At 41.2% G+C, this 70,990-nt stretch overlaps 8 protein-coding genes and 1 long non-coding RNA gene across 9 annotated transcripts; 6 read left to right on the top strand and 3 right to left on the bottom strand.

Annotated features, from left to right (window-relative positions):
• Positions 1–17: 17 nt before the first annotated feature.
• On the top strand, positions 18–548 carry LOC127010698 (uncharacterized). Its single transcript, XR_007763416.1, has 2 exons — positions 18–124; positions 195–548. It is a non-coding gene; the product is annotated as an uncharacterized LOC127010698 (long non-coding RNA).
• Positions 549–9,700: 9,152 nt separating this feature from the next.
• Positions 9,701–10,054, top strand: LOC108033259 (uncharacterized). Its single transcript, XM_017107525.1, has one exon. The coding sequence runs from the start codon at positions 9,701–9,703 to the stop codon at positions 10,052–10,054; it is 354 nt and encodes a 117-aa protein (XP_016963014.1).
• Positions 10,055–18,877: 8,823 nt separating this feature from the next.
• LOC108033258 (uncharacterized) lies at positions 18,878–21,662 on the top strand. The gene is made up of 3 exons (XM_017107524.1): positions 18,878–19,040; positions 20,942–21,270; positions 21,396–21,662. The coding sequence occupies exons 1-3, from the start codon at positions 18,878–18,880 to the stop codon at positions 21,660–21,662; spliced, it is 759 nt and encodes a 252-aa protein (XP_016963013.1).
• Positions 21,663–26,214: 4,552 nt separating this feature from the next.
• On the bottom strand, positions 26,215–26,955 carry LOC108033257 (uncharacterized). Its single transcript, XM_017107523.1, has one exon. It carries the CDS (start codon positions 26,953–26,955, stop codon positions 26,215–26,217), a length of 741 nt encoding a protein of 246 aa, XP_016963012.1.
• Positions 26,956–30,271: 3,316 nt separating this feature from the next.
• Positions 30,272–31,850, bottom strand: LOC108033370 (uncharacterized). Its single transcript, XM_017107688.3, has one exon. It carries the CDS (start codon positions 31,840–31,842, stop codon positions 30,445–30,447), a length of 1,398 nt encoding a protein of 465 aa, XP_016963177.1. The 5' UTR covers positions 31,843–31,850; the 3' UTR covers positions 30,272–30,444.
• Positions 31,851–36,111: 4,261 nt separating this feature from the next.
• On the top strand, positions 36,112–36,970 carry LOC108033516 (uncharacterized). Its single transcript, XM_017107859.3, has one exon. It carries the CDS (start codon positions 36,275–36,277, stop codon positions 36,950–36,952), a length of 678 nt encoding a protein of 225 aa, XP_016963348.1. The 5' UTR covers positions 36,112–36,274; the 3' UTR covers positions 36,953–36,970.
• Positions 36,971–39,440: 2,470 nt separating this feature from the next.
• Positions 39,441–41,381, top strand: LOC108033448 (uncharacterized). The gene has a single exon (XM_017107781.3). The coding sequence runs from the start codon at positions 39,520–39,522 to the stop codon at positions 41,368–41,370; it is 1,851 nt and encodes a 616-aa protein (XP_016963270.1). The 5' UTR covers positions 39,441–39,519; the 3' UTR covers positions 41,371–41,381.
• Positions 41,382–46,629: 5,248 nt separating this feature from the next.
• LOC108033567 (uncharacterized) lies at positions 46,630–47,568 on the bottom strand. Its single transcript, XM_017107912.2, has 4 exons — positions 47,479–47,568; positions 47,244–47,426; positions 47,021–47,185; positions 46,630–46,966 (listed from the first exon to the last, which is right to left on the bottom strand). The coding sequence occupies exons 1-4, from the start codon at positions 47,521–47,523 to the stop codon at positions 46,706–46,708; spliced, it is 654 nt and encodes a 217-aa protein (XP_016963401.1). The 5' UTR covers positions 47,524–47,568; the 3' UTR covers positions 46,630–46,705.
• A 1,061-nt stretch (positions 47,569–48,629) lies between these two features.
• LOC108033498 (uncharacterized) lies at positions 48,630–49,653 on the top strand. Its single transcript, XM_017107838.3, has one exon. It carries the CDS (start codon positions 48,688–48,690, stop codon positions 49,555–49,557), a length of 870 nt encoding a protein of 289 aa, XP_016963327.1. The 5' UTR covers positions 48,630–48,687; the 3' UTR covers positions 49,558–49,653.
• The last annotated feature ends 21,337 nt before the right edge of the window (positions 49,654–70,990 follow it).

A 70,990-nucleotide genomic window follows, 5' to 3' on the forward strand; every position in this document is an offset into this window, starting at 1 on the left:
GCAAGCAAAAAAGGTATTATTTAAGATGAGTAGGCTTGTTTTCTCCCTGAAATTCAAAACATTTCGTTGAGCCGAGATGAGGTCAAAGTGGAAACTGTCGCCTGCTCGGCGGCCATTGCTGCTGGTGAATCCTCCTCAGATGACTGTGGCAACGGGCATCATCATTAATCATTTTTATTTGCACGCCGCCGCAGTTGTGCCGGCATTCTGGGCCGTTGGAAAAGCCCAAAAGGGGCGGGAAGGCTGTTAATGGGCGGCGGAGCCACCCTCGTCAACGGGAAAAATCCAGCGAGTTTGTCACATTGCCGGACCACCCAGCCACCTAGCACCCAGCCACCACCCACTCCTCACCCACCTCCCACCGAGCCAGTCAGCCATCATCATCATCAGCATCTGAGTAAACAACAAAACATGGACAGTAAATTGTAAACGTCATAATGTCGGGGGCGAGCAGCGGCAACAAGAGTAGCAACTGTATAAATTATTACACTGTGTACTCTTAGCGCACATAAAAATACATTAATAAATATTATTTATGTATACTCGTATGTAGAATACATTGCCCACCATTCTTTACAACGTCTTCCCAGCCTCATCCTGCCCCCGACAACTCCCACTTTTCCAGCTTGTTCATCATCGTACTACGCCACCATAAACTGATGTGGAAAGATGAGATGTTTAATACACAGGGAGGAAGGCAACTTAGGATGTTCACTTAAGGACTGAAATTGGGTTAGCAGCTAGCCAGAAATTTACGAAAAAGGTTGAAAATCTTTCAAAAAGGGATCCTATTTGAAAAAAACATTAAACATGAAATCCTTGCAAACGAGTATCTAATGGTTTGCTTAATATTATTTAAGAATTTCTAAACTACACTTGAGTATTTTTTAAATCATGGAATATAATTAAATCACCTATTAAACTTATGTAATTTCATAAAAAATTGTTAATTCTTCCAGTGAACTTTCATTGCACATAAAGTCTCATCTTCATTTCATATTTTTGGCATTTGGTAAATCAAATAAATGTATTCGATTTCGCTTGGATTTCACTCTATATATGTGCGCACAAACTCATATATTACATTTTTTTGTTTATGTTTCATTTTTGCTGTTTGAATTTATTTGTTTGTTTTGCCATTCATGCGAATGCAAATTTGGTAATTGTCTTTGTCGCCGTCTCACTCTCTTTTTTCGAGTTTTTGTTTTATTTATTTGAGTGAAAGAATTTATTTTATGGCAAATGGGGCTTAAATCGTGAATATCTCCAGTGTGAGTTATGCATGTGAGTAACGAACGTTGAAAAAAACTATATTCCTTGAATGAAGGTCAAATTGTAAGTCAGATAAACATACAAAATTAAAGTACAGGTTTGGAACGTAGACTGTACTTTACAATCATTCCATGATTTGTTTTATTAGTATAGGTCACTAGTAAATAAATATTTGTGCTTCCTTTCTGACGCAAACATCCATAATCGATATCTGGGGCAGGGCACATAAATCTCGTGTCCATAACTCTGACCATCCATCCATCCCGACTGCCTGTCTACCGCTGTTCCCCTTAGCCTTTTAGGGCTATTCAATCTTTGGGGCTGTGTGGAAAGGCCATTAACTTGATATATGCACGCCGGCCGCCTAATGATTGCCGAATTTCTAATTATACGCATAAGAAATTATATCTGTCAATAAAATTGCCACTGTGCCAGAGCCGAGAGTCGGGTTCCACGGGCGGCGAGGGTGTTTGTGGGGGGCCAAGGGGGTTCGGAAAAAGGACGAAAAAGAAATCAGCAGAGGCCATAATTCACTCGCACACACAGATACACCCAGGCGCACACAGATAGACAGGACGTCTTGCCTTGGCTAGCGTAAATCCTTCTACTACTGACAACGGGAATGGCTCGCTCAGTGCTTATATAAATGATGAGTCCAAAAGTCCGAGACCGAGACCGAGTCGAGTCCGAGTTCTAGACCCTCTTCCTGGCAGGAAGGGGGCATAATGACCTAGGAGCAGGAAATATTTGGCCGAATGACGCATAAAACAAATCCAAGGAGCCCGAGAGCCCAAGGGTTGACTTGACGGACCTGCCTTGATATAGTAGGGTGAATGGAATAGGATGGTGTGATGGTATGTCTCTGCCCGACTGCCGGCTCGTCATCATTATCATCAGCGGCAGTCATCATGGCCAAGACGAAAAGTCTTTTTCGCCAAACCCCAAGACATTGGCCAAAGGAGTCGGCGGAGAAGGAGGAGGAGGAGCTCGGGCCACACCACCAACACTCGGCCCCATATATTTTCGCTCGTCTGACATTAACGGCTGCTATCGCAGAGTGGAGCTATGCCCAGAGCTCTGCCAAGCTGGCATCATTACTGGCACTCCACGATTTATTGACGAGCAGACCAAAAGCAAAGCAAAAGCAACAGCAAGCAAACCAACAGCACAGCACTGAACTGAAATGAGGAGAACAGAACACACCCGAGCTGACTGAGCAGCCGAAAATTTAGAATCGTCTTCTTGGCTAGGACAGCACAAAAAGGATTCTTGGGTGTGGCCGGCACGGGGTTGGGGTCTGAGTACCCAAACTAAACCCCATTAGTTTCTATGGCCCATTCCGTTGACTTGACGCTTTGGCCGGGCAGGCAGTCAACGCAAGATGACGTTGTCGTTGTCGTTCTCGTTGTCGCTTGACGACTCCTTGAGGTTTGTTGATTCAGGCAAAAATGCCTCAATATCAAAGTTTGGCCCTTTGTTCTAACCAAATTGCATATTAGACGGCAGGCAGGCCCTGGCTTAAGTTGGTTGGTGCTGAGGACAAAGTTTGATTTAGGCAATCCAAAGCAACGAACGCGTTTTGATTGGTGCGGAAAGAGCTGGGTATTACTTAGGGAACGTCATAGCTAGATATCATTTCAAAGCGCTTCGTCTTGAGAAAGGATTTCATTCATTAGAATTTACCATCGCAGAATAAAGTTATCGACTTACATTTACATGTATTTAAAATTTAATTCAACTTTAACAGTAGTAAATTTATATGTATGACAATTTTTATCTCAAAAATGTGTTAAAATATTATATTGTCTTATATTACAAAAAATATTTTATAAACATTCCTGATTAAAAACCAGGTTAAAGAGCTGTTCCTGCACCGCACTTTATAATGCATTTTTTCAAATATTTTATTCTAGTTTATTTTATGGCTTTATGCAGCTTTTCGCTGCAGTTCTTTCCTGCTAACCTATTTTTCACTACTTCGGGAACTTTCACTGATTACATTCAAAATAATTACCTCGGGTGACTCAGAAGCCCGCAAAGTGTTGGCAATTTCCAGCTCCCTGGCAGGCATCACATGCGAGATGCTTGAGCTGATGATTCATATGCCAGAGCAGCTCGCCTGCCAAACACTCCCCCACTAAGCCATCTCTTATGCCAAACGATGCTGTGGGTGTACATCCTCCACATCCTCGAGACTCCTGTGGAACCATTCATTTGCTCGAGCGCGCCTTCGGCATATTTTTAATTGCCTAATTTTGCGACTTGAGTGATGGGCCCACTGAACGCTCCGAGGGTTGATGCCACGGCTCCTGTTTTCCGCTGCTCAAATGTTGTCGTTCAGCTTGATAAACGCCCGCTAGCTGCCGTTTGGCATTTTAAAATTGTCGCCAAAAACATCCACCGAACCCGAACTCTCACATCGCAACAGCCACATCCACATCCAGTGCCACATCCGCATCCACTCCGGCTGGCAAGTGGCTTCATTTGCTGGCGCTGAAATATTTCACCGTCCCAATTCCACTTCCACATCCACTCCCCCGAGTTTGGACCCGGCATTGTCACCATCAACAGTGCTCGCGGCAAATTATGGGACAATATTTTAGGCTAATGTTAATGTTTTCCCAAAAATTTTCTCATTGTGCCGAGGAGGGTCCGGGTCCGACTCCCACTTCCACTGGCACTGCCAACCACACCACCACCCATTAGACACTCCTTGCCTCTGGCCAAAATCCGTTAAATTATTGAGCTGAAGGTACTTTTCAATGCGGTTCGCTGACTTGGGCTCGGTTCCTGGCATGGGTTACTCGACTGCTTCTTCCCAGACTGAGCCCCAGAGTTTGGGGTTAAATGAGCAGCGACACTTTGTCGTTCCTGCCGCCTTGCCGGGGGTATTCTTTATTCTGGCCATTGCAATTCCAAGTCGCTCAGGTTCTCATGTTAAATGTTTCGGAAATGTTGCTCCAAAATGAATGAACACCGCGCGGAGAAAGCCTCGCGAATGAATTAGCCCAAATTTTCTAGCGGGTTACATTTGAAAATCATCCGTTGGGATAGCCGGGTAAATTATTGCCGTATTTAGTGAAATATTAATAGGATGATGATGAGCATGACCAGAACTACGGCCACTTGAAGCAGAAAATAGATCACATGAAATATAATTAAGTGGTTATGTCAATCATTAAATCATTTTGTTATGATCGTAACGTTTCCCAATTATCCAAATATGTAAAGAATCTAGGTACATTTTCAATTTAAGCGATTTTAAACTCTTAGGTAGTTAATACTGAATGATTTTTTGAATGCCAGCCCTATTCCTATAAATAAATATACCCCACTGAGTTGTTTTAATGCCATCGAACACTTTCAGCTCCACCCACTGCCCACATCGTAGACCATCTTATAAACATCATGTCTGGTTACCCTTAGCTTTCATAAGCAGTGGAAATTTGTATCCTCAAGTTGCAGCTAGAAATTGCAATCTGCCCACCCACTCATCAGTCTTCAGTCTGTCTCGGGCACACCTAAGAGATAAAGAAAGCCACAGAAAACCCCCGAAAAAGAAGAGAAATGCCGTGGAGAAACCTCTAAATCTTGTTGGCTACGCTCGTCCAAGAGCGGGCCCTGTTGCCATTTATTTCTGCCCCAGCCCTTTTTGCACCGTTCGCCTTGTCTCGGCCACCATAAAACACTTTAATAGTTCTCTTATGCCAACCCCCAAGACTGGCTCAAGCACCCCACCGCCAGCCTCAAAAAGCACACCCGCACAAACAAAAGCCTAGGCTGACTGACGGTTACGTTACCAATACCTTCATTCTTTCGTTTTTCTTTGGTTTCGATACTCGAAAAGCTTGCGATTTAAAATTATGGCAATGCTGTCACTTAAATGGCGCCCACCGTGGGGCCCTCCGACTCCTGCCACCTAATACGAAAACCCCACCTGCGACGCCTCAGGCGTTTCGTCTCAATTGTTTTTGCGTTTTCTCTTTCTCTCGAGCGCTTTCTTTGTCCTTAATTTAAGGCCAGACAACTCGTTGAACTTTTTTAATGATTTCTGCTCAAAGCCTTGGGGACTAATTCCGCGGGAGAGGGGGAGAGGGAAAGCAGGCCGCCATATGCCTGGAGACGCAACAAATTAACCCCGTTCACCTGCAGGTCGGCGAGCAACCCTTAACCCATTCCGGCCCAACGCCCCCATCTTAACCGCTTCAACACTTTGATTTGATTTTGTTGTTTTTTTTTTGGTATTTCGTTGATGCCAAGCTGCGTTTGCGTTTTTAACGCACGCTTAATCAATTGGCAGAAAGCCCCCCGAAACTTGACCCCCATCACTCCGCCCCTTGGAGGCTGCGCGAACTTGTGCGCGTGGCAGGACCACCACCCCCCAGCCCCCCGACCTTGTCACATGACACCTGCAACCTTTTGCGCGTCGATTTCCGTTTCCGTTTCGCCGCCGTCGACGCTGGCAAAAGTTTTCGGTGGGGTTTTTTCCGTCTTGCTGTTGGTGGGTAAATGGATTCGGTGGGTGGACTGAGCGGGGATTTACCTCTGCCTCTTGGCACATAACCATTTTTGATGCCTTTTGATCTTCGTTGTTGTGGACCTGGCGTGTTTTTAATTTAAATCCTGCGCCTGTCAGCGTAATACGACAAAAAATTGCACGCCATGTTTGATGTTTAATTTTATTAAAAGGATTTCCATTTTTGTTTTTGTTGATATTGCTCAGTTTGCAGACAACGGCGACGACTGCTGTTTTTGTTTTTGCTGTCGGTGTTTTGTCAGAATCCAATTAAAATTAACCGCCGGCGATTGTTTGTCAAAAATATTTAAGACATAAAGCAAAATCCAAAACAAACAGCCGGAGTCTACAAAAACAACAACAGGTGCAAGGCAGAGCGGAAAATGCATGGAAAATGTTTTTAGTATTAGTATGTATCGCCGATTTATTGAAAACATTGTTGTTTGGGATTATTCCACGAAATTTATAATCATTTTCGATATATCAAAAAACCCACCAAACATGATACTTTAAGGTTTGGATGGACAATTATTGCTAAAAAATAGTTATTTAAAATTAAAAAAAAATGTATTGTGGTTTATTCTTATTTAGTACTTTGAGTAAACTGAAAAGGCGAATTACCAGTACTTTTGGTAATTCGCTTTTTCAGTTTACTCAAAATACTTAATAAGAACAGTATTTTAAAATTTAAATCTTTATGATACTTGAGTAAATAAAATACAAGTAAAAAGTGAATAATGTTTATATGCATTGTTCACATTTTACTTATATTTCATTTACTCAAGGTTCCTTACTTTCTCATAGCCCTAAACAAATCTCAACCTTTCCACGCGAACTGGCCAAGAATATGCGCAGAACAATTCTAATTACCCCTGTAAACCAACAATAGATTTTTCCGAAATTCGTTACGGGTTAGTTTGGCTCACTTTCACTTCGGTAGCGCTGCAGACTGACGAAATTGCGACCATTTCATTGTCTTGACGGGCGACGTCAAACGGGAGACTTAGTCCCTGAGTGATTTACGAGGGAAAGCGGAGGGACTAGCCCAGAAAACAGTCGGATCACAAAGGAACGGACTGTAGAACAAGCCCTAAGCCCGTATGTCAGGGCAATCCCTAGTGATGAACTGCAACTGCATCGAAAGTGAAATTCTGCAGCCCATAAATCAGATCGGTGCCCTGACTTTTCACTCATTGTTCAGCCATCGGATACGGGATGCAAATGTGCAACTGTTATGCCAACACACGTTCCTCGGCGGGGAACCGGCGGGGAAATATTTTGACACCGCTGCAGTGCCGGGAAAATCGCATTTGCCAACATTGCGATGGCCTGATGGATTAGTGGGGATTACCTCGCCTCGGCCAGAAGGCGACCCGACTATTTGGCCTGGTGAAAGTGGCGGCAGGTAGCTCAGATAATTTACCCAAATCCCAGTGTGACTTTTCTGCAAGTCTGTCGTGTGCGTCATTAATCTGCGATTTTTCCAGGGGCTTTGTGCTCAAGGAAGGCGTTTTGTTTACCTCAATTTGAGGGGACTTTGCCGGGTAAAATGCAAGGAATTCGGGTTCGCGCGGAAGGTCCAACCGTGTGGGTGGGTCAAAGAAATTATTGCCATGACATTTCCATTTATGTATGTGAATATCAAAATAAATTATATGTTTTTGGTGGACGATTTCAACACATTGTGGTGACTGATTTTTAGGCTGGTCTGAGAAAGACTGCTTAGAAAAAGTGGGGACTTTGAGAAATAATATGTGTAAAAATTACTAAAATTTGCTGGAAAATAACGACCTTACTAAACAAACGATTTTTGATGAATGGGTTGAATGGGTTGAAGCGCTGATTCACATTATACTATTTACAAAAACTTTTTATGTTAATAATAAAAATGCAGATATGTTAATCATCACCCAAAACCAGGCCAAATCGTCACTCTACCTACAGTTAGCTCTTCGTATATATTTAAAGTTTTATTGAGTGCAAAAGCGCAGAATGTGGTGCAAATGTATGCAAAGAAAATTGTTAGACTCTTCTCCTCCGCCGCCCTCGAAGAAAACATAATTCTCCGCCAACGATGCCGCTGTGTTGCTATAATTTACTTTATGGCCGCTCGGCGATCGGAGTGTAAAGATTTGAAGCTCAAGCGGCAGCCAATCGCTGACCAATGGCCGCCAATGCCATAAACAAAACGCTGCCGAGCCGAAAGCAGCAACACCACAAAAAGTGGCAGAAGCAGCAAGGCAGCAAAAACATTCTCGACATGAGCAGCTGATATTTCACATAAACGACATAAACACTGAGGGGAGATCGGGGCGGCACTGGATCCCCGATCCTCCAACCTCGGTTCTCGATCCTCCAGCCTCCTTCCTCAAATCTCCCCGAGCTCTTGCGACTTTTGCGAAGGTGTAGCACCGAGGCAGCGGCAATTGCTGTGCTGCAGTGTTGCAGTTGCAGCGGCTACCAGCAACATCTCCGGCTTATGCCGTGCCACCAGCAGCAACAACAATCGCCAGCGGATGGACAACAAAGAATACTGGTGGCATGAGGCAGGGGCATGGGCGGGCAAAGGGGGCCGAGACGACGACGCCATTGCCACCACATCCAAAACTGCAGTTGGCAAACAGTCGCAGAGCTCGAGGAGCAAATATATCAAATGCGATCGATCGCCAATGTCGGGAGCTGTTGTGGCCTCAGCCAGAAGTGAAGGTGAGGATGGGGTTTGGAATTGGGGATACTCTTTCAAGACTCTCAATCTGAAATAAGTGACCAAGAACCTTACAAATATATTACAATTGTATAATAATATTAAATTTATATAAACTTCCTTTAAGATCTAAACTGTATCGCAGAATAGGCACATGTATAGAAGAGGTTATATATACTGCAACTTAAAGTTATTCATTATACTTTAAACACTGAAAGGAAACCCTTGAAAAGGATAACAAACTTTATTTTAAAGCTCCAATTAAAATAAGTTAACTTCTTAAATTAGACCTAATATAAATGAATTGTACACTTCCTAGGAATTTGTTTCCCAAACATTGTAATACTAAGGTTTCTAAAATTTGTACAATATTTGGAAGAAGTCTGTACTATCTCACAACTAATGGAATAACTGATCAAATGTATTAATATTGTTAGTAAAATTCTTTACTCTCCTCCCAGATCCGTATGACTTCTTTCAGTCAACCTATGACTTCGAAATGCCACGTTACCCTTTCCCGATATCGGGACCAGTCAGCAATGTAATTCCAATTTGATCTGTGCCGAACGCTTTTTGTTCCCCAGACGCGGCTGATGGCCTCGAAGTGTAGGCAAAACAGTCGGACGGCAGCAAAAACTTGCAGCTTTTTCGAGAGATCTGAGATCTGGTTGTCGTCGTCGTGGTTGTGGACAGCTCGAGAGTTGGAGAGCTGAGGAGCTGAGGCTGGACCAGGCGATCAAGGATGGCTTGGTTTGGTTCCGTTTTGGTTTTGGTTCGGTTTCCCTGGCTACCAGATACCGATTGGCAGTGGCAGTGGCAGCGGGCCCTCAAAACTTTGAACTGTTGCGCGGACGACTGCGGACTTGTGCCGCCTTTCAGTTCGTTTTGGCCATCAAAGGACGGACGACGGGGACAGCATGTGTATGGGGCATATGCTCCATAGGCATTCGTGTTGCAGGGGCTCCGTCCTGGACTTTTACAAGTCCAAAACGGATGGCGACACTTTTTCTTGCGCTTTGTGCATTGTGCTCCGAGATCTGTGCTCAGATACCCCCGAGACATCTACTCAAAAATGAAAAGAAGGGGGAGAAGGGATTCCTCTGGATGCTGAGGGGTTGAATTAGCATACAGCACGCAGCACGCCTGGAGCTGGCTGCCCCCATAACTGTTTGATACCAAATTAATAAGTTCATCATTCGATCAGCCCGATGGAAAAAGAAGAGCCCGTATCACCAGGCAGTCCCCCCAAGTTCAGGCCCATCGTGGTCACCAACGGGAAGAGCGATGGGAATCCCCTTTCGCCGGGTCGCGAGTCCCTCAAGAAGTGGCTGGGTCGAAAAATGAGAGTGGTACTGCAAAATAAGCTCGTGCTGATCGGCATCTTCAGCTGCACAGATCACGACGAGAATCTGGTGCTCTACAATTGTGGCACCTTCGAGCCGGAGAACGAGAAACCTATAGCCGTGGGGAAAGTCATAGTGCCAGGTCACCAAATATCAACGGTGTCCATCGATATGCAACCGGACGAGGCAGAGCCATTAGAACAATTGGAGGAATTATAAAGATCCCATAAACTGTAAACCAAAGAAACCCAACCAGCAAACATTCCCATACATTATCAGGATGAACATTAAATTTACCAACAAGTAAGATAAAATATGACTAGATTCACAAATACTTTGTATATTTTTAAGGTTTAGCTATTGGGAGTTGGTTTCGATCTCTCGATTAAAAACTATAAATATACAAAGAAAAGGCAAGTTCTTGAACTGAATTAAAGTTACATGAAAAAAACGACTCAATTTTAATAAAATAATCAAGGTCTAATGGCCAAGAAAATAAATTCCTTTCTTCAGCACCACTAATCACATTGTCAGATGGCTCCGCTGACAATTCCTAGCAGTTTTTTCCAGCCCGCTCTTTCTTTTTTGCGAAAGGCTGTGAAACAAACTCATTACGCGACCAGGCTGGGAAAAAAAGTGGCGCGATCTTTATCAGCGTTTTCCACCAAACTCCAGTCGACTGATAAAATATTTAAAAAACTTCGCTCTGCTCCGGGGGATGCCTGAATCTGGGCCCGAGCCGATGACAGCCCGGGCAGGCCAGGCCAGGCAGCAAAAACTAGCCACTTTGTGTGCCCCGTTGGCAATGCGTTTTCTTGGCGAATCGAAACGAATCGAATCGATCGCATCAAACGAGCCAAAAAAAACAATGGAAGCCGAGCTCTAAGCCAGCTTCTGCTTGGCCTGGCCAATGCTCCAGCTTCTGCTCCTCGTCTCTGGCCAGAAGCAAGGCAACGTTAAAGCCAAAAGGCTAAGGCCAAGGCAGCCGAAGCCAGCGAGTGACAGACAGACAGAAAACACAAGCCCAAAATTCCAGAGCAAAGACTCCAATAAATTTCGTTAAATGCGCACGCGTGCGAGGAACAACAGACGCGACTGGGTCTCCTGATCCGCAGCTCAGTGCGGCTCAGTCCCATCCTCATCCTCATCCTCATCCTCGTCCACATCCTCATCCTCCAAGTCGTTGTCATTGTCGAGGATCGAACTGGAGAGCCAGAGGAGCAGCTACTAACTCAGTTACCACCAGGCAATTGCGGTGGACATCTCTCTTGCCGCCGCTCCATGTCTCTCCTGCGCTCCGTTTTATTTGGTCTCAATCGATCGGATTACTCAGAGTAATGCTAGAGATGGCCTCGTGATCGATGAAAAATCGAACATATTTTTTTGGATCCCGATAGCTTAGAGAAAATCGAAACAAATACTATTTCTTCAGGTATAGGTGTAAATTTAGGAAACATGTTGCATATCCCAAGGCGCAAGTACGAATTTTGTATTTCTTTCGACTTTTGGTAAGCATTATTTAATGGTGAATTTAATTTTACAAACTCGATGGCGTAAGTAAAAATTGTAACAAAAAACAACGCAATTCATATTTATGTAAAAGCACTTACAAGTGCTAGTCCTAATTTTATCTGTCTTAGAACCGTTTTTATATCCCAAATTTAAAAGTGGAATTAAGCTCGAAATTTTGATGCAATTTCTGTACTTTAACCCAACACCATTATAACTACAGATGAGAAAATGGCCCCTAGAAATGTTCAAAACCATTTCTAAATATCTAAAACATTTTTAAGCATTATCAAAATTAACATTTATTATAAATTTAAGTATTCAAAGCAGTAAATTATAAGGAAGTTTACATTTTGAAATCAAGAATTTTTCCCCAAGACGTTTCGCAACTTTCGTGTCGTGTAACAACCTTGCGACTATAACTCCTCCCTAAATCCAAATCTGCTCCTCCATCACAAGCTGGAGCATTTTGCAACTCCCTAACAAGCTGATGAGACATGAACGCGCGCGCTTAGCAAATTCCAAAATGTCAACGGAAAAATCACATTGTGCGCCATTATTTTTCTCCTCCTTGCGAAGTCATCTGGATGTGGAGCTGGAGCAGGAGCAGGAGCAGGCTGGAGTTGGCCAAAATCAGGAACTTGGCTTCAGCTCCAGCTAATGCAATGCAGTGTCGTCGTGTCTCATAAGCCATAAACATAAATAAAGGCACCTACTCCGGAGGACAGCATCCGAGGTTCGGAGGGAACGGCTCGCCAAAAATGTCACAGCGAAACAACAATGCCGGGGGAGAGCATCAATATTATGGATGGACAATCCGAAAGGGCTCTCCAAATGATGAAACAATACAGAGCCATGAGATCCTTCCACTGTACAATGGCAAGACAAAAGATAGATCCAACTCACGGATACTTGGAGCATGGCAGCACTGAGGGTCAAAACTAACAAGAAATGTGTTACAGTTTAAGGAAAATGTCACTGATAAATATATTGTTCGAAATATTATTATTACATATTCATATTAAAATTGATTTAGTTATTATTTCTGATCGAAAAATATAAGTCATTAAATATCTGTAGTACAATGAAATTTATATAAATCGGAAGTTCAAAGTTTCAAAATAAAATGTTTTTTATACCCTTGCAGAGGGTATAATGATTTCAGTCAGAAGCTTGCAACGCAGTGAAGGAGATGTTTCCGACCCCATAAAGTATATATATTCTTGATCAGCGTCACAAGACGAGTCGATCTAGCCATGTCCGTCTGTCCGTGGTAAAATAATATTAAATATTTTTTAACTTATAAACTCCTACGCTTGGAAATAACATTTTTTATTTGGTTTTGAATTTCGACGACTATATAATATAGCTGCCATAGGAACGATTCGGAAAATTAGTAGGAAAACATGAAATAAAAAATATATCTTTTGTGTTTTTTTAACATATAACCTTATAAGCTTGAAAATAACATTTTTTAATTAGTTCTAAATTTCGAATTAAATTTATTAAAATCGGACGACTATATCATATAGCTGTCATAGGAACAATCGGATAATTGATGGGAAATAATGTGAAACAAATTATAGCTTTGGGGCTATTTGACATATTATCTTATAATATTGGGAATATACATTTTTATATTTTTAAGAATTTCGAATTCAATTTAATAAAATTATTGATTATTTTTTAAAGCTGCAAGGGTATACAAACCTCGGCTTGCCGAAGGTTTCTTCCTTTCTTGTTTTTATGTATATTTTTATGATATTCTTATTAGACTGTATAATTTTAATTAAATAGAAAATATTTTATTGTTGGACCCGGGTTAATAGAGTTGTACAATTATCGATTATGGACTCCGAAAATTGAAAATTTGTTGCATTTAGCCGATAACTTGTCGATTCTTTGAGAAAAGAGTTCACAACTCTGACGTGCGTTTTTTTTTTGCTCGGGCTTTCCCTTGCTGAACTTCCTAGCCTTCATCTGAACCTGTTTGTAGTTTAATCGATTAACTGATTATCTTTAATTTTGTAGAATTGCAGAGACCTTTAAATAGAAAACTCTAGTAAGCTCCCAGAAATATACCTTATGTAAAATGTTGTTTTTCAAATATACCATACATATTTAGAAAACAACGTTTTTTTTCTAAAACTATAGAATCGATGGTGTGCCCTAATCCGAACAACAATAAGTTACTTTTTTAATTTATCCCTTAGATATCTCTTCCATGCTGCAGTTATATTCTTCCAGAAATTCTATATCGATAATACATTATAATATTTAAGGTAACTTTCTTTATGGTTGAGTTTCGGGGCAACTTTGCTTATCGACTACCGATTCGCGATCACGAATGATATATAAGCCCAAACAAACTACTGTGCTAATCCAAATCATATCGAATTTCAAACCATTTAAATTTCCTTTAGCTTCTGTTGGCTGGCCGTGTGCATTCCGCCTTTGGGCCCCTGAAAAATCCCGTCAAGGCTTTTTGTTCGTTTCCAAAAACTCAGTGAACCAAATTAAGTCGAACATGTGTCTGGGAAGCAAATTTGAAATGCCGCCGAAGAGCAGCGGCGGGCAGGGCAAAAACAATAAAATTAGTAGTAAGAGTGAAAGGCAAATCAGATGAAGGAGAGTTCCTTAATACCCATGAATCTTCATCTCCGGTCGGAGTTCCAGGCCCAGAGGAGTCGCAGATTCGGTGCCCCAGAGTTAGGCAGTCGGATCAACTCAACTGGAGCTGAGTCTTGTCTTCCAGACGAACTGACATTCAAATTAAATTGGATTAGCAGCGTTCCCTTGTCAATCTCCCCGAAAACGCGAGGCAGAGGAGGGAATTTCGGGCCGAAAACTAAGAAGAATCTGCACAGGAAAGCGGAGAATTCTGCGCAAATCTCATCTGCACTGACAGTGACATATTTTGTGACAGCTGATGGAATATGCTTTGGAGTTGGGTCCCTGTCCCTCCAAAGACCCCGGATCCATCAGGCCTCGCAGCGCGAACTTTGCCAGTGTCAACTTTATACTGGAAGCTGATGTGTCGGCACTATTTGATCGCATCTCCATCTCCATACCCATGCCCATCCCGCTCCCCAACATCACATCGCACCGAACTAATCCTTTTCGCGAAGACTTGACAGCAGCTGTGTTCTTGAATTTCGCGGTGCCATCAATCAAGGCGGATCGGATGCTGGCCATATATGTGTGCCACATAAGCTGGACTGCTCCTTCTGCTCTCGTCGCGCTAATTAGTCACCCGGCAATTCAGTCAGTCAGTCAGTCATTCATTCAGCTGATATCAAATTCTTGTTCGGGCTGCTACCGCAAAAGCTCCGGCTCTCTCGAGAGGCCAGTACTTAGTCGGGTCCAGTGATCAATCAATGATGATTAATGCAAATGCAAGGTCAACAAATTGCACAATCTTGCGCTTTCATGCACTCAAAAAATTTAAAATGGCAACGATTTTACTCTTTATTTGAATATTTAAAAAAATTGGGATAATTTAAATTGTTTGTCAAACTTGTAAAAAAGTAGATGATATTAGTATAAGTTGGAAATCTCCCTTAAGAAATTTTAAGATTAATCTCATTATTTAGAATAATAAAAAGGAATTCATTTTTTTCTTGCTTTCCTTTTTACTTCTTGATTAGAAAAATATAGAGTATTTTGAACTCATGTTCAACGCACATAAAAACGTCGAGGTGTTCTCTCCACATTTTAAATGTATTTCTAAAATTGTTATTAAATTCGCTGTTTTAATAACATTTAAAGATATTTCGTTGAGTGCCTTGCCTCCACATGCACCTCTCCTTTAGCAATCGCCACACACATCAATCATTCATTAGCAGCTCAGGCTGTCAGGTTTTGTCGCTCCGGCCGTGATGCGTGATTATAAATCGTGAGATCGCTAGTTGCTGTCGCTTCGATTGCACTTTTGATGGAGCTCCTATCCCTCAATTCCCCCGGCCTTCTGCCACCTTTCTCCACAGTCTCTCCAATAAGTTTACGCACTTGATTTGATGCCACATTTCAGATCGAGGAGCCCCCTCCACTGGCAGGCTCATGTTGCAATTGCAATTAGGAGCGCCTACTTGACTGACTCTAAGATAGGCTTAGCTAATTAATTTGATAATTGACTGGACAGTTTGGCGGCATCCTATGATGGACAGTCCTGACCGAAGACCGTATAGAGTTACACGGGATCAAAGTCACAAGGCATTCGTTCAAATCGCTAATGGAGTGCTGCGATTTGGATAAACAAGCGTTCGATACCGCTAAAAAGTGAAGTGGAATAAATTTTATTAAAATAAGAGGTTCTTTTGAATATAGAGATATTTTTCTGTATATATATTAAAAAATATTTTCAACATTTTGATGAATTCTAAAAAGCAAAGCTGTATTGCATACGATCCTCCTCTCGATTTATGAGTTGTTTTAATTTCAACAAAAACTGTGTCGTCGCATTTATTTTTGGCGATTATTTATGGATCTGGAGGGGCAAAGGAGAGGAAGTCCCAGAGCGGCAATCGAAAGATTGAAATGCTCAACGGTGACGACAATGTCAGAGATGAGTTTGCCCCGATCTCCTGCATCTGCCTGCCCCACACCCAATCCATCTCAGAGATGTATTCCAACGGCTGAGCGATACAGCTTTAGATACTATAACTAATTGCCGATGCCATTTGTTTATAGATAGTGGCTGGCTCGGTTTCCTAGTTTCTGGTTTGTTTCGTGCTTTCATTCCCATAATGAAATGTTTTTCGGTCAATTTGATAATGCTGCCTTCTATAAAACAAATTTATGACAGACTCGCGGCAATAAATATGTTAAGTTTTCGTTTGAGTTTTAGTTTTATTTCGGCCCCAAAAAGCGACGACCCAATGACGAAATCTGAGGCAAACGGCGGCGACAACTCGCCGAGAGAGATATTTTATAAATAGTGGGTGTCTCGCTCAACCCATTCGATTGGCTTGATTGTGATTTACAGCAGCTCGGATATTTATTCAAATTTCTCCCCGCCACATGTATATACAGATGAGCAATCTGTAGTCGGACGGGCCGATCTGTTTATGTTCGTTTTATTATGTAAAATGCCTTTCACGGCCCATCAACGCGGGCTCATCAGCATTCAAATATGCGGCAATCAAACATCGAAGCATCGAAATCGACACGAGCGAAAAGTCGGCGCCTCTGACTGCCGATTTCCCCATCCCGCTCACTCCCAGCCTTTCTCCAGCTCCCCGTCCCTGTCTATCTCCCTATGGGGCGCTCCACTCCCCAGTCCGACTCCCTCCCCATCCCATCCACTCGATGTTGCACTAATAAAGCCATTCACGCTATTTTCCTCAATTGCATGCAAAATTAATTGCGAAGAAAGCGAAAAGAAAAACGTTTGCCCTAGTGTTAACAGTGGGATGGAGTGTTAGGTTGGGACTCAAAAAATTATAGAGTATAAAAAAGTTTTCAAGGTTTTAATACCATTTTAAAATTTTATTTTTATCAAAGTTAAAGGAACGGATAAACAGTTGATATGGGGAAAAGGAGTAACACATTAGAATTTCATAATTATAAATAAGCAAGAAATTGTAATTACCATTTTTTAGGACCATAATAATTAACCAAACCTAGAATCAGCTATGACTTGTATTATTCTTTAATATTAACGAATAAATTAATAAACTTTTTGTAGGCACTTTAAAAATTATTTATTAATCCTGATTATAATCAATACAGATTTTAAACCATTCAATCTAAACCTTTGAAATTTATACAAATTATTTATTTGCAGTTTTAATTGATTAAAAAATTGGAATCTAAGATTAGTTTACCACAAACCGCTCTAAAGAAATTTAATTGTATAGTTTTCATATAAGTTCAAGTATTTTGTCATACTATAAACAAATGTAAAAAACTGTTAAGAACAACATAAGGTTGGCTCTATTCTTTATAGTAGGAGGACATATTTGTGTCTAAAATAGTTTCAAATCGTTTTCGCTCCACTGTGTTTGCATCACGGCGCACAGCTTGTTCTCATTTGTCTTTGGAATGGCCTGGTCGTTCGCTTTTGTTTTACGTCTCGCCCTTGCCCAACCGCCCTCTCCGCCCCCTGGCCACCCTGTGAACGCCCTGGACCCCTCCCCCCGCTGCAGACACAGATAAACGCAGGCATCCGTCAGTTTTTAATATTTTCCATTTGTTTTTCACTTGTTATTTATTGGCCCACTCGGCGCTGCCTCGTTTCCCAGTTCATCCCCATCCCCCAGTTCTTCGGGAGCCCGCCTTTCTAGTTGACAAGCACTTGTCACTGACTGGGGCAAAATTAGCATGTGTTCCCCGGACCCCAAGCCCCCGCCCACTTCCCCTACGCCCATGTTGCCACTGCGTTGCAAGTTGCAAGTGGCTCCACGGGCAACTTTATTTGCTGCGAATATTTTTTGTCGCTCGGTTGCAATTAATAAAAAGTTGGCGCTGTTGTTGCATCTCGTTGCTGTTTCATGTTGTTAATATTTTGTAAATTAATGTTCGATGCAGGAATGCGGACGTTGCACAAATATACATCGTACACATGCCTGCGATCCCTGCAACATGTTGCCGCTGCCCCAAACTGGCCGCCGTCTGCCTTCGAGGAGTTTTTATTGAAGTATAACATTAAATTTGGCATTTCCACATGCAGAATTTAGCACATAAAACCGCACTTTTTTCGGTCACATTTCACTGCTCTTCTTGAATGAGGGGAGGATCATTCTGGGCATGGCATGGAATCGTAGATGATTAAGTGGGGGCAGTGAAGGCAGAACCTCATGACTTCTTAGTCTCTTTATTAAGAACTTCACTGTTTATACGGTTTGAAATAGTAATAGTATTTTAATAAAATTTAAATCAACAAAATAGCGAATACTTAAAAAAAATTTAAAATAATTTAAATAAATAAAAAAAATATTTTTAATTAGTTCCAAAATACCAAAAAAATATATAAAAACTGCAAAAATTATAGTAATAAATAAAAAACTATTATTAGGTAGCTATAAGATAAAATAGGATAATACAAATAATACAGAAATGTATAGTTTCTAAATATTCGATTGTTTCGAGAAAAATTTGTAAGGACGGTCCAAAGTATTCCATCGTTTTCACAGTAAAGCTCAAAGAATTTATACTCGGTCCAAAGTCAACTGTTCCATATTATTCTTAATAATCCCACGAGATCCACCACAGTCAGTTGTCTATCCAACGGGGCTCGTGTAAACTTTAAACAGACTGACAGTTGAACATGCCAAGAGCATTTCCCACATAACACATGTTACCGTTCTATTTGAATTTTGGAGAGGCGCGCTGAAAAAAGACGAGGGCACTAAAATAAATATCTAGCCAATTTAACATAATGATTTATTAGTTTATTTATCTTTCAAATATTTCCCTCCTTAGCCGGAGATCTTTCACAACAGAGAAGAAAGCCGGGGCAGGCGGCCCACGCAGCCAATCCGCGGTGTCAACGGAAAATGTCTTCGGAGCATTTGACCAGGCCAGAATGTGGCGATGATGATGATGCAGCTGCTGGATGCCGCTGACTGGGTCCGATTTATGGATGTGCGGACAGAGATATTGACGAATGCCGTTGGTCCCGATCCCGAACTCGAACCCGAGCCCGTACACCCCGATCCCGATGTGAATCAGTTCCGAGATGCGGAAATTCAGAGGCGTGGGCGGCGGGCACTTCTTGGACACTTCGAACGCCTCTTCTTTCTCGGCCAAGAGTTATGTTAATTGTTGACACGTCAATTTGAATCACGACTTACACTTGTCTCGCTCGCATGCGTGGCCCTAATTTACGGCCTCTCGGGTGAAAATCGCAATTATCATTTTTTATTATGATTTAATAGCGGCACCGCCAAAAAAGCACAGCAAGTATCTTTCCACTTATATGTGTATTCCAAAATCAAGTATCCATATATTTTTTTATAATTTTTATTAATTTTCACGCCTCATCGGCAAATATTTTACGATGATGGAAGCGTTCTTTTCACTCGCGCGTAATTGTTGTCGCTAAGAACAACAAGTTAATTAATTTGGCTAAATGAATTCTCTTAATGGGGTACAACATGTTTAATGGGATTTTCGGCGCTTTTGTCAAAAAGATCTCGACTCGCTGAAAAGAACAAGAAAGATGGGAAGACAAAAACGAGAAGGAGGAAGTCACGCAGGAGATGCTCTTTACTAAAAATTTATATTAAATTAATTCTTCTTTTAAACGCCGTCTAATGTGATCGTTATATTTTATTGAGTACAAATTTAAGGCCCAGCTTTTACTACCTCTTAGGTTCTACTGGCGAAAAGGGCATTTCAACTTCTGCTAATTTCAACGCATTCCCCTCTAAATTTTGCCACAAACTGTCAAAATGACAACTGTCAAATATTTTCAGCTGCGAGCAAATGTTGGAACTCATTAAGCAAAACGACCAAAATCGAAACCAGCTACAACCACGACCAGAACCAGAACGTCCAACAAAAAGTTGTCTCTAATTAGAAATAAATCGAAAATGTTTGCCACTCGTGGTGTGTTTTGATGGCAATGCTCCTCAAATTCAAAAGCCATTTCCATTCCGGTCGATTTTTCTTTTTGTTCCGCTTGCTGGCAGACAATTTTCAAAATATCAAGTGTCAAATTTTTGCAGCAGAATGTAACTCATATTTGCCATGACATATACGAATATTTACCCAGAGGGCGGAAAGTGGGGCTGCACATGTCGGGATGTGGGGTTTTTGGAAGGGCAGTTAGGCCCTGCCATTTACTCCGTGCTGACAATTTTTTGACACAGCTGAAAAATCTGCACCAATTTGGATTCTTCTTTTTTGGGCTCTAAAATAGCAATTCCGTTGTTTGTCACATCGAGGACTTTTCATTTTCGTCCCTTCTATTTTTGTTTTGTCATAAGGGTGGGCGTGGCACATGTAATTACGGACGACACTCCATTGTTACCCCCTTCACTACGGCCCCTTCTGGTTCAAGGCCACTTACCGGGGTAAAAACTGGTGTTTCTGCTGAAGGGTTTTCGTGTTTAATTCGACGTTTCATCGGGCTTTGTTTGGGTATTTGTACGGAGGAAAAACACATAATTACAAAATTAGAGGGAATACTTTCCGAATCTTTAAACTATATATATTCTTGATAAGTTTCACCAGGCAGATTGGTAAACGTCACCCTCATAAGGGTCTTGGAGATGGAAAATTTATTGGTAATCAGAGGCTAAATTTGTTTTTTCAAGACAATTTCGGACGTTAGCTCATTTTTTAAATTTATTTCAACAAAAACTATTTACAAGTGTAAAACTATTTTACAACAGTCTTAGTCGATTTTTAAAAAATGTATATAAATTTAATTTAAAATTATATTAAATTTATATACATTTTTTAAAAATCGAAAGTTTTTGTAAAAAGTAGGGTGTAATTGCATAGTTTGCTTATTTCCCTAGCCTGTGAACGTTTTATATCCATTCATCTAACCCCTGTGTCCAGTAACCTCGTAATTTCAAGCTAAATTGTAGTGATTCTTATACAGTTCCATTTTTATAAAAAAATTGTTGCAAAACACTATCAAAATAGATTCGACTGACTGCAACTCGGGCTCCGACTTGAGTCCAATGGGCGACGGCCCATCAGCAAGCAGCTGCACCCTGCAGTCCTGCCGCTCCAAGGCCTGTGACATCGACTGCTGCGAAGGAGACCCCAGCCGACCTCCGTACACCAGGGTCATGCCGGAGGATCGGCGGTACGGGGTCGTCTTCAGCAACGAGGAGAATCCCTGCTGCTGTGACTTCAGTTGTGTCCTGCAGTTCCTCCTCAAATGCTTCCACATGTTTGAGGATGATGTGGCTTTCCTGCGCTTCAGCGAGTGCTCCTCGGCGGAGAGCTTCGATTGCAACTTGCTGATGGTCGGAAGGGACGCCCAACGAAGGACTGGCTGATCCAGTAGACCAGGGCGATCTGCCCGCCCTTCAGGGTGACCTCCTTCATCCGCCACTTCGAGTTGGTTAAGGTGACTTTCGTTATACCGAAGGTGGTGGACGCTCGCCTCTGCCGCATATTCAACCTCTTTGAGAAGCAGAACTGCGGACTGGACACCGTCAAGTGGTGCGTGGTGAACCAGACGCTCCTGGAAGAGTGCAGCGAGGAGTACCAGTCGAAGGTGGTGTACCCCGAGGCCGAGAATGTGGAGGTCACGGCGTACATAGACGGAGAGAGCGTGGACATCATCAAGAACAATTGCTCCAGGATCTGCTACCTTGTGTTCCACCTTCCGGTCGACTTTTGTCCTCATATCTAGACCAGTCGAATGAGTTCGGTGAAAAGCGTTTTTAACCATGTCCCTTTTTACTACTTGCAAGCAATCTTAATAGATACGCGAAACGCTCTCCACTTTCTCTTAAACAATGATACTGAAATGCATCATTGATAGAAAATGTGTTTTATATGGAAGTTTAATGAACACTTAGTTTTTTTTTTAGAGCAAGTTAATATATTTAATATATTTTTGTTTTAAAGTTATATTGTTTTGTAATTTTTTGAATTTAAATTGAAAGTTTTCTTTCTTGGATGTGTCTAATTTAACTCAGCATTAGCCATATTTACCTAACCAATATAAATAATATTTTATTTGGAGTAAAATCCCCTGAGTAGTTTTCCTTTCCAGTTGCCAATTCCAGCTGGCCAACCCCCACTTCGAAACATTCCAACACTTTTCAGCTCGGGTCAACCCGGTTGTGTGGAAATCCTTTGGCTCCTCGGATGCTCGGCGCTCGTCAAGTGTTTGGCCCCGTTGTTTGTTTTGATAGAAACCACCCCATGTCCTTACAACCCGGCCCCCCTATAGGGAAAACCCACAACCACCACCCCCTCACCACCGCTGGATAAAGAAAACTTTTGTGTGCGCACAACACCCACAAAAGTGTCCCCGATTTTCCATCTCGCTCGCTGCCGCTGTCCATTATCCTTGTGGCGCATGTTTGTCTTTCATCATTTTTTTGCTCCTCTTTTTTCCTCGGTGTGATTGTGTCTGCTTTTTTGTGTGTGGAATTTATGTTTTTTATGCTTTGCTTTTCGTCTATTTTCCTACATTTTCTGCTGACCGCAGGGGGGTGGGAAACTACGAGCGAGTACGGAGCACAGGGGCCATCCTTGTTGTTGTCCTGTGGCCACTTTTACTACGTTCACAGCTCGACCAGCATGTCCTCCTTGCCCTGAAGTTTTCCACTCAGCCCGCTCGCATTCCTGTCTATCTGTTGGTTTTCCCCCAGTTTTCCCACCCAGCTTTCCCACTTTCATTCCATCTCCATCTCCATCTCTGTCTCCATCTCCGTCCGTCTATCGGTTGGCGGACATTTTTCTTATTTGCAATAAATTTGGTTATGAATGTTCTCTGTCTGCCCCGTTGCTTTTCCTGGGAATTGTACATAATTTTCACAATTTTGATGTTAACTTGAAAATTTACGATACGTTATTTTGAAATGATGGTTGGCCGGTCCAAGCCAAATACACAGATGGGTCCTCCTGCTGCCAGAAACACTTCCTACCTAAACTCCACATCTATTCCTATCTATCGCCTCGTCTACCCAGCCGAGTCGGGCATTAAAAATGCATTTTTACGATTTCAGTTTTTCGGATTTAAACGAAACACTTTCGGTTGGCTTCGTCCGGAATGAGGGGAAAACGGAATTGATAACAAACTACGGCTTTAGGTTGTCACCTAATCCAGCATGTTATACAGAACTTAATAATGCAAAAAGTTTGTGTAAATATATAGAAAAATAAAAACCAAGTACAACGAAATGCGAATCAAAAACTTCCAGATTAATTTTAAACAAATTATAATTTATAAATATATATATTTTTTATACTTACTTAATAAAACCTCTTGAAAATGAGACACTTTATTCCCTTTCTTAGAAAGTTTATTATATAAACACACAAGAAATACATGTCAAAAAGTAATGGGATATTTTTTAAGAAATTATAACAATCAAGTTAAGTATCTGCTTTTGCCCTTCCATAAAAATATTCGAAAGAAACCAATTAGTGTATAAATAGCGCTATATTAATCATCTTCAATATATTTCTTAAAAAATGAAAAAGCTGGCCAACTTGCTGACGTTTTCGGAATTGTGGGCCCAGAGATAGATAAAATAAGATCGCTGGGCAGACCATTTCCAATCCGCAACTTTTGCAGCCATTTATAACATACACCAAACCGTAAATATAAATATTTATGGATTTGCGATACAAGTTTCGTAGCCCAAATTGTTGCAAATCGACACAAAGTGCTCTAATTTACGTCAGTTTCGGCATGAAGACGAAGCGAAGAAAAACTAAACGTACAGTTGGCGAAGAAATATGTAACTGTCTGGAAATCGGGGGCAGGACCTTTGTGTCCGAGGCTCCGCAAACGAAATAAAATTAATTTATGAAAACTATTTGCGCAGGGCGCAGGACGCAGGACTACGATAACGACAGTCGATTTTATTCGGGTCCACCCCAATCTGCAGGCGACACTCGTCCATTGTCCTGCTCGATGGATAGACACGCGCTCGTCATAATTCTGTATAATCTATGTACGATTTGAGTAAAAACAAAGGAAAGCCCGACCGTAAATTTCACATTTTATGTGCTCTTTTCCGTTCGCCTGGCCACTTGGGTCTTGGGTCCTTCGTCCTCTGGTCCTTGGAGACGTTCTGCGCGCTCGCTATCATTAGGAGAAATAAAATATGCTACTGCTTTCACTTTGCGAGTCCTCCGTTTCGGTCATGTCCTGCGGAATGTCAAGCAAACGAGGCAACCATCAACTTTATGGGCAAATAACACAAATTACACAAGCCAAAAACAAGAGAAATTCCAGAAAATTGGCTACTAGCACAAGCGTATCCTGTCAAATTTCGTTAGTAAAGGTTTAACAAATGTCCTAGATGCATTGCTCAAGATAATTTGAAACATTTTTAGCTGGCCAAAGAACAAAGACTTCGATGTGTACATTTTTGGAAGTAGTGGATCAGGTCGAGAATGGTACACCAAGTTGGATTCCGATTAAAGGCGAGTCAAATAAAATTAAAATTAAAATATTTACTAATTTATTGTTGAAGAGTGCTGAAAAATAATATAAATTAATATTGTTTTGACATCTGTTTTAAAACGAGAACACAATACGAGTATTTGAAATTATTGTTCAAAGAAGGCTGTGATCTAGGCGAAGGTGGTGGACTCTCGCCTCTGCCGCATATTTAAGCGCATTTTTATATCAACATTTCCAGACGTTTTGGCTTTACACAATATAAAACCATTAAAATCCAGGCTCATTTTTTTCCTGAAGTAAATAAAATTAGGCAAGCATAATAAAAATGATTGAAGCGGGGGCAGATCTAACTCTAACATACTTTTACAGATTCCCTGCTCTTGGCTGAAAAACCATTCTTTCCTACAGCTCATCATGTTTAATGTGGTTCCGCAGGGGCAACTGTTGCTGTCATTCTGGGTGCAATTCTCCGATCCCCACCTCTTCTTTGTCAGCCCTGCCATTTAGCAACTGTGACAGCCGAGAGAACCCCGCGTTGATGTAGTTTTCGCCTTCCTGCCAAATGTCCAAAAATATCAAGCCAAGACCAATTATGAATAGAACAATTAATCTCTAATTATGCCTGAATATCTGTCGGGCGAATTATTAGCGAGAATGAAATGAAAATCAACGCGAAGACGAAGACGAGCATGGAGGCAGGGGAAGGGAAAGGCGGGGATCCCCAGATCCCGAGATCGTGCTGACGACCCCACAGATCATGTCTCGGCAATGCCAGCCCCTCTTCGGGACCCCTGCTCCAAAAGATGCGATTGCGATCCTCTGGGGCCTTGGGCCTTGGGCCTTGGGCCTCGGATACTCGCCTGCTGATCGGATTATGACAACCAACGACACAACACATCGCAGGGCAGAAAGTTTTCTTTTGGCTGACGACGCCAACAGATGCAAACGGATGCCGCATCTTGATCGCCACTTTTGATTCGGATTAAGTGAAAATTCATTAGATAATTTCAGGCCGTGTCGCATCTTGATGGAGCGACCGTGAGGTGCACTACCGCAGACTCTCACCTCGCATCTAGCATCTCCCATCTCCCATCGCAATCATCGCCGGCTAAGTATGCCAATTAGTTAATATTAGCAGCGATTAAAATCGGCTAGCAGCCCGTCGCCACGATTAATGTCTGGAAGTAGGCTGGCATAAGCCGCCACATATGTGTTCAGCTATTCATATAGTATGTGATGGAATCGCCTTCAATCGATCCGTGCATTGTAAGCTCATTAAAGTCGCAACATTGTTGCCAATACTTCCGCTTCTGCATCGACCAGTGGTAATCTGGGCTGACAAAGCTGGGAAGATTTTTGCGCGTGGTTAACTAGATCGCCACTCAATCAGGTCCACTTCCTATCCTTTTTTAACTAGCTGATGGTTGGGTTTTCTTTTTATTTAAGGTAATGAAATACAAATTCAACTGGAATTGGTTTTTAGTAAAAAGAAATAATTTATTTGTGTCATAAGAACATTGTGACCTACACAAGACAAATCGCTCTTTCCTGCATTTTAGAAAGCAATATACCTTTTTTACTACCACACAAATTAATACAAGTAAAGTCAAAAATGATTTTGAATTTAATTTGCATCTCTTAATACCATTAATCCATTTCTTCCAGTTCTTCCTAAGATGAGAGGCGACTGGACAAAACAACCACTTTGCTTTAAGTGCGTTTTGTCCTAGTGAAAAGCCTCTTGATATAAGTACATTACTAAAATTATAAACCAAGCAATGGTTGAAACCCTTTCAAACTAATTCAATTAGCTGGTCTAGACATGAGGACAAAAGTCGACCGGAAGGTGGAACACAAGGTAGCAGATCCTGGAGCAATTGTTCTTGATGATGTCCACGCTCTCCGCGTCTATGTACGCCGTGACCTCCACATTCTCGGCCTCGGGGTACACCACCTTCGACTGGTACTCCTCGCTGCACTCATCCAGGAGGGTCTGGTTCACCACGCACCACTTGCCGGTTTCCAGTCCGCAGTTCTGCTTCTCAAAGAGGTTGAATATGCGGCAGAGGCGAGCGTCCACCACCTTCGGTATTACGAAAGTCACCTTAACCAACTCGAAGTGGCGGATGAAGGAGGTCACCCTGAAGGGCGGGCAGATCGCCCTGGTCTGCTGGATCAGCCAGTCCTTCGTCCGATCGTCCCTTCCGACCATCAGCAAGTTGCAATCGAAGTTCTCCGCCGCGGAGCAATCGCTAAAGCGCAGGAAAGCCACATCATCCTCAAACATGTGGAAGCACTTGAGGAGGAACTGCAGGACGCAACTGAAGTCACAGCAGCAGGGATTCTCCTCGTTGCTGAAGACGACCCCGTACCGCCGATCCTCCGGCATGACCCTGGTGTACGGAGGTCGGCTGGGGTCTCCTTCGCAGCAGTCGATGTCACAGGCCTTGGAGCGGCAGGACTGCAGGGTGCAGCTGCTTGCTGATGGGCCGTCGCCCACAGTGGAGTCTGACATTGAACTCAAGTCGGAGCCCGAGTCGCAGTCAGTTGAGTCCATTTCGTCAGCGTCTAACAACAAATTTGTATAGCAAGAATATTGGTACGTTAATGATTATGATTATTACAAAAATGAAACTGTGTAAAAATCACTAAAATTTTCTGGAAATCACGACCTTACTTTACAGACGATTTTCGACGAATGAGTCTGAAGCATACACAGCCTAGGCCAACAGGCAAACGCTGCAGTCACAGCCTACTTTCAAGAAAAACTTTTGAAATTGTAATTATTTGAAAACTTAAGGGGAAATGCGATCGAAACCCTCAGATTTGGATAAACGTGCAATAAAATGTTATAGTAATGGCAAAGACAATCGAAAATATTAAGTATTTTTTCCACCAAAGATTAAGCAGCTATTTTCTGTTATTTTACACCTCCGGCTTTCTCTGAGTGCACGCCAAATCAACTGCAAAGACGAAAGATAAATACGCCTCTGACTCAAATAAAGATGCAAATGACTGCGATCCAGTCCGGCTGCAATAAAAAACCCCACATTCCGGCTGACAGACTCGTCGGCTGCCAGCACGTAGACAAACACTGCAGCCAAAGGATGTGGGACAGGACTCTGGGTACTGGACTTCTGGATACTGGACTGCAGGACAGCTGGACAGGCGAGCTCCTGGGTCCTGTGTGATCAAGGCAGACAAGTGGAGTCCATTAAAACACTAACGTCACGTCGGGCGCCGAATGATGGATGTGGTCTAAGGACGAAGACAAGAGTGCAGGGGAAAAGCGGCCAAAAAGCGGGAGCCGAAAGGCTAACAGGTCCTGACGGGCTGCACCAACTGGACAGTCCATGGATGAATACCAATCAGAGAAACAATTGGCAAGCCATCCTTCGTCCTGCGTCCTTCGTCCACTGTACTCCATCCAACAAACCAACGAACAGGATGTGATGGCAATTTAAGGCAGACAGCAGACAGTCGCTCAAAATGGGTTTTTCTCCGGGGCTTTCCATCTGCTTCTCGCCATGGTGGCGAAGGGGGCGTGGCAAACGCACCGCCTCCGGGGCAACAACTGCAACATGGCCAATTGTCCGTGTGAGTACGCATGTATGGGTGACCGGAAGTGAGGAAGTGCGCCCCTTTTGCATCGCCATCATGAAGTCATTCACTCAATTTATCGTTTGATGAATGTCCTGGCAGATAGTCCTGGCTCCTGGATGCCGGCTCCTGGACAGTACCCCCACCCAGCCCGCCCCTTTTCGGGGGCGTTGATGGCGGGACACACACACGTTTAATGGCCATTTGAGCAGTTGATAAACGTTTCGCTCGTTTGCGTTGATGAAATGTTGTCGTTGCCATCCTCGTCGTCCTTGTTTGGCTGCATTGTTTATTTATACCCAGCACATGGATCATATGGAGCCCATGGCGCACATCCACCTCCCCATCGCCCGGTTCCATCTAGTTTTTGCGCTTATTTCTAATTGTTTTTGTTTGTTTAGCTTGTCATGCGAATCTGGCATTTGAGCCCTTTTTTGGCGTTTCCAAAGTTGAGCCATGTCCTCGTTGCAATGGCATAGGTCTGATGACAATGACACTATTATGATGTCACTATATGACAGGCGACACACTCGTTCGCAGTGCGAAATGGTCCTCCATCGTGGTTTATGGTCTTGTTTTCGACCGACTGAGGACATTGCTTACGGGTAGTGGCAATTCCGCAATTTAGATGCGTGGAATTTTAGTTGGAAAGGCAATTCTCAAAACGTTATTTGTATATATTAGCCTTTTTACTCTATATAAATATAATTTATAAATATAATTTTTTAAAAACGAATTTTTTTGGAATCTACTTTTGATAGAATTGTATATTCCTTTATTAATTTTTACAATTCAAAAGTGTATATCTTCTCCTTATATCTTCAATTAATTAAAAAACTATATATATATTTAATTTATTTCCTTCAAGCTGAAAATCTGCATTATAAAGCTATTTATAATTTTCTCAGTTAACCTAACTTAATAACAAAAATTTACCATTTTAATATTTTAGGTTAAATATTGCTGTTCTTCTATGTAACAACATTTGTAATTTCATAATTAAAGACAAATGATATAATTTTATTTTTTACTCCAATTTACAATATCTTTGTAACAAGAATTTTAGCACACTAAACTAACATCTTTTCAAACAGTTCCATTAAAGCAATTAATCAAATCGCGTAATATAAAAGCCATAATAAATATGTGTGCTCATAAACAACAGATCACCATTTAAACGAGCCAACTCCACAAAAAAGCTTAGGGCTCAGCGCAGAACCACACAAATAGAACTATACAAATCGGGGGAGAAATGAAAGCCGACCCATAAACTGTTGTTGGCTTTAAAACTGTAATAAAAATGCATTTACACCTCAACCAAAAAGGGAATGAAGAGCAACTAAGCTTTATTAAAAAAGCGCAGCAAAAATATGGAATAGAATTGGAAAGGCGCGCCAGCACACAAAAACAAAGAACGGCAATCCAACACTAATAATTCGCTTTTATTGAGTGTTTCTGGTGCAATAAAAAACATTTCGGCTGGATTTCCCTTTTGCCGGTCGTAAAAAATTTTGGAATTTTATTGGCCAGCGAGGGCCGGGCGAAAAGCGAAAGATCATTTCGATATGCAGCGAACGGGTTGCACCGCACCGAATCGTCCCTCCCCTCGCCCAGCAGCCTATTAAAGAAACTTAACGAGCCAACAAATTACTACACGTCATAAAACTCAAATCACGAAAATATACCAAAACACGGTGCGACTCGGCGACGTGGCGGTCTAAAAATACAACTCGTAGCGCCCTCGAGAGGCACAGGCCCCCGACTTCCTCGGTTGGGGCCCTCGACCGCCGGGTGTCATTATCAAAATGATTTAACAGCACAGTTGCGGTGGCATTAGGCAGATTTCCAATGCCACTGCTCGGGGAAAAGCCTATTGGGAGTGGGGATGGGATTGGGCCCAAGCTGGTGCCCACTCCTGGAACTACTAGCACAAACTATAGGTGAAATGTGGCCAAAATATAACAAGAACTTAATAGTCTCATTAAAAGGTAATCGATCATGTATCAACTCGCTTAGGAAAGATACAAAAGATACGTTTTTTTTTAACATTATTATTTATTCTTTTCTTTTCTATACAGATATATTAAGGTTCAATATTTAATACTTACTGAAATAAGAAAGAAAACACGCAACATATGAGGTTATAAATTAACAATCGATTTGACCTATAAATATTTGTGCATTTTAAAAGAAACCAGAAGATATACCTACTAAAATCAATAAACCATTGCAGCATCTTAATAAAACACTTCACTCTTTTTCAGAGTTATCTGTACTGTAATGATGATTCCAAAATATATTATAATTCAAGATTTTAAACACCCCTATCCTTGCTATATAAGTTATATTAGATATTCATCAGAATCTATGATTATTTAGCTACATATTTTCATTAAGGAACGGAATTACAAAAATCTAGACTTGGGTATAGGCAGAATGAAGACGTTTATCTCCTGGCCATTTTAATGCCAAACATTGGCTGCGTTTTCGGTTTCTTTTCGGTACTGTCCGAGTCCGTGGAGATCACCGTGATCACCGAGGAGCGCTCCTTGGCCTTCTGCATAAGCTGTTCGATGGTGGTGCGCCGGTACCGACGGATGCTACCCTGGGTCACGCGGCCCGTGTCGTCCAACCGCTTCTGGTGGGGATGTCGGCGCAGCCAGGTCCATGGCTTCTCTCGATCGAAGGGTTCGTGTATGAGCACCGGAAGCGGTGCGCCGTAGTACAGTTTGTTTGAGTACGCCTTTTGACTCGTCGAATCCTCTTCAGGGTCTTTCTTCCTTTTCCTGATATGATGGCTTGAGCGTTTTTTGAAGAGAGTCCTTGAAGCAGATGCCTTAACCCTTTCGTAGTAAGAGTCGGAAATTCTCTTGGCGATTTTCTTGTCATTCGAATACTGCGGCGGATTGGTTACAGTTCTACCCAACTTAAGGTCTCTGATGGCGGTTATCAGATGGTCCGAGTCGCGTGTCAGATAGGTCTTCTCATTGAGATGTATAAGCAAATTTTCCAGCCGCTTGAAACGCTCTGATGTCAGCGAATCATCAAAGGACCAGTCCTCAGGCGTATACATGGGGTCAACCCAGTCCGAGAAGTCAAGGCTGGAGCCAAATACATAGCCAGGATCTCCGATGGTGGGCTCCTCTTGACCTATAGTGAAATTGGTTCGGTTTATGGTGGCCCTCGCTTCAGAGTTTCTCAATCGCCTTTTGCCATTTTGCCGGGCGATGGAGTCTCGATCAATGCCAGCCCTCCTAGCTATCGAGTCCCTTACAAATGTCCCCCGGTGGGCGCCAAAACTTGTGTCGAGCGGCTCCGGCCCTCTATATGAATCTTGTCTTAAAACCGCCTGTACGAGACGCAGTAGTAGCTTGAGAGAGTCCTTGTTGTAGCGACTCCTCAAGTTCCCATGTATATCGAAGATTCTCATGAAATTATCACAGGCATAACAATTTACATAGGGAACTTTGCAAGAAGCTCCGGTGGTGTCAGGCGGCTTTATTATCCTGGCAAAGTTCTGCAGGGTTAGAGAGTGCAGAAATTCGGATACTAAGTCGGGGGGACGTTTCAGGGCAATGGCCAAGGCTAAGATTATGCGCTGATTGGTGAAGAACCAACGCTCTTTTGGTGACCTGGGACGACATCGACATCCCATCTCCGTTAGGGCCGACAGGCGTTTCTGCTCCTCAGAGGTATTGTCCGGCTGCAGTTTGAGTGGATTCTTCGGGGACTTTTTCGGAGAAGGCTTTCGCGAAGAGCGACAGGCACAGGGCGCAAGTCGCTGGAAGCAAGAGCCGCTACCGAGAAGACTGCCCGCGAAGATTCCACTCCTCAGGCTCAACATTCTTGCTATTCCGTTTTTAATAAAAATATAGTGTCTCCAAATTTAAGTACAACTGTCATGTGAAATTTTCAAATGGCATCTCATGTTCCACAAAAGGGATTTCTTTACCGGGAGTCTTCTGGCTGTCAAGTCCAATTCTTCTATGGGTCAATGGGTCCCAGTTTGAGCGGATGCAAATCGCTAACCTCAGTGCAGGTCACCGGTAAATCTTCATCTTCATCTTTTTCTTGAGCTATGTTCCAGGAATGCCCAATAGGGTTTAGGATCCTAAACAGGACTTCAAGCGACACGGGGCGTAGAAAATACCCGAATAGTTCGATCACATGCAGAAGATTTCTCTCCATTTCCACGATAATGTTCCAGTCCACCTTCCCCACCGGCGGACCACCCTCCTCCCAAATGGGCTGAATCTTCTCCACGAACACAACACTACTCCTCAGCCAAGAATTGCCCTGCGAGAATTGCTCGACATTGCTAGCGGTGCTCAGGTAGCCGACACCCGGGATCCTCTGGGAACCCCGGCATGCACAGGCCAGCATTCTATAGAGACACCTGCCCGACTGGAAGACACTCTTGGTGAGCTCCCTGCTCTTCAGCGAGACCATCGCGAGGACCCGTGGGGATGTGACAAATCACTGGAATTTGAAAACTATGACTTTGGAGACAATAATTTGTCTAAGTACAGAGTATTAAAAATTGTGACATTAATACCAATGGTGTCCTTTTTTATAATTTTGGGCTTAATAAAATGGAATTGTTTATAACATTTAATTGTAATACATTCGTTTATTTAAGAGTTTTTTAATGATTTGATCTTTCGTTTACAGATTGGTTAAAAATCACTTCCGATGAATATGTATTCAAAGTTATTGAAAAAAATTAAACATTTTTATACAGTGTTTCAGTTATTTGAACAAAAACATAGTTTTCATTTTTATTTTTATCAACAAGTTCAAATCAAAGAACCTACACTTGTGGTGAAAATAACAGAAACGACTTTGACGTCAGTATTTTTTGTTAATTAGCTACATATGTATATAAGTAAGTACGAAAGTAACTTTTCTATTTTTATACCTTGATATATAAATATATAGAATAAGCCGTTCCTTTTATTTCTTCCAGCAGTGTATATGATTACTTCAAAGAATTTTGTTTTGACAGTTCCTTATACAACTTCTATGTATTTATGTACCTTCTACCTTTACAAAAAAGCCTGTATTTAAGTCTTTTATTTTTAAAGATTTTATTTGAAGATTTAAAATGGTGTCGAATTCTTCGATCCACCCAATCTTAGTAGTAGTTCTCACTTAACCCCCGAATGCAATGCAAGCACAACGGAAGTGGAAGTGGAAAAAGATTGAAAGGAGAGGGCAAGGAAGGGAAGGTGAAGCTGAAAAATAAACGTCAAGTTGAAGATTGCAAAAAAAAGAAAGACGGAAGATGACAATTCGAAACCCCACCCCGCCCCCATTTCACATTGCCAACAAGAACAATTAACACACACACACTCACCCGCTCGCAAACAAACACAGAAAGGTAAAAACAAAGAAAGCGCAAAAAGCGAAATGAATAAAGAGCGAAAAAGAAGCAAAAACCTTTAACTAGCCCACTTCTATTGGGTGCGAGAGCGAGATAGCGCAATGCGCCGCTGTTCGTCCGAAGGGGAAGTCGAAAACAAAACAAATGAGAGGGAGAGAGCGAGAGCGACGGCTGTTTAAGGGGAAATAGCGGGGCGATGGGAACGTGTGAAATGGAACCGCAGCTGTCTCTGCAAGAAGGGGAAATGAGAGAGCTCGAAACAATTGGGCGCTCTCGCTCTCTGATTGGAAACAGCGCTGCAAGGGAGAGAGACGAATTGGGAGAAACAGAACCAGAAAGAGCGAGAGAGCGAGAGCTACGTGCTCTCCACCACAAACAAATCGCCAAGGCGCACACACGCACACTCTTGTAAACAGAGCTGCATGTGCAAAAATTGCCGGCAATTCCTGGGCAGCGACGTCGGCAGAGGCGTCGACGCACGACCTCCACAGCACCTGCCCCACCCACTGCCGCCCCCTAGAAGCCCACCCACAAATAAAAAATATAAACAGTAAAAGGTTGTGTTGGTGAGTACTTCAAAACAACCTAGCGGATTCGCACGAAATGCTTTAAAATGGCTAAGAAAATGTTAATTTCTAAGGTCAAGACTTGAAAATGTATTTAAATGTTTTATTTACAGTTCAAACAAGAATATTATTAAAATATGTATTTTGCTTTACCGTCATAATTTTCTCTATTATTAGCCTCTAGAGAATTCCAACATTTTGCTATTAATGAACTAAACACTGTCAGAATTGATTTTAAACAATATTAATATGTTAAATATTATCCTAAAGCCTAAAAAATAAAAGAAAAAAATATGGCTCTAAAAAATTGCTAATTTAAATAAATAAAAAAGTTATCAGAAGACGGGGGAATATTTCAAATATCCTAATTTAACTTGAAATTGATATTTTGTAAAATAGAGGCTGCCACTCCTTAAATGCTTATCAACAGTCTAAGGAAAGGAAGTCAAATTTGTTATTGTTATTAATGTTTGTAAAAAAGTTATTTTTAAGATTTTACCATGTCCAAACCTAATTTACCTATTTTACCTATAAAATTTAAATGCTTTCGAGTTTTTAGATTTAAAAAAATAAATTTCACCTTGGTCAGGAAAGTTATAAGCTGAGCTTAATTGTTATTGTTATTACATCACTTACAACATTTTTACAAAAAATTCAAATGAGGTAAAGAGAATAAGAATGATGTTTAGGTAAAGAATAATGTTTAGCTATTTTTCGTGCAAGTATAATAATAATAAGTAGTTATTTACGTGTTCTTTTCGCTTTGATAAGATCACACCAGCCAAAGACCTGATAAGGAACGTGTAAACGGCAGCCCAGCATTCCGAAGTTTTGTTTTCAGACCAGCAGATAGATCACAGTTCGTTAGCGAATAGCTCATTGGATTTTATCGGGTCACGAATGAGATACGCGTTTGATCTGCTGCCTTTCAAGATATGCCTTACGATTTGCGGATGATTAACACCTTGGATATCCCGTTGCCAGTGTAGCAACGAGGATTATGAAAGAGGGGAAGGGAAGTATTACGCACTCGCCATATAGATGTGTACTATGAGCATGATCCATCAGATCGCACCTGAGTTCGATAGAGTCGGTTGGTTCAAAGGTTGCCGCCGCCACTGCGGGCACACAAATAAACAAATTGGGACTCATTCGATCGCCGGAATTATGATGAGAACGAGAGCCAATCAGTGGTCCGTTTGAAGTTCCTTTGATTTGACCTGACCCACGGAAGCAGCCGCCTTTAATCTCCCATCCACCTAATGGCAGCTACAATGGGTCAGGCGAAAGACACTTCCGCGTCGGGCTCTTTGAGCCTCCAAGTGGGTGGCAACCACTGGAATTTACAATGCCACAAGCCAGCACTCGCAACCAAAATCACAACCCCTTCACGCCCTGCAACTAGACTTTGGCCCCTACCTCTGGCGCCTCCAAGTATTACTTATATTTATATCAGCTAATTTTTAATATTTTATTGACTCGAAAACGCTTTGAACTCTCTACGATTCGTATCCCGCCCTGTGTTCTGAAGCTGGGAAATTTATGCATGTGGAGCCCGAATACCTAGCTCATAAATTGTATGAAATTATGCGTAAATAAAGCAAAACCGGGTGTTCGGGGCCCACGGACCGTTTGATGTTGTCCGGTTCTTGCGGCCGGGCTCATCCCATCGATTTCGGTGGGGTGTGCGGCGGGGTCGTAGGGTAACCTAAATCATATACGGTATTTCCTCAGGAATCGGGGGAAAATTTTCATAAATAAAAGATAGGAAGGATTTATCCGTCAGTAGAAATAGATTTCTCTTTGATTCTTCTCCCCTTTTAGCGGGTAATAAAATTTTGGTAGCATTTTTGTAATTTGTTAAAGGTGACATTTCCTTTTGTTTATAAAGTATCCTCTTTTTAAATTATTAAAATTTTTTAAATTGAAAAGTATTTGTTGTAGCTTTAACAACAACATTCTCGGGTCAAAAATTGTAAATAATACTCACATTTCTTTAAAGCGTTTTACGACATAGTAAAAATTGTTGTGCCTAGCTCAGCCGTCTAAATTCTATGAAATACTTTACCGTAGCACAAAGTACTTTGTTTTTACATTAAATTTGCAATCATAACCCACTCTGATTATCAGTTTATAAACTATCACTTTACCAGGGTAATCTTAATCTATAGTTTGCACAGTATAGTATGCACATTCTCAAACATTTATTTCGGTTCTAAATTATAGTGACCAAAAATAGTGATCCATCCACAAATTGTCAGAATAAGCAAATCAAATTTATTAAGATAAAATAATACAAATATTTTCAAACAAAAAAACCTCCCGAAATGAACCAACCACATAATTATAGGAAAGATTTCGAAGTGCGTTGGTTTTCAGAGCACTCAGATGATGAGTGCTTACCAGCTTACCATGGAGGTCCAAACGATTTGAAAGATTATCCCTGCACCTCGAAAATATTTAAGGACAAAGGTGCAGCAACTCAAGAGCAAACGGAAAATAAGAACAGCGAAGAGCCCAGGAACCCGTTTTGGATATCGGTGAGCGACTATGAGTTGGACAGGGCTTATATAGTTTATCGTTTTTTCCACGATATCGGTAATATTGTGGCCAAAAACTTCACCAAAACGAACCGCATGTACTTGAAGTACTTCAGCCTGGTGGATTCTCAAATTGCACTGAGTTATAATGGCCAAAAGATTGGATATGGCGGTGACATTCGCGTGAAAGTCAAGGTGGAAAATCCCGTGACTGAAAATGCCCTTATTGAAGCCCTGGAAAATTCTTCGGCGGATAATGATAGACCCACTGGAAGTCAGAAAACAAGTACAATGACGATAACCATCAATGTGGAGGATGCTAGGGCCACGAATGAGGTGATTTACCATCAACTGGATATGGAAACATCTAAGAAAGAAGGGGAGGAACCCGGAGTTACTCACAAGAAAGTTCGTTTGGTGCAATGGTTTAGAGAAAAGCTATCCTATGTGTTCTATTTTTATTAAATTTTTGGTTTCTTGAAATATTAGTTTTTATTTAAAGTGGTGAAAAAGGAAATTGGAATTTTATTCAAAAATGGAATTTGTTTTATAGATAAATTTTTTAAAGACACCTCAGTACTTGTCTATTTTCAAATACCCGCACAATGGCGCTGTGAGTGTTGGACTTAGCTTTGTTAGCGCTGCCTTTGCTAATTATTTGAATACTTTTGTTGGACTAATCACTGGCACACAATCATGGCAACAACAATGTTCTGTGCTGATAAAATTAAATTCGCATTGTTCACGAAATGCATTTCTGGCAGGCACCGCGAACCCGGGCCCTGGGTGCCATTATAGAATTTTTAATTACAATAAATCAATTTAAATAAAATGTAATTTTTCAATTTTATCAAATTGTCATTATGCGTAATTAATTCCTATGCACAAATGCATTTTAGTGCGACATCGCACAGCACGCCCAAAGTGGCGCCACGGCCATCTACCGCCGAGGGGAGGAACTACAAACAATATATGTATGCTAAGCCATACTATGTCCGATAAACGCCCCCGATTCTCCACGTTTTATTGGGGTGAGATTGTGCGACGGGCGAGGCTGGTGCATTTGTTTTGTCAAAAATAATGCTGCTTAATTATTATATTTGTAATTTATTTGCCCCGCAGTTATCGGATCCAAATGCTAAAAAGTGTGCGCTGTGCTTTAATGCCACATTAATCCCGCACAACAAAAACACCAATAAAACCAGATACAAAGGCAACAACAACTGCAGCGATGCCACAACAAACGCACTCAAAATGGGAATGACAGTAACAAACAACAAAAGCAATTCAAATGCAGCGCATAGAATGCATAATTAATTTTTATTTTGATGACAACGTCAACGCACCATCACCCTCCAGCCCATCCCCAATCCACCCGAATCAGCAACCTGAGGCCACCCAAACACCACCCCAAAGCCACCCATTTTTAGCCAAAAGCACTCCTGGTGTTGCTCTTTGGCATGTCCACTGCAATTATATTGGATTGGATTTATTTGTGTATTTGTATGAACAAATGGGCCTATATAGTTATGTAAAGTATCAGAGCTGCCACTGGCCGGGACACGAAAATGAGCGACAATTTCCATCGAATGGGAGTTGGGAGTGCTCACCGTGGGATTGATTAAAGTTAATTATAACGTTAATTATAAGGAAGGACAAACCAAACCTTTTAAATGTGAATCTAAAATATTTATATAAAATATAAGTGTGTTTAAATGTAGTGTTTAATTTAAACATCATTGTACCTAATAAATAATATTATGAATATACAAAATTTATGAATTTATTATAAATTATATATAAAATAAAATTTTATTTCAATATCGTAAAATTACCGCCTAATTCTTTCAAATACACAATAAAGCCAACACACTTTTGCCATACTTCAGCTTTCTACTCCATAACGCCAGCAATTTGTAAAACTCCGCCATGTTGATGCTTCTAACTGCATTTGCCCACACTGGCATGGCTGGAAAAGCCAGCAAACTGCGTTTACCCACACTTGACCGCAGGAAGAGGCGGCGAGGTAGGGACCAGCACATGTCAGGTTAAACACAAATTAACCTCATTTGACAAAACAAAGCGAACAGCGCTAAAATGGATAATTTGTTAAATAAATTGCTCGATTTTTATGCCAACCATTCAAATATTTTGTTGCTGGTATTTGTAAACTGCTTATTTGCATACGATGATAAATAAAAATGAGAAATAAAACTCTTTTGTTATGCTTTACCATAATCTCTTTTGTTTTGTTAGGCCGGCGATAGATACAAATCCGTTTTATTTGTTTTTTTTTTGAAAATGCTGTTTAGTTTTTATGCTTTCTGCTGGTAATTTTTTACATCCACGGCGCATTTTCGGGCTGTCGCCAATTACGCGAAGTACCCACAAAACCTTCGCCTCCCCCCTAAATTACACTCGGTTTCAAACGAAATGTGAATGCAAATCCTCTAAAATTATTGCGTTCATTAAATTTTAAACAAAGGTGATTAGATTTTATAATTTAATGGACAAACGCACACATTTACATGGCTAAGCCGAGCCGGAAAAAAGGTTTGGCAGTACAGTTGTGCTCATTATTTATTTAGAACAATTGCAAAAATTATATTGGAATGGTATTCGGTTATTTCCTTATTTATTAGTGGCTTTATTTTATTTTCTCATTTTTATTTTACAGCCCAGCTATCGAAATGTGGGATCAACAATTGCCAGCAAATTTGAGTTTATTTATTCTTTATTTCATTTATTCATTTCGCCATTTTCTAATCATTTTGGGCCGTTTTAATTAATTTCTTCCATTCAGTTCACGTACGGAAATAAATTTCAAAAACAATTGCAATTTTAGACGGCTTTGTTCGATATTATTAATTTACTACCAGCATGTGTTTAATTATATATCGCTTAATTGAAACTACTGCTTAACTATTTTTATGATTCTTTAACAGTAGGCCGGAGTTCTAAAGTCTCTGAAACAAATATTCCTATTACTGGAGGCTTATTTACAGATAAAAAAATATCTGTCAATTGGAGAAATGGCCAAAATGTGGTTGCGAATGAAAGCATTGATGTTGCTCACCGGAATATTCTTTATGCTGTACTTTGGTCTTCAGCCCTTAACGGAAATGGTTGAGCAAAAACCCCTAGTTTCCTCTCCAGAAGAAATTGTGTTTGTCAACTCCTCTGAATGTCATATCAGTGCACCTCTAAAATCAGCGGCTTTCAAGTGTGCAATTGAGCCTGTGAACAAGTTGCGATGCCGCAGAAACCAATTGATAACTGCAGTCACCAAAGGTGGGAGTAATTTTCTGGTGGCACGAAGGGCTCCCGAGGACTTGGACTGCACATATTGGCTAGGATCTGCCAGGGATTTTCCAAGTAAACGGTACCTGGACAGTGGATATTTCAAACTAAAAAGGGATGAGAGCAGGGAAATAAAAATTGGAACTGGGCAACAGATAGTTCGCATCAAGTGCTCCAACAATCTGAACAAAACCGAGTATCATGATGTTCATTATTTCTTGCCGAACCCTGATTTCGATGGAAAACCCTCAAGGAGTCCTGAAAAATTATCCGTGATGGTGCTGGGTATCGACTCAATTTCCCACATGCACTTTCACCGATACTTTCACTTCATGAAGGGCTTTCTGGAAAATCTTCCTCACATAACATTTTATGGATATAATCGAGTGGGTCTGGATGCCTATGGCAATTTAATGCCTTTTCTGAGTGGTTTGAGTGCTAATGAAGTGGATCCAGAACTGTCGGCCAGCGAGCAATCTTTGCTCTGGAAAATCTTTAAGATGGAAGGCTATAGCACAGCCTATGGCGAGGATAATGCTCAAGGTATCCTTACCCATAAGAACGGGGAGTGGGGAAGTCCCTTGCAACCCATTGATTTTGATCTGACCCCTGTGATGCTGGAGATAGATAACCACACGCGCTATAGCATAGATCTCAGGGAGATGATCCATTGCACGGCAGGACGAAAGTATGAAGAGGTTCTCAAGGACTTTATCTTAAATCTAATACCATATATGCAGGAAAGCCCCTTTTTCTCATTTTTCTGGCAGTCGCAGGGAGTTCAGGAGTACTATGAATACGGTGGCCACTTGGATCTGACCTATATGTTGCTCTTGAAGAAGTTACTGGATGCCAATGTCCTGAATAACACCCTGGTACTCCTTATGTCCGCCCACGGCTTGAGGGCTGGCACCTACAGGATGAGCTTTCAGGGCATGAAGGAGGAATCGCAGCCCCTCATGGTGGCCATATACCCCGATTGGCTGAAGGAGAAATACCCCCTGGCCATGGAGAATTTCGAGAAGAACGCCCACAGCCTAGTCACACCCTACGATCTGCACGACACCCTGATGGATGTGACCAGTCTCGATCTGCTGCAGGATGCCAATATAGAGAGCCGAACGAATAGTCTGAAGTCCCTTCCCGTCAAGAAGATGCCCAGGGGCATTAGCCTCTTTCTACCGATTCCAGAGCAAAGGACCTGCGACCTGGCCCACATACCATCGCTCTTTTGCTTCTGCCGCGATCTCACCGAAGTTCCCACGGATGACGGCCTGGTCCTTCGTTGCAGTCGCTTTTTGGTGGAGTCCATCAACAAGTTGATCAAGCCCTTCGAAAAGTGCAGCCAGCTGAAGCTCCAGATGGTTTTGCAGGCTCACTTCCTTGACTTTGGGGAGGAGTCCTTCGTCTACGAGCTGAGGCTGAGGGTAAGGACCACCCCCGGATATGGTATATTCGAGGCCACCGTTCGTCTTTCGGATGCTTTACTGCTGACCAGCCCCATCAGCCGGGTCAACCACTATCTGGGCCAATCCCACTGCGTCAGCGATCCTGTACTAAAGCTATTTTGTACCTGCATTTAAAGAGTTTTAAAGAAAAGTCAATATAAAGTCAATTTCTTTAGTTGGAGTTAGTGTTTAGTTTTAGGCTTCTAAGAAACAAAGGGTAAAGTATTGATGACATTTAGTTAAAAGATAGGATCTCTTTTCTTAGCTAAAGAATCCTTAAAAATGTTAATATGGAACATTTTGGATAATAGACAGAACACAATTATTAACAAATAATTGCTTATTTTGATGTTTTTTTTTGTTTCATAAATATAAATATTTAAATATTTTGTAGCCATTGCGACACCGTGAGAAGGCTAAGTGAATTTTTCGTCAGAAATTGCAAAAAAGAAGTTCTTGATTCATAAAAAACTTTAATATATATGTGTGTCAGACCCATTAAAGTTTATATATTCTTGATCAGGATCACTAGCCGAGCAGGTTTAGTCCATCCGTCGGTATGAACGCTGAGATCTCGGAAACTTTAAAAGCTAGAATAGTCAAACTTGGCATGCAGATTTTGGACATCCTGCGCAGCGCACCCTGTTTCAGCAGGGTGACACGTCTCACTTAAAAGCTCAAAATTCTCGAAAGACTGCAGCGCCTGCATCTTTTAAGCTAGAAACTAGAAACTAGAAATTTTAACTGAAATGTATTGGTCTAAACGATACCTATCCTTTGAGCCCACAAACCGCCCAAAACTGTGGAGGAATAACTGAAATGTATTAGCCAACTCTAACTCTAACGCCTACTAATGGCCAAAACGCTTAAATCTATCTGCCGCTCACATTACCATATGTTGAAATAGCGGGTAGGTGGCGCTATACAATATCGTTTTGCTGCTTATATATCTCTATTTCTCTATTGCTCTCTTAAGCTGAGTAATGGGTATATCAGAGTCGAGGCACTCGACTTCAGCGTTCTCTCTTGTTTTATTTTATCTTTATATGAACTAATATCGATATTCGGAGAATATGTTTACAGTTTAAGACTTGACCCGCAAACACCCTTACAGCTTTTAGGGCTCAATTTGCGATGTCAAGCGCAATTTAAGCTTACTCCAATCGATAGAGGATAATAATTGGGTGAACAGAGTATGGAAATCCTTTTCATTTGTCAAATAATAAGCTCAAAGACAACCGGCTAGCCCTTGGGCCCACAGCGGATAATTTGCGTCAAATTGTCTGCTTTTTGAAGAGCCAGTGGCTCCACAGAGTCCGAGGTTTCGATGAGCGACGTGCAATTGAATTAAAATTAAAATATAAATAAATGCCACAGAGGAACAAAAGTACATACGTAATAATTTGCAATTATTTGCTTCCGCTGGTCTGCTGGAGCACCAATACACCAATACGCGATACGGGAGTTATAAATTTAAAAAAATAATTAAAAACCATTTGGATGGCAAGTCGCTTTCAATTACTGCAAAATGTCCTAAAATGAACGCATTTCCCACTGATTGCTGGCGATTGTTGTCAGGCCTCAGGCTGCGACAGGTCCAAAACCTCCTCCGCTGACAGCGGCGCAATGAGTAAATTGAAATGTCCCCGTCCGGAGGACGTGATCACCCCCTCGCACCATCCACACCCACCACCCATGACAATTTCAAAAAGTGCGTGACTGTTTCATCTGCTTTTATACATTTGCCTCGGTGCAAAAAATATGTTAAGCCACGAACGCCTGCAGTTGCAGTTGCAGCTGACAATTGACAACTGCGTCTCTGAGGCTCTTTTATTTTGTCAAATTAAAATTCATCATGATTCATTTCAATGGACTGCGAAAGACGGTCATAAATAAAACTGACTTTTACTACAAAGGTATTACAAATAATGGACAATTGATATATACTAAAAATAAAAAGTAAATAATTAAGGACAAATATTGTTTTTGCAAAAATGTGTTTGTAACATCAAAACCTTTCGGAAGACCTAAGAAATGGTTGCCACGTCCACTCTATCGCCCGAAAACGTTCTGCTGCCCACATAACATATACCGAAATAGCCGGTAGGGGGCGCTTTACAATACTCCATTGCTGCTTATATATCACCATTTGCATTTTGCTCCCTTTAGCTGAGTATAGGGTATCTTGTAGTTGAGCCACTCGACTATAGCGTTCTCTCTTTTTTTATGTGGTAAGTTTTTAATATATATTTAGATTAAATTACATTATACTTCATTTACAATCATACAATCTATAAAAAATATTATATATAAAAAGCAGTTATAAAAGATTTAAGGTTTAAGGTTTTATTTAAATGTACATGATAATATAATTGAAATTTTAATATAATATTGGAACAAAAGTTTCATGGAACAGCAAATGTATTCGGGTATGTAAATGCTCACACTAATATGTTCCAATACATTTAGAAGTCAAGCCGAGTCTCAAATTCAAAACATCCTTATCAGACACCCCGTATCGATTAGATTTCTAGCTGGGACTAGACGACAACATTCACTCCGTTTGAGAGCATAAATCTCAAATTGGTCAAACAGGTAATCACTCAAATCACTCTGATTTGGTTCGAATTGGAAGCGGTCGTAAATAAACTAGTTGGGTGTGGACGGTTGGGAAGGCACGGCTCATAAATTAATTCAATCAATGTCAAAATGAAATTGATATTTTCGCATCCAGAGGACCGAAGGCGATCTTATCGCTAATTAATGTGTACGTCCATGCTCAAAGAGTGGGTGTCCATTATGGGGTTCGTAATCGATATCGAGCAGGGGATGACACACTTATTAAAGGTTATAAATTTACATGAACTAGTTTTTCTTTCTCTTTGGCAACATAATGAAAAAATAAGCGCGATTATGGGCTATGAGTAATTATGCGCCATTATAAATTTATAGGTATAAGCTGGTAAGCTGGAAAAACGTAGCCTAGAAACAATATATTGTGACGCACCTATACTTTAGGCGTTAAATTTACTATCAAGGCTATAGATGAATGATTAACTACATTCAATAAAAATGAGATGGTAGACATAAATAAGTTGTTACATTTAAAACAAAACTTAATTAGCCATTGTTTTTGCTAAAAAAAATAAGGAAAGAAAAACTCCAATAATAGAAACAGATGTGCCACAGAAGGCGAAACAGGTTTGGTATTCCTCTAAAATATAATTTTAGGTCTCTAAAAGTATGCAATGAATATAAGATAGTCGACAATCTAAATGAATTAATGTTGCTAGCGGGTTTTAAACATTATGTTGTTGCACACTTTTAAGCACTGTAATGACATTTAAAACGGACTTTGAATTTTGTTGCATACTGTTAGACACCTACATGACTTTTAAGAGTGCCTAGAGATTTGTGTGTCAGTCTCGATTATTTACAACACACACAATAGATCCTAATATCCCAAAAAACACGTGAGATACCTTAGACAACTCACTCCTAACTGTGATGAATTCATTTCAAAGCCGACAAAGTCAATCAATCCCTCATCTGTCGAAGGACAAATGATTTTAAAAATCACTTCGCCAAAGCCTTGCGATCCAAAGTCAAGCCACTGGCAAGGAGATTGGAGAAAAAATATTCATAGAACACGGAAAGCGGAAACAGACACTTTAAATGCTTGCGATATTGTCAATCAAAATTCAATCGGGGCCATGAATCATGGCCAAACAGTTATGGAATGGTTATGCTGATGGCTCCTCGAGCCACTCTGAGTCACTCTGAGATAGAGTCGATTGATAGATGGATGGCTGAATGCACTGGCATCGAGTAAAAAATAACACGACGACGGGAGGGAGATGAAATGGAATCAGTCAACAGGAGGATGCGTGCTGAAGGATGGATGGATGTGTGACAAGTGGAGGAGGCGAAGCATTTAGCATTTGGCGTCCTGCCGGAGGAGGAACCCAACATTCCACATCGCTCCATATACCCGCTCATATGGGTCCTCCCTTTCGAAGGCCCGTCATCAGTCAATGTCAGCGTGATAGTTTTGACATTTTTATGAGCAAATGATAAGTCTCACTCTGATGGCTGGCTGTCTGGGCGATGGCCAATGTTTGACACTTGCCAGCCACAAAATATTCGCAAGCACCCATCCGCACAGCCGGGAATTTCGTTCGGGCCATAAGAAATTCTTGTCGTGGGTGCCGGGTATTTATGACCCGGGCTCCCACTTATCGCACACGATGTGTATATATTTTTAAGTTTAGCACCGACAGAGTTAACAAGCGTGTGGTCCTCCTATCGTCGTCAATTCGGGAATGGCAATCAATCAAAGCGATTTCATAGCCACCACACGTCACACTCACCCACAGTCGGTCGTTAAGGTTTCGCTGGATCGTTCACGTGCTTAATGACTGACTTTGACACCGGATCCATAAAACCGATGACGAGAGTGCCGGGTAGAGTTCAATGTGGCCAAGGGTCTTGTCCTTAGTTCTCAAAGTATCAAATTATTGTTAAAACCTCATATTATTTTTTTCTTGGTTATAAATAAGATGATTTGTATCTAAAAAGCACTTTAGTTTTAAAACTCTTTAAGCCACCCACTTGAATGTGCTTTTCAGCCACCTTGTTCACCAATTGCCAAACTAATCGAAAGCAATTTTCATTTATCTACCTTAGACCGCATGACTTTCGGTCATAAATTTCCCAAAAATTGATTTCCTGATATCATCTATATAAATAAAAAATAATTCGGCTTAGCAAATCGCGACAGATTCCCACCATTAATAATGGTGTGCCATTGTCAAAAATGCATGCGTTTTGCTTAATGTGAATTGTTTCGCCACTGCGAATATTCATTTTTGCCCACTAATATTGACTTCCGTTTCCGGTGCCCGGGTCCAAAGTATGTTTCCGCCACTCTTTCACCTCTCTCGTCCATTTTTATGTTTGGCGCCAGTCGGAACTTTTTTCCAAGCCCCCAAACCCCGCCGTAAATTGCCTGGGAAATTTGTTATCGTCGCAATTACAACAAAATCAATTTTCCATGAAATGCCACAGCAGACAAAAGGCAACAAACAGAAAAAAAGGAAATTTACAAATCAGACAAATAAATTTGCAAATAAATACCCATACGCAGAATATTTGACATTTATTAATTAAAAATGCGAGAAAATTTATAATAATTTTATTCAAATTGTCAACGGCAACAAAAGGAAGCTAATTTCAATTTATTTCATTTGTCCCATTCAGGTTTGTCAGCTGCATGTTTTATGCGCCAAAGTGGCATAGATAAAAATTGTCACTCTAAAACAATAAATAGCAAGTAGACGTGGGAATGCGGTACATATAGGGATGCATTTATTTCTAAAAAATAATGTAGTGGTCTAAGGTGTTTGAATACTTGTAATATATTTTCTATAAACGTGTAGTTTATAACATTCTATTTACCAATAATTATTGGCTAACAGCTCTTTTTGGTTTCCTTTGCACATAACCGAAGCAACTTTTTAAATAACCTTAAGCCATAAAATAATAAAATGCAAAGCTCACCAAAAAGTAATAGTCTTAGCAATAAGGAACCTATTTGTTGCATTGGGTGAAATATGTTTTGATGTAAGTGACTACAGCCGAGTGTTATGAGTTTGGGATTATAGCAGTGACTTGGAACCTTCTGTAGGTAGTCCATATAAGACCGGGGTCCCTCCAGTCCACAGCATAGCATCTGCAAGATAAAAGATAATAAGGAAAGGTATAAGCCTTTTTAGTGAAGTCATACTGTCTTTTCGAGAGTAGTCCAATAGGTATCATTGTAATTGAAATAGCTCAGCCATTTTTGGTTCAAATGATCCATAAATGTATCATAGCTTTTATTCATTGCTTCCAATCGCTCCGAAAATGTGACAAACGTCCAATGTAACACGTACAATTGTAGCGGTACATACTAATTTGAATAAATAAAAATAAACAGTTTTTACAGCTCATTTCGTTAAAATACCTACCCCTAAGACAATCCAATCGTCAGTCAAGTAAGCTAGGAAAGTGCTGACCAAAAATAGACATGATAAAATGAAAATGGTACTTGTCAAATCACTTATACAGGAAATAATTTGGGTACCGATTTGAAGGTTACTAAATTTCAATGTAAAGGGTAGAATCATTCTTATAGATATGGCCAATATCAGCTAGAAATACATCAAGTTATAAAAGGCTTGGGACAGATTTTGCAACACTTACCCCAAAAAGTATAACAACCAACTTCTTTATCAGATTTCCCACCATTCTAAAGAATACTTCCTGTTCTACATAGTTTGACAAAATATGCAAAGCCTCCAAAGAGTTAAGCTCTTTATTTATTATAATATCAGGTCGGAATTGCAAAACTGGTGATGATTTGCTTCGGTCAAAAGCTATATTTGTATAGAAAATAAATACAAATTTATTTGTCTTCAATTATGTATTCGATATCAGGCATGTTTTTCTATTTGCATTGCCAGTCCTTTTTTCTGGACAAAATTTTATTGTTGATTTATGGGATTTGCTATTTTTGACAGTTGTTGTTGCCACATGGAATGCGCGGCAGTGGGTGTGCGTGGGATATGTGTTTGTATAAACAGGGTTTTATAATCGGCTTTCTATATTAATTTTAATTTTATTTTCGGCATTTTATTATAATTACTCTTGATATATGTAAATGGTCATCGTTAGCAGAATTATCGTTTTGTTATATTTGCTGCATTGTTGCTGCACTTGATGTCCACATGGATGTCCCTCAACTCGTTAGGGAATTTACTATTTTACATTTTTTGCGGTGCGTTTGTTGTTCGCCATGGCGCCCAACGAAAAAATATATATCTCTGCGGTTTTAAATGTTTTTAATTGTCGTTGCTAGTTCTGTTTTGTTGTTTCATAATCGCATGCTCTTTGTTGTTGGCCAAAGGGAGGCAATTCTAAATGCAAAGAAAAAAGATTGTAATATTTTGGCAAAATATTTATAATATTTTAATGCTAATTTCAACAAATCCAAATGCATTTTCGGATTTTTGTTCGGCCGATGGCTAAGTACTTTTGTGTATTTTGGACTTTTTTTCATCTGCTTGTGATATTTTAATTTTACTGTCACATTTGATCATAAATTAGGCGATTAACTAATAAAACGTGCCGTGGGTTTCGGTTAACTAAATTGTGCGGCGCGCCCGCGATGTGGGATTGTATTGAGCTCTAATGAAAGGACTTCCTAAGCCCCCGGAGCAATATTAGTTATGTTGTGGAATTACAAATAAGTTGCTTTGGATAGAGCCAAAATAATTAGGTTTTGGACTATACCGGGTATTTGGGGTATTATTTTTAGCTTTTCATTGGCCCGAAACAAAAATGTAAGCTGTTTAGCACATTTGCTCATCATATTGTGTCACTTTAGTACATCTAAAATTCCTGGATCAAGCCATGTTCGATACAACCAAATACTTTCCGCGTTCGGTTGACTCGGAGCATCCATCCCAATCGGAATCCACCGAGCTTGCGCCCTTGGATAATCCGGTTAAGTATGATATGGTTCATAATCTAGAGGGAAATTCTGTGTATTCCAGTAAAGAGGATACCGAAGGCATCCAAGCTGCAGCAGAAGCTCCCAGCTCAACACCCCAGTTGATGATTATTTTCGAGGATGGGGACATCAATAGTGCCCTTCACTTTCTAATTGAATCGGTTCATAATCCCTTTGCCCCCAATGCGGTGGCGATGGTTCTGGTTGAGGAGAGAATGCGCGAAGATATTATTAATAGAATCCTACCCAGACTGCATCCGCTTTCTGAATTCGTGGCAGAACATCCCAATTATCTGGCGTCTCTGGAGAAATGCGAGTCCTACAACCACACTGAGGTAGCCCCTCCTCTGGCCTCCCCGATTTTTGTGTGCGAATGCAACCATGATGTTCTGGGAAACTACCCCACTGGGGTCATAACATTCTACACATTCCGGAACAATCGGGAGGCCATTGACATATGCCAGCGGGAAACCCTGAACTTCGCATCCGTCTCCATTTGGAACGAAACTCTTGAGGGATCTTATGATCTCGTGGTGGCCCTCAATTCATCCAATTTCTTTTTGAACTGCTCGAATGTTAATTTGTCACCGATCTCCAAGCATTTCGAAGCCGAGCGAAATCATGTGGTTATTGAAAATGCCTTCCACTACGAAACAATTTGCATCTACGAAAAGTTTAAAATCATCGTATTTCCCATTGGCGAGTTGATTCTGGCAGGTACCGAAGATTCCAAGGAGGAGCAATCACCCATCTCCTTTTTGGAGTCTTGAGATTAAAATATCTTGTTGGTTTCCTCGTCAAAAATCGTGTAATTCATAACCAAATCTGGCTGACCAAAATGTTTGCCAAATACAAATTGTAAGTTATTTTTGGGTATTTTTATGATAATTGGCAGTGACGATATGAGTCGATTATGAAGGCAGCTGTCAGCGGTAATAACAATACTTCTTTTGTCTCGCAAATTGATTTTTTGGGTCGCCTTAATGAACGGGGATTATGTAAATACAGGTTTTCGATACCAGTTGATCGAAGCATGACTAATTTTGGACACTCAATTTTGTTTTATCCGTAATGGAGCTTTATTGCATTATATCTGTTGGTAATGGTACGTCCTTTGACGTATTTGCTATTCAAGTTGTCTATGCAAGCTAGGGCAGATCTTCATGGCCCATTAGCCAGCCGTTAAGAAACCTTTACGACGCTTCGGTGTCCAAATTTACGATCGCAGTGCTTTCCAGGAGTCACCACAAGCCGGACACATCTGCGCCATAAAACCATCATTTTATGGGAGCTTGAGTGACGCCAACTCGTCGCTTTCTGGCACTTAAGGCCCGAATCCAAAAATAAAGCCGCGCTCATCAATGTGATTATCAGTTTTGGTATTTTTCGCTCCCCTGGAATTTATTTCGCATAAATCTCCCGCAAATGTCTGCCCGATTATGATGATGGGGAGAGAGGGCTTATCAGGTGCAGCCTAACTGCAGTCACACCCACCTCTGGGCCTCTGGACCTCTGGTCAGCAGACCCGTCCTGGCCCCTCCCCGGCCTCTGGGAAATTCATTATAAAATGCGGTTTGAATTATTTGTCAAAATGTCTGGTCCAGGACGCAGTGACATTGATGTTGACATTGACAGACAGACTGGGTCGAATGCCCCCGGCAGACCGGGCCCAACTCACTCATTCGATGCGACAAAATAAATGAAATTGTTAATGGCCAGTGAGTCACCTCTTCATCAAGTGGATGGCATCAGCATCCAATCATCAGTACATTGGTAACAAAAATATAAGTGTGATAAAAATCGGTAAGAAGATTTGACGGTCAAAGATATTTCACAAAAACCAGAGCATAAGAACAGAAAACAAATTTTAAGTTTCGAAATCCATCCTATTTATTTGATGTTCGGCATACTTATGCATATTTACACAATAACTAAATTGTTTGTACGTAGTTTCACTGTCTAATAAACACACATTTTTAGTATTAAAGCTCAAACAATGGAAAATATTCAGTGATTCCTTGTAGATCCCTATAACTTTTTAGATACAAATGCACAAATGTACTTCCACGTTCAATGCAAGTCACTGCGTACCGAGTCTCGAGTTAACTGTCAGTTTCAATCGTGTCTGCAGAACTTGTCACTCATTCAATAGTTTTGAAAATTGCGAATGTCACTTACATCCCAACAACAAGAGCCACCGCCTCCCAGTTCCACTCGCAGGTCCCATTTCCCACATACACCACGTGAGCTTCCTTGCCAAGGATGCGGAGGACTGAGGCTGAGACAATGTTGCCGGAGACGAGAAGGATACTGGATACCACTACTGCCACGAAGACAAAGTCGGGCCAGAAGGATGACGCGGCAGCAGACGCTGTGAATTAAAACAAGGCCAGGGAATAAAATAATAAAAGGACACAAAGACAAAAGCATAAGAAAACTTGAGCGTTCCCACACTTTCCTCGCCCAGTCTCTCGTATTTGTGTGAGGTTGACCCATAATAGAGGAGGGTTTCGGGGGCTTGTACATGGGAAAAAATGAATACAAAATAAATAAATTTAAAAATGATAAAACAATGAATTAAATAATGATTTAACGGGTTTTTATATATTTGTTAGTTTTCAATCTCACATTTTTTGTAGCATGAATAATGGTAGCACTCATATTATTTTCATAAATTGAGTCTTAATTTTACAAGCAGATGACATACTGTCTTACAATTTAATTCCCAACGTATTTTCTCTTGTTCTTCTCATTGTACTATACATCTTGTGCTTGTATGAACTAAAAAAACTGAGTATGGAAACGATCAAGAAGTCGGCTTCTCGCTTATTCGAGAAGAAAGGATCTTGAATTCACGAAGAAAAAGCTCTAAACTTAGGTATTCATAGTTAAGCAAATTTAATATGACCATTAAACCAGTCGTAGTTTTGATTTACCAGTCGAAAGTAGTCGTGAAATTCATATTGAAATTGGCAACCTCATTATTTTTTTCAGTGTACCTGCAAGTGCAATGTGTTCTACCCATCCCACGCACTGAACCGAACTGAGAGCGGGACAAACATGTACGCATCAAAATCAGACTTGTAATCCAAGTGCAAGTTGCGAATCCAAAAATCCATCCATCGCTTGCAGAGCATCCTTCACTGGAGGTCCTCGCTCCTCCTTCCTCCTTCCGCCTTCCTCCTGCCGGGGAAAACTTGAGCAAGCCGGCAAGCAAGCAAGCAGGAAAGGAAAGCAAAGCAAGAAAGCGAGCTGGCAAGGAAGCAGGCTTGCAAGTTGGGATGAAGCGGGAAGAGTTGGAAATTCGCTCGCCTGGTGTCACGTAGAATAGACATACAGACATGCAAGTGACAGACAGATGGAGAGACACTGTGACACGACACATTGACTGACAGCTGCAGGGATGCCAGTGGGCGTGGGCGTGGGCGGGGGCGTTTCCATCGGGGGCGTGGCAGGTCTAAGAGGCTGCTGATGCCACTGAGGTTGCAAGGATTTTGTGCAAGAAATGGCGTGTGCAAACAAAACCGAAAGACAAAAGCAAATGATGGACATGCACGGGACGCCAGGAGTTGGCAAAGAACCCCGTCTTCCAGCGCTGGTCAATGGAACAGTTTCCTTAGTCAGCATCTCCGTGGGGCATTTAATTTCAAGAGGATTGTTCGACGACTGCAAGAGAGAGGAAGACAAATCTTAAAGGATCTAAGCATTTGCTCGCCATCAAGTCCTTTTTACGTACTCCTCGCATCCCGAAAGTATGCAGCGAAAGTGAGACTGATAAGAGCCTGCACATAGAGTGAAGGCATTACCGGAAAAGGATTACAGAAAAATATTGATTTCGAATGGTTCCTATTTAAAATCTACTGAAGGAGAGTAGATTGGAATACAAAAAAACCTAGAAGATGACTATCATTCATTTAAGAATTAAATTAATTAAATTAAAATCTTAAATTTATTATAGAATTTTAAAAGACAATGAGACAAATAAGAATGATCAAATTCTTGAACACTTACCTTTCATGTTCGTAATTTCAAAATTACTCTAGCATTCAGGTATTGTAATTTTTCTAAAGAGCCTTAAAATCGTTGACATGACCATTTAACCTTAAAATCCTTAAAATCGTCTGGCGTCAACGTGTCAGCAATAAAAAATATAATTTCCCCAACATATTATTAGATTTTTCCCAAAACACTCATCCCGAGACACTCCAACCCCAAAGCCCAGAAAAATATGATGGCTTTGCTGAGAGGTCAAGTGACGAAACATTAGGCGATGGAAGGAAATGGGCGGAGGACGCTTCATGCAAAGTGTTTTTAATTTCATTTTTCCACATTTAATTTTTGCCTTCGCATTTTTTGACGAAGTTGAAAATCATAACCAGAACAGGACAAGGACGCGGACGTGGAGGATGCGGACGTGGACGCGGATGAGAATGGGCAGTGAAAAATAAATAAGAGTAATTAAATTTCGTAACAAACATGACGAGATAATGGACCGGAGCCATTAGCAGAGCGCCGAGACAGGGCTGACGGTCAGTCAGGACCCGAAAGATGACGAGAAGGAAAGCTTTCTCCACCGCCTCCCCCCAAGGACGCAGACTCGGTGCACCGTAAACCACCCCCAGCCAACTCCCCCTTGACCAGCCGTCATACATCACGGATCCAAGCAGCCGAAGCTCCTCGTAATGTCCTGTGCATTTTTCAAACAAAACGTATGCCAGCGTCGAAAATCCTTTCCCGCTCACGAACCCAAATCCCAAAGGCAAATTTCTCTTGATTTTTCCTCGGCTCCGTGGACCTGCCCGTCTGAAGATGAAAAAATTATTGCATCATTTATGGAGCCATCAGCGGGAGCGGAGGGTCAGCTGGCGGCCGGGGCTTCTCCGGACTCCAAGGACAGGACGTGAGAGTGACACGAAGCGTCTGGCGGCTCCAAGAAATCGTGATGAATGTCCGAGCATCAATAAAAGTGTTCCCCAGCCGTCGATAGTCGGAAAAGGCGCAACATTTTGGAGGAAGGATTGTAAGTATATATTTATTGTACATACATACACAAGGGACTCATTTCTGACAATCTCTGGTTGGTATAAGAAATGGCCGTTCTTGTAAGCTAAACAAAAGTAGAAAATGTCAAATCATCGATAGGGGATACTATCGATGTTTTTGGCCAATGATGGTAGTGACTATCGATAGTATCGGAAATTTTTCGCATTTAGCCGAAAACTTTTCCATTCTTGAAATAAGAGTCCACATCTCTGACATTTTTTTTTGCTCGGACTTCTGCCTTGTTGAACTTCTTGGCCGACATTTAAATCTGATTGTAAAATAGTCTTTTATATATTTTTTTAACAATTGGTACATTTTGAATATACGTGCCTAATTAATACGTCTTTCTTATTTACCTATACGCATTAAAGAAATGAAATTAATTAATTAATAAATAACATATCATTCTGACGCTATAAAAACATGTCCATTTTTTATGTGGAACCACTGTAAACTCTACAGTGCTACTAATAATGAATTCAATTAGACATGGTTAATATATCACTTACATTGATCCTTCCTTAATTTTGTAGAGTGTCCTTAAAACGGAAAACTCTAAGAAGCTTGCAAAATATACAACAGTTTACTAATATGTTTACCAACATTTTTTCTGAAATTATTTTTTTTTTATGGAACGATAGTATTTTTTAAATTTAAATATGCTATCGACGGTATCATCGATTGTTTTACCAACCCTACCCGTTTTGATTTTGCACAGATATATAAAAGGAATCAGTTTGAAGCGTTCAATTTGAAATTTTTGCCAAGAGCAAATGGTATTCATCTCGTTTTCCCTGTCCACTCCTCTGTAGCCTTTCATTATTCCCCTTAGCGAAGCATCAAACGAAATGGTCAGCAACTTTTTGCCATCAAAATTTTTTCTCAAAAGGAATACAAACAAGAAAGGCCATCAGCTGTGCTGAGTTGTCCGGGGAAGAAAGTGGGAGGAGATACATGGGAGCCACTCGCCTGAGTTTCCAATGCAAGATGACAGCTCATTCGTCAAATCATACAAAGAAAAATGTGAACTCTTCATCAGCTTTTTGGGTCGAGGCACATCCTGCACATCGTCCTTTGTCTATCCTGTGAGAGCGCCATTTGGCCGCTGGGCAAGTTTGATGTTGACGTTTCAATATTGATGCAATGTGCTCCACGACCAAGTTTGTCCCTCGCCCGTTCGATCGCAATATATATGGGTATGTATATGTGTGGCATATTTCATCGGCCATGTCCGTTGCCAATTCTTTGACTGACATGAAAAATAACAAAACAACAAAGGCGGCCACTGCCAAAAAGGATAACGTTGGACTCGGACTCGAGTAAACAACGCGCTGCGATGTCCAACTTGATGACGATGACGCTCGCCTCGCTGCGCTTCCTTGCAGCGAGCGGAGAGGAGGAAGCTTCCTAATCCATCGTCCAGCGCCTTGGCATGTCCTTGCACTGGCCCATCCCCATCCTACAGTACCGTCTCCACTCCTCTGGCCAATCCCAATCCGTGGCAATCTCCTGCAGCTGTCGTCCTCCAGGATGGATGGATGTGTGTGAGATGCTCGAGGGGCTGCCTCTCAAAGAGGCGCAGCCTGTACTGTATTCAAGCTCAATAATGTTCGATTTTGATGAAGTGGGCGAGGGTCTTCAGCCCGACGGATGGATGGATGGGTGGCCACGAAAGACGTTTGAATCAAAAGCTGTAGATATATAGAGAGATCCTTCGGGGGAAATTAACGAGGGACCCACTCTTTCACCGATTTCTTGATAAGATAGGTTTCTTACGGATCGTGCTTCAATATATATTACATTTTCTCACCAAATTTTTGATAAAGCTAAGAAACTATTTACAAATGTGACCATCAATACTATACTTGAGACTCAGGAAACTAATTAAGTAGTTTTTACTTGGTCGAACAAATGTAAAAATATGATACAATTTATTTAAGCTGGTATTATTTTTCAAGAAATATATGATCACCTAAAAATAATAATATATTTTGTGGGAATTAGAAAAAACATCTAACATCAAAACGCCTAAAAAAAGGCTTTTAAAGTATTGTACTTACCTTTCTCAGATTCTTATGTTCCTCCCAAAATAGTAAGTTGTACAGCAAAGCTACTTACACTCGGCTTCCAACTATGTGAATAAAAAATGCACAGCCGAAAATGAAGTGTGCACCAATCTGCAACAATTTGGCCTCGTTCTCACCCGTCCAAGCTCAACCGAGTGGATCAACGGCGGACCCATTCCGGGTCCAGACCCGACCAGCCCAATCCTAACCACATACAGCCAGCCAGGCCAAGGCAATGGCAACGCCAACGCCATTCATCGAAGCGTGGCCGGGGCCATCACTTGGCTCGTTTGCTCATCGTCAAGACAAATGGAAAATAAATAAATTACTTTGGCCCGGGCTCGACGGAGTTCGGCCTCTTTGCAATTCCAAAACGTCACTGCATATTCTGGTCAGGCGGCCAACAGTTGGTCGTCGTCCAGCTGGACGGTCTCGACAAGATCCCAGGGCGGATCGGGGCGGAGGAACCTGCTCCGAGTTGCTCCGAGTGGCTCCGAGTTGCATGTTGCACGTGTGGTTGTTGCTGCTGCAAGAACGCCTCCTCTGGCTAAACTTTTAAAGCGTCAATCAATTGTCCAAAGTTGTCCGAGTTGTCTGACATGTTTTAAATTAACTGACGAAGACGAACCAATGTAAACGATTTATGGGCCCATATTCAAGATGGCGAAGGCGATGGCCAGTTGCCCAGCACATGGCCGAAATATCGAAAATATCCGTATGCCGGAGGCTGAGATGCACTGAGAAAGTGTATCCGCAGTCCAAACCAAGTGGTAAACACAGAAGGCTGAATTAAAGATACAGTAACAACACATAAAACAAATAAAAATAATTGCACCACTTGCAGTAACCCTTTATGGCAATTCCAAACCAATATCAACTACTTTCAACTTTAGGCCGAACATTTCATGTTGTTGTACCCATTGTGCCTACGTGTGTGCTGTGGGCATTGTGCTCCAAAACAATGCGGATATAGATTATAATATAATAATAATTACTGTCAAACAATAGAAAATTAATTGCGAAACAATCAACGTTTCATTAAAACAAAATGGATTTGACATAATTCAAATGCAGTCCTGCATTTGAGTGGCGCCGACCTCGGTTGATCCGATGATTCTGTGGGCCCGCTCTCTGAACCATTACTTCCCCCAGTCGTTGGTGGGCAACCAGCGAAGTACCACACCCTCTTGGGATGCCGCTGTAACGCTGAATCATTCATTTGTAAAATATTTAATTAATTTTTGCCAATTATGGTGGACAGCGCGAAAAAATATACACACGGCCGCAATTGCGACCGAGGGATCGGGGGCATGACATCGGTGGACGGGGCCTCTCCTGGTCATGTGATATATTAATGCTGGTGTAATGATGCCGCCATTCCAAGTTGTCGCTCATTTAATGACCGGCCACCGAACTAATAACCAAATGTACTTGTATAATAGTCAGTTTCATGGGCTTTAACTCGGACAATTTCAGCGGCTTTTGGTACTTATCGAGGGGGAAATAAATTATGATGGAGCTTTCGTAGCTTAAAGGTAAATTTTAATTGCTTCCTCGGCTTTTGGATTCACTCATTCTTTTGTCGAAGCTGTTCCAGAGATATTATAAGAAGGAATTTTTGAATGTCACTTAGAAAATATAATTTTTATTTCCGATCAAACACATTAATCCAATATTGCTTTTAAGATTAGATAGTTAATATACTAACGCGCATACTTCCTAATGCCTTCTAATCGCCTCTAAATTCAAAAGGATATTAAAGAAAAGTAAAGTACTTTATTTATGTATTTGCCAGCCAGTTTTTAAATAAATACTCGAGAGAACGGAGGTCAATGTGAAAATCAATGGTGACTGCGGGTTCTCAAAGATAACGAACCAGGGGAACCTGACAAGTGACTGGAGGCCAAGTCAACCTCCCCGGAACCTGTGACCCACAATTAAATGCATTTGTATGCCTGTCATTGTCATCAGCTGCCAGGGAGGAAGAGGGGGGAAAAATGTCAAATATTTATTTTATATTTCAAGAACAAAATTTAAAGGACTTATCGGGCCAGTAAACGTACGTGCATGCCGGCTCGCTTGAGACTCAGAAATAAAATAAAATATTTTTTGCGTACATGGCCACAAGGAAATGACAAAAAAAGCATTTGCTGGTTCAGACTTTGCTCATTTCATACCACACTTCACCGGCCTTTGATGAACATCCTTCGAATGTGTGCAAAACGAACTTCCTCTCACAAGATTCCGAATTTCGGACTTTCGGCCTGGGTCAAATGGAGTTTCTGTAGTTGGTAGATGGTAGAAGGAAGATGATGCTCCCGACACGAAAATCTATTTCTATATATTCCGGTCCATCATGCAACTTGTCGTTTGACCCCATCCTTTGCGTCTCCCCTCCCGAATCTTCTGTCATTTGTTCAAACTGCATCCGCCAACGTAGTTTATTGGCAGTTTTTGTTGCCCGAAATCTAAAAATACTTTCTGACATATCAACGTGTTCGGTTAGACAAGAGTTGTGCAGCAGTGTGTTTGCTAGTTCCTGCCATCGAGTGGGTTGCCATTTGCCATCTTAACATTTTAAAACTGAACATTGCAGGCTGTCTTGCTGACTGTCACTCAACCAAGCAGTTTTTCGGCAAATGTTCATTTGTCCAAGTGTCTCCTTTCAAGACTCAGCCTCTAGGCAAATGTCACTGGAGTTGGGGAATTAGGGTTCAGGCGCATGCATATATGAAGCAGCCGAGATTTGAGTTCATTTCAGATAGAAAAAAATAAAAGAAAACGCCCACATAATTTTCATTTCAATTCAAAAATATTTTAAAGCTAAAGCCTCTGTTTTAACCACAATTTTTTTAAGTTCCCAAATCATAAGAACTACCTCTTTCCCTATTTCAAGATTTAAGTTTGTTATAAATCAAAGAAAGTTACCTTTAAAGTAAAAAGTGGACATTAAGTTCAAAACTGGGCATAAAAGCTGTGAGAAATGCTATGAGTAATGATTAAGTTTATTTACCTGTAAATACAGATTAACTATTTTTCGACGCCTTATACTAAGAAAAAAAACAAATATAGAATGAGACTTTCTTAATTTCAATTAAGCTGGCTCACCGCTTACTAAAAGTCCAGGGTCCTTCAGCCCAACACCTAACCAACTGAAGGGCCACCTCCGGTCCTCCGGAGTCCTTTCCAACATATTTTTGGCCAAATTTGCTGCTGTCCACTTGCCTCGGCTCGAGTCGACAGCTTTCAGCCAGCATGACATATCAAAAGTATAAAATATTTTAAAAGAAATGTTTTTCTAGGGGACAACAAAAACAAAAACGGCAGCCGGAGAGAGAAAAAAGTTTTCAATTACAACATTATAAAGATCGACAAGCTGTCTGTGGCAAATATGGCCAGGCAGGACCTGGGGAGACCGGCAGGCCCACACATACAGTACACACGCTGTATGTCCTAGAAGCCACCCACCCCATCCACTTGGGCTCTGCAGAAATTATTATTTATATTCACTGCGAACGAAATTCGTGTTCGACACATGTCTCCAAGGATTAAACACGAGTGACCGCAAAATCATCATCAAGGAGTTGAGGCAAAGTGCAGGAAACTTTTATTTTTCCATGTTTGTGCAGGGATCCAAAACATTTTACATAAGGATAAGGCGGCGTCCAGCTCGGGAACCCACCTCTGGAAACCAGCTCAGGAATCCACCTCCGCCAGCGACAGGAAGAGAAGTATAAAATCAACCGTCAAATAGAAAAAGTCAAGAACTTTTTCCGTTGTTATGTCCAAAAGAAGAAGTAAGTAACCCTGTGGGAGGGGGTTTTGGTCGGGAGAACGAAGTATGTCCGAGCTGTCAAAAGCCACTATAAACTTGTGACGTGTCAAGCGTCACAATACTCCCCAATGTCCCGGGTTCCGAGCTCCCGGGTCCCGAGCTGCCGGCTTCCGATCCCCGGTGCTTCGCAGTGCATGTGAAACTTTTGAATTTATTTCTTCTGTGCTATTTCGTACCGCCCCCCAAACCAGTAAGTATGTAATTTTTTAATAACGGTAAACGGCAGCTCATGAATGACAGCTGAGCGAGCACCGAGCTGACCCCCGAAAAGGGGATGTCGGTGGGATTTTTCAGGGGTTCGGATGGTCGAGTACATAACTGTCAGCTTAAGTGAAGAATGTCGCACAGACGCTAGGTCCTAGACATGTATTTGAAGGGAGCCCCGCGCCGCCTCGTCGTGTCCTTCTTGGCTGACGGACGGTTTTTAAACTTCTCACATCGAAATCAGACGACATGTCCGAGCTTCACCGACATTTACCATATCCTCCTCGAGCCTCGTTCCTCACACGACATCATCGGAATTTTCCGTCCTGGTTTCGTCGGCAAGGAATTTTATGTGTGTGTGGCTGGATTTTATTTTTTCCCCTTTTCCTTAGCAATTTTCATCGATAGTCGTGGATGTGAATTTTGTTAAAATATGGGTTATTTACTTGGAGGGTGTGGTTGTACTTAAAGGAAGGATAATGCACAATATTATATACTTTTTGGAACGATTATTATATTAAATTTTAAATGGGTTATTAAAATGAAGGTTGCTATGCTTTTTAAGAAGGGATATTGTAAAAAATTAACCTGAACTTAAAATCGGTTAATAGAGAAATGGTTAAATATATCTGTTGAAGAATGAAGTATTCAAATATAAATATATTTCATATGAACATTACAAATATTTTAAAAGTATACCATAACACGTACATAATATCAAAGTATATCGTACCACATCAGATAGGATGAAGTACCTTAATATACATATCTGGTTATAAAAGGTCTGATGACGGTTAAATAGATTCTAAATATTTATATATCTTTCATACGTATTGTACAACAGATAAGAAACAAATATGTACTTTTACTTTTTTTCTCATAAGTTCCTGGGACCCTTGGAATTGCCCCCTCGCCCTCGGGCAGCCCGGATCCCCCGGATCCTGGTCAAGCAGACTCCGCCGTTCGTCATGGCCCTCCCTTGTGGTTTGTCGCCTCTAAATAATGATGGAAAGTAAACGGTGCCATAAAGCAAGTGGGCAACAACTAAACGTACAATAAAAGGATGGACGCAGGAGTAAAATGAAAGGCGAACAAACTCTGGGCACAACTTTAAGCGAATGTCCTGCATTTTACTTTTTGATGTCCTCTGAGTATATGTGAAAGTTGAAATGCTTCAAGAGCTAAGCCCGCTCAGGATATAAAATGTAAGAAATAAAATAAAGCCGTAGACGGCACGAAAAAAAATAAAGAAAAACTTTAAATAGTTCTCTCAAGTTTTTCTGACGTTTAGATTCGTTGAAGCAGTCAATTTGCCGCCTCTCCGGAGTTGCCCTGTCCCCGTGCGAGTGGAGTTAAAATAGACATAGAAATGTTTGTCGTACTTTCGGGGAGTTTTAGGGGCTGAATTCCCCTTGGTTAAGGGAATAAATTGGATAGAGTCAAGTGTGAAAATATGATTTAATTAAAGGCGCTCTTACGAACTGTTAACACACCAAAGTGCGAATCATGGCTTTTTGACCTAAAAAATACAAACAAGTACACTATTTATGATGTTATCTATCTAATTTTAATATATATTTTTTGAATAGTAGTAAATTGTTGATTAAAGGTAAGGGGATACTCTCTGAATCAAATGCGGGGACCATGAAACATCAAATTCATCCTTTTAATTTGCGTTATATTATTGTTTTAGTGCAGTGGTAACCCTTCTTATTTTATTTTCCGTCATAGAAATTATTCCCAATTGATAACTCCACCTTCGATATAACCAATTGCTTTTTTACCCCCATCTGGTGTTGTGGTGTTGGTGTGTCCATTTGGCCCATCCGTCCGTGTCCGCGCTGCGAGGACCTGATGTCGACGTCTTCTATCTGCCGCTCCTCTGGCCACTTGTCCAGTGTCCTTATTAAAGTCCTGGCGGTGCCTGCATCAACTTGGCCGGTTGGTTGCTGGCCATGTCAGTGCTCCTGCTGACGTTTTTGCTGTTGTTATTGTTGCTGCAGCCCCACTTATCATCCCCGGTGACACTTTATAATTTCTTTACTTTTAGTGATGTCACTATTTATTTCATTTTTCCATCAAAACTTTTAAGTTTTACAATAAATTTTCAGAGGAAACACAAATAGAGTGTCCAGCAGCACACACACAGACACACACACTGGATGTGGCTGCACTTTATATATATAGATGTTATATAGGATGTATCCCTGCCATGCAGCGGAGAGTAAAATGGAATGGATGGAGGTGGACTTCCATTTTGTAAGTGATGTCCGTGTCACTGTCAGAGTTGCCTCATGGCTCCTTCCTTTATTTGTTGTTGTTGGCGACTCGGGTTTTCCTTCGCCTTTTCCCTGGATTTTCCATTTGTTGTAGTCGCTGTGTCCACTCCACTCAGTTTCCAACGGTTTGACACACTTGGCCCTGAGTGAATCAAAGTAATATTATGATTTTTTGCGACGGAATTACAACCATTTTTTGCTATTAATAAAAAATGGGCTATTTCTTTTAATTTGAGATTTAAAATTTGTGTATTAGGAACTTATTCCAAAAATGTTTAATTACTACTACAGTAAGCACTACCACAAGTGTGTAAGGCAAATGACTTTCACTTAGTAAATATTTAAAAAAAAAATCTAGTTCTGGAATAAAACCAAATCCACACCATAATCAAGAAAATGTACTCCAATCAACTAAGACCCACAAAAAACACCGAAACGGATTTATATTTGACAAGATGGTTAACTTTTCCAGTTCTGTTAACTTTTCATGAATGCCATGGCACAAATCTTTGTGAAGTGTTTACTAATTGTAATTTATCCGACTTTCAACTTTAACCTCGACGGGCCAATGTGTACATTGCATTACAAAAGCTGCACAATTCCAACTCGTCATAAAAATACACAAAGACCGGCGAGCAAATATTTGGAATAAAAAGCGGATTTATTCCGAGCAGCAGAAAAAGAGGAAGGATTAACCTAAATAAATACAAAACAATTGTGAAAATTGTGCCAGGACGATAAAGTGACGCCCCCCAAAGGAATGTCATATTGAATAAGAAATTCCGTGCCGTTGAGACTCGAGGCTCTAAGGAGTTCAGCCGACCGCAATGATCTATTGCCGCCAAGTCTGAAGAATAAAAAATGAAAATGAATCCAGCAGATGGCAAAGCGAAACAATAAAGGCAAAGAGTAAAAGGCGGAAGAGGAAAAAGGGGGAAAAAGTAGATAGACTTTAATATACCTCGTATCTTCACAATGTATTACAAATGACAGTTTTTTTCTTGAATTTATTCATTGAACATTTTTTAAAATCGTCTTGTTATTAAATTTATTGATGAAGCTGATAGAAGTGTGCAGTCAAGACCTAAAGGTGTTGCATACATTAAGCCAGCTTTTTAAGTGATTTAAAATCCATCATAGTTCTGTGACCTCTTGAAAGACAAAAAATAGCTCTTTATTATAATTTAATTGTGGTCAAAACCATGAAAACAATATACCCACTAGTCCTCCTTACCGGATATAGTAAGCAGAGCGCCAAGGGCGTAAAGAGATATTGTAGCTAAATGCAGTGGATGATGATGAAGCTGGGACTTTGGTGGATCTCGAATGGCGGCCACTTCATTATGCCGGGAAATGCATGAACTGTTGAAAAATGATTCCCTCAGCAGCAAAAGCGGAGCACAAGCAACCATCTCGGAATCATTGGAGGCGGCAAGTGCATTTGACTTTTATGCTTTTTGCAGGACTCCCTCGAGGGACGTTTCGCAGGCGTTGAAACGGGTCCGACTTTTCACACAAAGCGCCTCAGGATTTTCCAAATATCCGTACATAGTTTCGGAATTCACAGTGCCCGGCCAAGAAGATACGCCGTGGAAAGTGGAAAGTGTTTCGGGTGCTAAGTGCGATGGACACAACAGCTGCTCCACTCGCTGGCGTCCTCATCATCATCATCCGCTTCGTCTTCAGCGGCATCATCCTCGGAACAGCGTCATCCCCGTTGGCCATGTCATCATCAGCGCCGTCGTAAATTGTTTACTGGATGCCCTCAGAAAACTTACTTCAAACAAAGTCATGTGGACACCGGGGAGTGGGCGATGGTTGAGGGTCTAGTGCTACTGCCTCCCTGTCCATAATGTGAGTTCTTTAAAAGTTTTACAAGTGCACATGGTCGCCAGTCCGAACACCTTGCGATGTCCTTTTAAAGCCGTTTCTTAAAGGCCTGGACAGAGAAATTGTAAGCATAGTAATAGGGATATTTAAATATACTCAATTAATAATCTTTACATCGAGTAATACATCTAAAGACGTATTTTAAAAGTTATACACTACCCGAAACACAATAAACGTGAAGATCCACCCTTGATTACCACATTTTTTGTTTTCCCTTAAGCCTTATAAATACTATTAAAGATATTACATACGATGATTACTGCTCTTTCTCAATATATAATTAATTCAAAGGAAAATACAATCATTTCCAAAAAAAACAATTACATGGTTGAAAAAAAAAAATTGAAATTCCAATTCTAAATATTTTTCTTTCAACTGTTTGCTATTATTTAGCTCACGCTCTCATACAAAGGCGAATTTATTATGGCCAAATCATTTGTAGACAGACCTCCAATGAAATCCAGTTTGGGTCCCATAATTTTATCAGGCGTTCAAAAGAACAAAAACAAGGAATATTTCGCGAAAATTATACTCTCCGAGTGCAGAGCGAGGGCGAGAAGATGCAGCGGCATGTAATCAGTCGAAATAAACACTTGCGCCTCTAAATAGATAAAAATATCTACACTTCAATAAACATGAAAATCATCGGCCGAGCTGAAAACGAGCGCAAAATGTGTTGAAAATTGCACTGGCAATGCGATCATAAAGCATTCGCCATTAATGACACCAGCCCGACAGATACATCCCATTGTCAATAACTTTTACGCCGCGCAGATTGCCAGCCCGTCGTCCCCTTGCCACCCCCTAGTACGCCTCCGTCGTGACCCCTCCCCCATTGCAAAATCAAATTCAAATTTCCCAAACGAGCAACCGCAGAATGCAGAATTCAGAATGCAGCCGAACTGATGACGATGTCGATGCAACTAGCCTAAGGGGAAGGGAAGGGTATTGAAGGCGCACACTGCTCTAGCACTCCTTATATATATTAATGATTTTGCTAACAAATTTCAAACGAATCTAAAACATAACTACGAATTTGTACAAATGGTGGTTTAAAGTTCACAAAGAAGACATTATTAAGAGTATCGTAATTTTGGCGAGCAAAAGAAGATCTGATATCCGTTCCAAGAATTAATAAGTTTATCAAAATACTTACAGACACTTAAAGTTATTACATTATCACACTTTCATTCCTTAAAAAAACTATAATTATACTTCTTGATCTTGAATTACATATGATTTTTTTAATGAGAGTAAGAAAGAATTTGATATAAAGTTTTCAATATTGAACTCATATTTTATTGAATTTTAAAAACTGTAAGGGTAGCCATGCTTTCTGATTTGTTTCCCGGTTTTCCGATTTCACATATTCTGTAACTTCATCAACATTTTTGGCTAGATCTTGGCCCACTGTGCTGCTGGAGCACGGCGCCTGGCAATCGCGATTCGCGAGTGATGGCATCCGCCATCCGCCAAGAGCGCGACGCACAAGACACTCGCACATCCGCAAATTTATCGACAAACATTTGGACAGGCGACGGAACAAGGGGCCAGGAAAATGGTGCTGGAGAATGGGAACTGGGAACTGGGGGATACCAGATACCGGGGGTACTGGGGACTGGGCCTAGACAAGCTGCGAGATACGCGTTAGCGGCGACCGAACGAGCAGCCTGGCAGATCGTTGCTTCCTTTTCAATTATTAAGTGCGCGAATGGGCGATAAAAAGCGAGCCAGCCAGGCGCATGTGTGAAGTCGCCCGATGGGAGGGGAAAACTCATAATTCGCTACATGATATCGCTTTTCCTCCCAGGCCGACCACCTCCCTTCTTCGGCCGCGGCCTGGCGTCTTCAATCTTGTAAAACGCATCTGTAACTGCATTCATGTTCAGCTATTTATCTCAAATTGGCTGGCAGGTAACTTCCAAATGGGGTTCCTTTTAATTTTCTCTGTTGGCGCCTAGTCATGTGCTCAATTCAAAACGACACGAGGGGTGGGGGAGTGAATAAGAAAATACTAGGATGTGGAATAGAAAATAATAGAGTTTCATAACCAGGGGGTCGTAGATTTAAGTCAAAAAAAATGGTATCTGAATAGATTAAAATGAACGGAAAATTATCTTAGGCGAAAATATTATTATGGTTACTATATTTTTCATATGTGTGTGAAAATATGTTTCAAAGTAAAAAACATTTTAAATATATATTTCCGTACTTTCAGTTTTAAATCTCCTTTCATATGGATCCACAAAATGACTCCCACCGTCTCATAACTCCTCGTCCAGTTAAAAAATAATGCTTATTGGACAATTTGCATTCCGCATTTGCTGTTCCGAAACGCCGCTCTGGTATGTTTACCTTTCCGAACGGATTAAAAGTCGAGGCACATCAGCACCCCAATCCCAATCCCAGTCCCAGACCGAGTTCCCCTCCGCCCTTCATCCGTTTACGGTTTGCATATTGTCAGACATTTATTTACCGTAATTTACCCACACCAGTGTCTAATTAAATTTACCGGCGATTAACCAACTTGGCTCGGCTAAAACTCAAAACTCCCCCTTTGAAGGTGCGGGTTCCACATGGGCGGGTGTGGGGCAGGGGCTGCTGAGACGACAGTAATTCGTTTATAATGCGTAGGACATGTCGACAATGCCACAGGACATTCGTAATGAGTGGGTGGCAGGGCGCATGGGTGGCACGAGCCCAAGGGGTCACACGGGCATCAAAAGAGAAGAAACTTCCCGGCTTTTCGCAACTTGAAAGCACTTCCAGCGACTTTGATGGACAAGGACAAGGTGGGTGGTGGATTCTCGCTGGCCAGCAGGGGGGTTGCCATCCGGCCGCTTGATGCTTCAAAGGCCCGCTGTCCTACCGGTGCCACTGCTGCCTGTCCTGACACATGTAAATGTGGTTGAAGTAATGACGAAATGGGCACTAGACTCGGTGCCCATCTACGATCTACCCATCCACCGTCCACCCAGCTACCCGTCGACCATCTACCGTCTACCACCACCTCACTTCCGGTACGCCTTCTCGGGCCCACAATCCTTTGACGTCGCTTGAGTTGTCTGTTGTTGATGTTTGCCCTCATTATTGTTGTTGTTGTCATTGCGGTTGACATCGTTTTGCTTGCCTACAGGACTGCACTGAGAAAAATGTTTATTTATAAATATATATTTGAAAAGAACCAGTAGACTATAATTAGTACCTAACTATGTTCATTTTTGTACTAAAATATTGCTAATAACTGGTGTTATTATTTTTGATAAAATATAAGTTATTCCAAAGTCAAAATGTATCAAGAATTTAAAGATCAGTTATTAATCTGTTGAATTTAATGTCCTACAGTTATTTATTAATAACTACTACTTATTTATTAGGTATTTTTTGGCCAATTTAAATTTCTTGGAATAATTTCAATTTATTGGATAACACAGATCACCTAAATCATTTCCACAATATTTTAAGCTGTCTTTAAAGTACGCAGTGAATAAGATATGTCTTTTGAATGATTTAATTATTAATATGAGATTAAATATACTTTTGCATACTTTTAGGTCATCACCAAAGCAGAAATTCTTTGTATCAAAATCCGGATTAACAATTCCTAAACTTTATTTACAATTTTTATGAATAGACTGTGTTTTTCTGGCAGTGTAGTATTCTAACGCATTATATTGTAGGCGGCAGGTGCCTCAGTCTCAACCTCTGCGACTGTCCACGCTCCACGTTCCTCTACCTCCACCTCAGCCCCTCCCTACCCCATCTTTCAGCAGTTTTGGTTCGGCGTATTTGTCAACCGCGCATAAACCCTTAAATCCGGCTTCCGGGGTTCCCGGGTTCCGGAGTCCCCGAGTTCCCGGGTCCCGGCTCTGGCTTCGCCGCCGCGTTAATCCCTGATGTGTCTGTGACATTCGCACTGACAGTGACAACACTTTGATGGGTGCGACGGCCCGGCCAAGTCAGATCCCGGGTCCTGAGTCGTTTCGAACGGAGAGCGGAGGTTATAGTGGAGTGGACTGGAGTTTAGACCCGGCAGCAATGACGACAATGACAATGACAATGACTGAGATGCGAAATTTCCATGCCTTTGCCCTGGGGTTGCTTTGTGGGTGCCGGCGCTTCTGGTCTGTTATCCTGCGATGTTGTCATTGTGGTCGTCCTCCCCGAAGGGATGGCCTCGGCTGCTCAGCTTATTAGATGCTTTTTAAGTGGCATTTCTCCACCGAAAACGATTTCAATCATTCGAGTTAATTGACTCACAGCAAACAGTGTGAACTTGATTAAAAAGTTGTTTTTTCGCCCTGCACTGAGATGTTGTGAATGGGGTTGTTTTTGGGATTATTGAAGCATCGAACCCAAATCAAGATGTATTTAGGAACACCCATTTGGATAAAAGTCAGGATACCTTTAAAGCTTACTATCACGCGTCTAAGGAAAGTAAGGACGCTCTACTTTCTACTAGCATACATCTAATATACAAAATCAAATATTAATTCCGTACATAAACCCCGCCTTTCTTTGAAGTGTAGCCCCTTAATTCATTGACTTAGTGCACTCCTGGCCTTACTTACTGGCAGAACTCGACCCTGGTTCCGTTCGACTTCTAATAAAGATATGTATCACCCACTCGCAGTTGTCTCTCGCTTACCAACATGACAGCCACCAAATTTGTTAACAATTTTACAAAAAGAGAAATAAATCCGAGAGCGTACAAGCTACGAATTTGCTGCTGCTGCTTCGACTTCCACTCGAACAGCACTTGTACCGGTGGCAGGAACCGGTGGCTTTGCAACGCCTACACTGCAGCTTGTTCCCCGCAGCCATTGTCGAGGCGCAATAAAAGAAGGTAAAATACAAAAATAAGCACAGAAATCGAAAAAAGCAAGCAAATGCGGGTGACAAAAGTTTTGTTGTACAAGTGCTGGGACAAAACCCTGTGCTGGAGCCACTGTCACCGGCGACCTGGCAAGCCTTTTGCCTCGGAGCAGATCTCTCAATGCGATTGCCAGATAATTTCCAAGTGAGTGTCTCAGCCAGTTCATTTGTTGGCCTGGCTCAACAGCGTGGGAGAGTTTGGGTGAGGAGTCGGCTCCGAATTTTATAGATCGACGATGGAAGAGATCGCAATCCAAGTGAGGATCGGTGGCTGCTGAAATCCCAAAAGTGGTATGTCAAGGAGCGGCAGTTAAATTATTTCGTCTTCCGAAATGTAAATGTAAAAATGTAAATGTGGATAACAATATAATACCTGAAATAAAAATATGAAACGTCGGAAAGCGTTTGACATATTATAATTCCCAACCAGTTAAAGCACTGCTTGCATTCTAAACACCTTTCGATCGCTAAAATATATATAGATACAAATTCTATCTAAGCAATGAAAAAGTAGCTGTATGATTAAACAACAATTTTAATTATTTTACAGCAAAAGCTATACCCTAAAATTAAAGCATTAATTATATAATATAAAACTTGTGTAGGTACATACACTTTTTATATTTTTCCTGCCAATAAATGTATTTATTTGGCCAAAAGAACAAAATGTTCTAGCTAAGGCTCAAATTAAGTGGAAAAATGTTGTAATGCTAAAAACACATTAGATGCGTACCACTCTTTTGGCCACCCTCAACGGCTCCTTTCGCCAATTCCAACTCTTTTAGTTTGTGAAACATTGACAGGCAAGCCAATAAAATTCAAATGTGTGGCGCGGACTGTCCGCTGCCGCTCGTCTTTCAAGTTGTCAAAGCGGGCGAAATGAGAAAAAAATCTGAGGAGAAAGGCAAACTGGAAAGCGCCAAACAATATAAGACAAAGTGAGGACGGACGACAACAGTCCGCCGAGCTGTCAAACCGATAGAAGTGCCACAGAAAACATGCAAAAATCAAGTGGAGAGCAAAAAGGGTTGGGAGTCTGAGCATTAGATTCCCACATATCGTTCTCGAGCAACTCGGACTTTGAACCCCGCTCCATACTAGCTCTTTATTTCTCTGCGCTCTGTTTTTGTTGGCCGTGACATCTTGGCCACATATTTTGCTTGTCGCAGAGGACACAATACTGTCAGGCGACGGGATTCCCGCACATTCATTTCGCGCCCCATCCCCATCAGCGCTTCGATTGACCGAAATAGAGAAAAATTCTACACATCCCGGGGCATCATTTATCAGTAGCAAGTTATTGCCAACTCGTCCAGATTTTTGCATACCCTTGGCCCCCGCAAACAACTCCTCCAAATGGCAGGCGAAATGTGTCACTGCTTGTTTCGGAATTAGAAACCTCTGCTTGGAACCAACCCCTCCAAATCGCGACTGTATTCCCCTTTCCGCTTGTCAGCCGGCAATTTGTTATCCATCAATTTCGGTTTTTACCAGCTCTTGTAAAGTGCCAATTGCTTGGAAGGTTCCTGCAGATGTGGAGTGTTTGTTAATTTGGAGGTTTTTTTAATAAAATTTGCAAACGGTTTTTTGGTTCAAATCAATGAAGAACATTCCAAATAGACTTATTTAAAGTTTTTTAAAACCGTTTTTTATTATGTAATGATAAAAGTAAAGTAAAAGTAAAATTAGTAATAATTTGTATTTCTAATTCTGAGATTTTTTGTTCCTAACTAAATGAAGGAAGGAACATTCCAAATAGACTTTTAAAGTTTTCGAATCGCATAAAGTGGTGCCAAAAAGTATGCAATGAAAAAACTCGTCGTCCGTTTGATTGCTTCCTAGGGAGTTTTGGATTTAAAATTTTCAACGCGCCTGGTTAAATACATAAATGCAAATTCCTCTGACCAGTAAGGTACTACGTCCCTTCTGCAGTTATTCTGCCACTCAGCCAAATAAAAGTCCCTTCGAAATACCTAAATCAAGCGCCGGTTGAATATGTCTCAGCGTTTAG

This window comes from Drosophila biarmipes, chromosome 2L, assembly GCF_025231255.1.
Source record: "Drosophila biarmipes strain raj3 chromosome 2L, RU_DBia_V1.1, whole genome shotgun sequence".
Taxonomy (NCBI): Eukaryota; Metazoa; Arthropoda; class Insecta; order Diptera; family Drosophilidae; genus Drosophila; species Drosophila biarmipes.

What these genes read in the sequence shown, in the direction of transcription:
- LOC108033259 (XM_017107525.1), top strand. Translation starts at nt 9,701, where the DNA reads ATGGAAAAAGAAGAGCCCGTATCACCAGGCAGTCCCCCCAAGTTCAGG.
- LOC108033258 (XM_017107524.1), top strand. Translation starts at nt 18,878, where the DNA reads ATGATGATGATGCAGCTGCTGGATGCCGCTGACTGGGTCCGATTTATG. An exon ending in AGATGCGGAAATTCAGAGGC is followed by an intron (nt 19,041 to 20,941) that starts GTGGGCGGCGGG and finishes CTATCAAAATAG; the next exon opens with ATTCGACTGACTGCAACTCG. An exon ending in TCGATTGCAACTTGCTGATG is followed by an intron (nt 21,271 to 21,395) that starts GTCGGAAGGGAC and finishes GTTATACCGAAG; the next exon opens with GTGGTGGACGCTCGCCTCTG.
- LOC108033257 (XM_017107523.1), bottom strand. Translation starts at nt 26,955, where the DNA reads ATGGACTCAACTGACTGCGACTCGGGCTCCGACTTGAGTTCAATGTCA.
- LOC108033370 (XM_017107688.3), bottom strand. Translation starts at nt 31,842, where the DNA reads ATGTTGAGCCTGAGGAGTGGAATCTTCGCGGGCAGTCTTCTCGGTAGC.
- LOC108033516 (XM_017107859.3), top strand. Translation starts at nt 36,275, where the DNA reads ATGAACCAACCACATAATTATAGGAAAGATTTCGAAGTGCGTTGGTTT.
- LOC108033448 (XM_017107781.3), top strand. Translation starts at nt 39,520, where the DNA reads ATGGCCAAAATGTGGTTGCGAATGAAAGCATTGATGTTGCTCACCGGA.
- LOC108033567 (XM_017107912.2), bottom strand. Translation starts at nt 47,523, where the DNA reads ATGGTGGGAAATCTGATAAAGAAGTTGGTTGTTATACTTTTTGGG. An exon ending in TGGTTGTTATACTTTTTGGG is followed by an intron (nt 47,427 to 47,478) that starts GTAAGTGTTGCA and finishes ATGTATTTCTAG; the next exon opens with CTGATATTGGCCATATCTAT. An exon ending in ACGATTGGATTGTCTTAGGG is followed by an intron (nt 47,186 to 47,243) that starts GTAGGTATTTTA and finishes TATTCAAATTAG; the next exon opens with TATGTACCGCTACAATTGTA.
- LOC108033498 (XM_017107838.3), top strand. Translation starts at nt 48,688, where the DNA reads ATGTTCGATACAACCAAATACTTTCCGCGTTCGGTTGACTCGGAGCAT.